The sequence below is a fragment of the Mus musculus genome, chromosome 4, assembly GCF_000001635.26.
Source record: "Mus musculus strain C57BL/6J chromosome 4, GRCm38.p6 C57BL/6J".
In the NCBI taxonomy this organism is placed as follows: domain Eukaryota; kingdom Metazoa; phylum Chordata; class Mammalia; order Rodentia; family Muridae; genus Mus; species Mus musculus.
This window is the reverse complement of record NC_000070.6, coordinates 150163909-150235226: the sequence shown is the minus strand read 5'-3', so window position 1 is coordinate 150235226 and position 71318 is coordinate 150163909. Positions and strand designations below refer to the sequence as shown.

General features: G+C 47.7%; 2 protein-coding genes across 7 annotated transcripts in view; one reads left to right on the top strand and one right to left on the bottom strand.

The window, feature by feature from the left end:
* The first annotated feature begins 34091 nt into the window (after nt 1-34091).
* On the top strand, nt 34092-48212 carry Car6 (carbonic anhydrase 6). Its single transcript, NM_009802.2, has 8 exons — nt 34092-34190; nt 36946-37128; nt 37761-37909; nt 39079-39171; nt 41450-41519; nt 42595-42752; nt 45983-46106; nt 47719-48212. Exons 1-8 carry the CDS (start codon nt 34118-34120, stop codon nt 47820-47822), a joined length of 954 nt encoding a protein of 317 aa, NP_033932.2. The 5' UTR covers nt 34092-34117; the 3' UTR covers nt 47823-48212.
* Nucleotides 48213-66184: 17972 nt separating this feature from the next.
* The window catches only part of Slc2a7 (solute carrier family 2 (facilitated glucose transporter), member 7), a 20209-nt gene continuing 15075 nt past the window's right edge, over nt 66185-71318 (bottom strand). For 2 of the 6 annotated variants that reach the window (NM_001085529.2, NM_001368869.1), the window contains exons 10-12: nt 70043-70118; nt 68745-68872; nt 66185-66963 (exon numbers count right to left, since the gene is read on the bottom strand). In NM_001085529.2, coding sequence (NP_001078998.1) covers nt 66745-66963; nt 68745-68872; nt 70043-70118 — 423 coding nt within the window. In that variant the 3' untranslated portion in view covers nt 66185-66744. The remainder of the gene's footprint in view (nt 66964-68744; nt 68873-70042; nt 70119-71318) is intronic. The other 4 variants (XM_017320304.1, XM_030253649.1, XM_030253648.1 and 1 more) reach the window with 4 other exon arrangements.

The following is a 71318-nucleotide window of genomic DNA, read 5'->3' as shown; positions in this document are numbered from 1 at the left end:
GAGATTGTAAAATGAGACTTCCCCAGCAATACACGAACCTGTGTTGGCTGCATAAACCAATTATCTCTAGTCCCATGACTCAGCAACTAAACCAAAAGCCCTCTCCCAAGTTTTATAAGAACCTCGAGAAATCATACACTCTGAACTCTTCTTTTCTGTGTGCATCTAAGACCGTGGCACTGAGAGGGCTCTGGACAACCTCCTCATTTTACACTAAAACAGCCGGGGAGATAAAGATAGAATTAAACAGCTGTCTGCTAGACCCAGTGAATCAGGCAAGAATCTACAGTGGAACATTCTCTCAGGCAGCTGCTGTTGCCAGCTTTCTGGAGGTATCCACACAGTGTCCCGAGCCAGCATTTCAACCTCAAACTGTGGCTCTAACAGGAATCTTTTTCCACAAGCCTTGCCCTGCCACACGCACTCTGTCTCCATGGTTCTGTTTCAGGCCCTGCTCACAGTCATCTGCAGTCAGCACAGGGCCATTTACCTCATTACAGGCATTCAGTTGTCATTTCTCACTGGCAGTAGCTAGTTGGGCAGTTGTATGGCAGTGGCAGATCAAAGGCACGGGGAGAGGAAATAAATTACCAAGACTATAGAATGTCAGACTTGAAAGCACTGCAGGGTGTCTGCAGCTGGACACTAGACTGAAAGACCAGTATAAGTCCTGTGACCCACCTGGCTGAAACCTCTAGTCAACTGAGAATGTGACATACCTCTTTGGGGAAGTGGACCTAGGGCTGGCCATGTAGCTTAGCTGGTAGAGTACCTCTGCAGCACACACAAAAGCCATGGAATAACTCGGGGATGGTGGCACAAACCTGTAATCACAGCAATTGGGAAGCAGAATTGGAAGGATCAGGAGTTCAAAGCCACCCTTGGCTATAGAGCAATTTGCTGGGCCCTGCAGAATACTCGTGTTCAAGTTTGTTCTGTGAAGCATCCTTAACTTTTTGTACACAACTGCCTTGGGCAAGATTCAAGTTCTGATTCAATTTGCAAAAATAAAATCGGGGCTTGGGGGGGGGGGGGCTGGAGAGATGTCTCAGTGGTTAAGAGCACTGACTGCTCTTCTGAAGGTCCTGAGTTCAAATCCTAGCAACCACATGGTGGCTCACAACCATTTGTAATGAGATCAGATGCCCTCTTCTAGTGTGTCTAAAAGCAGCTGCAGTATACTTACATAAAATAAATAAGTAAATTTTTAAAAATAAATAAATAAAAATAAAATAAAATCGGGCTGGTGAGACAGTCCAGTGGGTAAGGGTGCCTGCTTCAAAGTCTGACAACTAAGTTTGAGCCCCAAGTTTCATGTGGTGGAAAGAGAACTGATTTCCGTGTCAACATTGGGTTCCCACATGCATGTACCTGTGAGCATGTACCCACCCACACACATACACACAAATAAATGGTTAGACATGGAAAGATAAAATCCAGCTCTCCTTTTGCTAGAAATCAACCCCCCCCATTACTATCACCCCTCCAGAGTTTTCCATTAGGAAGAACACACACATTTTATCTCTGATTTGCAGTCAACATTCTGCCTCTAGGATAGTTTTGAGAGCAGCCATCAAGGCAACAGCGGCCCTGGTGTCTGTGTGTAGGGGTGGGGGTGGGAGGGTGGTAAATTCAAGGCTCTATGTAACCCAGGGTGGCCTGGAACTCACTCTGTAGACCAGGCTGGCCTCGAACTCAGAAATCCACCTGCGTCTGCCTCCCAAGTGCTGGGATTAAAGGAGTGCACCACCATTGCCCGGCTTCAGCTCTCTTGTCTTACCTTTCTGGGTTTGATTACAGGCAAAAGACAACATGTCTAGCTTCATGCGCTTCTTCAAAGCTGACTTAAGCTATAGGAAGAAGGGATGGGGCAAGAAATGCATTTGGGAAGAGAGACCTAAAAACACTGAATGCTGTTTAAAATGTCTAGTTAGGCATTCACCAGGGACCTTGAGTAAAAGGAACAGGAGAAGGGGTTAATGCTAGAAAGCCCGAGGATGAGAAACTGGGTTTCGGGAGCTGAGCATGAAGGTCCTTATGCCCATAGGTTTCCAGAGAAACCAAGAATGTCAATCAGAGGATTGTCTTTCCACTAGGAAAGATGAAAAACCCATTCTTCCATCTAGAAAGCTGAGGCTTGGAAGAGTGGGATCTGTACTGTCTGTCGGGCCGGGCCATATGGAGCTCCCACAACCAGGACCAGAGATGGCTAGTAATCTAAATGACCCTTATAGCCAGAGGCTTCCCCAAAATCACCCACCCAGGACCAGAGGTGGCTAATAGCACAAATGACCTCTATGCTACCTGTATGACCAAAGCCAGGACAGAACCTTAAGCCCTTAAGCTAGTACAGATAGCGTATCTCAAGAACCCATCTTCAGGGCTGTCGAGATGGCTCAGTGGTTAAGAGCGCCAACTGCTCTTCCGAAGGTCCCGAGTTCAAATCCCAGCAACCACACGGTGGCTCACGACCATCCGTAACGAAATCTGATGCCCTGTTCTGGAGTATCTGAGGATAGCTACAGTGTACTCACATATAATAAATAAATAAATCTTTGAAAAAAAAAAAAAAAGACAGTGGAAGAGCATTTGCCTAGCAAGTGCAAGGCCCTGGGTTCGGTCCTCAGCTCCGGGGGTGGGGGTGGAGGAAATGGCACATACCCTGGATAGACCCCTGGTTGAGTATCAATGTAATTATGCATAAGCACCTGAGATTGTATTACACCGGGCCCCCCCCCTTTTTTTTTTCAAATTGTACTGGGCTTAAATACATCGTTAGACTCCCGGAAGTCTGGTCCAAGTTGATGAAGTCAATCTGCACCTGGTTTCCATTCTTACAACTTCACGAGGTTCCCTTTCCTCTATGACACTTGCAGGGACACCCCCCACATGCCTCCAGCTAGGGAAGACAAACGGTGTCCCCTAGAATGCTGATCCCCTTCACAGGAGCGGGGGAGGTGGGAGGGGCAGCTGAAGAGGGGGTCTGTCTCAGCAGACTACAGAGGAAAGCAAGTCTATGGGGCGCTGGGAGAGCTCTGCCCCATGCTCCCAGGGCTTTGGCTTCACCGGATGCCTTTTCTTGGAAATGTGTGTGATACAGTGATACTCCCAAACCTGCAGACCAAGGCTTTAGTCATACCAGCTCCAGGTGGCTCCTCTCAGCAGGCTGGGACAACAGCCCAGAAGGTGCTGGCGCCTCACAACTACAGCAGCTCAGCAGATTAGCTTGACGGTTTTCTTCCCACCTTCGTCAGATCTCCCCTGATTTCTCAGCAACCTAAAGACGCCACTCATTGCTCTTCGAAATCCATTGAGGGGAGGGTTTCCACCAAGGGTTCAGGTGAACCCGAGAGAATGAGAAAAGTCTTCCTCTACCTGTCAGAGCCAGATAACGTTGCCCGAGGAAGTTGTATTACCCTAACCCTAACCTATCACCAAATCCAAGGCTGCCCCCACATCATCTCTAATTTCTGTTGGTGCTGGGGATTGAACCTAGCACCACAGAGCTACTCATGACTAACCAGTAGGTTGTAGATGCTTATACAAGTGGACATACTAGGAAGAGAAGGGGTCAGTTCAGGTAACCCGGCTCCCCATCCCACCCCTGACCTTTCAGCACGAACTCTCCCAGACAAAGCTGGTCTGCTCCCTGGATTTTGATGATATACTCAGCATGAAATTTAATTTGTATTCTTAGCTCAAGACTATAAGGGCCTAGAATTACAGCTGAGAGCTCAGGGTTTGTGGGGCCCACCTACTCCTGGGTTTTCTCTCCAGAACAAGTCTGTAGCTAAGAAGGAAAAAGCTTGGGAAGCAGAAAGCCCAGTTACACTGTAGTACAAACTGAGTTCCAGTTACCACATGTTCCCGACCCCCCACACTTTATCTGACACTTCTTAAGGAAGGGAGTAACAACTCCCAGGCTTTCTCACAAGCCCGGTTACAATCCCCTCTGGAGTGAGGGTCCCTGAGGAGTTCCGGTGTTTATTGTCTGTTTTGTTTGGCGATAAGCAAAGTGCAGAAGATTTCAATGCAGCCTTTGTCAGATGCTGGGGCGATCCTAGAGGCCGGACAGCTATGCAGAGTGAGCAGAAGAGCAGCCAGGGGGATTTATAACTGGCGGAATGGGGATCCTAAGAGCCTGATCTTAATCTCAAAGGTAGATAAAAATAGGACCGGCCAGCTTCGGAACTTTCACAGGTCATTTGAGCTCAGCGGGAAAGCGCGCCACCAGGGAATGGCTGACTCGGAATTTGCACTACACAGGTCAAACAAGGTGCCAGTGGATAAACTGCTTTCCTTTGAGAGCCTGCCAGTGCCTCCTGTGGAAGGATTTCTCAGGCTTAAGCTGACCTGAACACGGTTGGTTGGACTATGGGTCAGGACAGAGGGCGACCTATAAGAGGCTCTGGCCTGAGAGTCCTTTAACAGTCGTGAGGGACTGGCCTGTCCAGGGGTTTCTGCTCCTTTGGGAAATTTGAAATCCTTATATACCAAGGGGATGCTCTAATGGTAGGGAAAAAGTGGACACGAAAAGACACAGCAGCTTGTAAGCAGAAGCCACAGGACTGGAAAATCCCGAGGAAACAGATTCCTCAAGGCCGTGGGAGGAAGCCTAAGACAGCTGGTTGATCAATGTAGGAAGAAGAAGGTGGCAGTTTCTCTGAGCTGTGACACGTGCCCAGAGCTGTGGTGACATTTTAGTTCTCGGGAGGCATCAGTACCCACTGATTCAATTGCTTTCCCAGAGTCCCTCCAGGAAGGACTTAGCTCCTCTGTGCTCTGTTGGAACAAAGCCCCAGATTTGACTCAGTGAGGCCCTGAGAGAAGCACCAGGCCCTTCCTGGGAGAAAAGAGGGACTTAAAATATCATTGCAATCACTTTTTAAGACTGAGCATAGCACCTGTAATCCTAGCCCTGGGGACGGGACGGGGGGGGGGGGGGGGAGGGGCGGACGGGGGGGGAGGGGCGGACGGGGGGCGGGGGCGAGGCGACAGCTGAGGTCTAGGCAGATGGCTCAGCAGTCAAGAACACTTGTTGCTATTGCACAGAACCAGGGTTTGGTTCCCCACACCTCACATGGTGAGTCAGGACCGTTGTGAGGAGGCCACTGAGTTTTTACACGCGTGTTTGGGACCTGAGTGGAGTCCTCCTGAATCTTTCTCAGGATTGGCTTCTAAGCACAAAATCATAACCTGGGTTAACACACCTCACTTAGCCAGAATCAGAACTACAGACAGCAAGCAGCAAGGTTAGCCTGTCCAGGACTTTCCCTGACCTCCGCACTTTGATGGATTAGGTCTTTGTTCTGCAGCTGCCAGGTGTTGCTGCCTGTGTGCAGGGGAGGGTGGGGGTGGGGGTGGAAGTGTATGGGGGCGGGGGTTGCAAGGCCTGAATGTTACATCTATCATGGCGTCTGTTATGCTAAGGTCTGGCATCATTTTACAACCATCTATAACCCTAGTTTCAGGGTTCCCAACACCCACTTCTGACCTCTGTGGGCCCCAGGCATGCTTGTGGTGTACAGGCAGTCAAAACACTCATGTATGAGTTCACATTTTAAAAAAAAAAAAGGCTCAAGGTCTTTCTTGTCTGCATAGTAGCCTGGGTTACATGAGATCTGGCCTCCAAAACAAGGCAAGGCCAGGCCTGATTATGTGCAGTTTTAATCCCTCTATGCTACTTAGGAGGCAGAGGCAGGCAGGTGTCCCAGTTCCAAGCCAGCCAGGGGCTGCATAGCAAGATTCTGTCAAAAATAAATAAATAAATAAACAAACAAACAAACAAACAAACAAATATCAGGTCTAGAAAGAGGTGGAAGGAGGTGTGCCAGGTGTTGTGTTTTATAAAAAGAAAGAAAGATAGTCGGGCAGTGGTGAGTTCCAGGACAGTCAGGGCTACACAGAGAAACCCTGTCTCGAAAAAAATGAAAGGAAGAAAGAACCAGAATATGTTTAATAGAATGAGGTATGGTGAGGTGGAAGGGGTGCCTCTGCGGGCCCATGCTGAGGAATGCCATCCCCCTGAGGTACCAGCCACAGGACTGATATAGTATGGAGTACAGTTTATTTATGGCACAGGAGGGGAGTTAAGAGAGGAGAGAGGGAGGGGGAGGGGGAGGGGAGGGGGAGGGGGAGAGGGAGAGGGAGAGGGAGAGGCCAGCCAGGAACCCAAACACGTGGAGAGAGAGAGAGGGGGTGGGGAATAGGGAGAGAAGGGACAGAGAAGGGACTGAGAAGGAAGAGAGTTAAAGGATGAGGAGGATGCAAGCAGCCCTTTTTATACTGAGTCAGGCACACCTGGCTGTTGCCAGGTAACTGTGGGGCGGAGCCTAGAATGAATGCTAACACCAGACACAAAATAAAGCATTTGGCAGCTGGGTTGTATTAGGCTCAGAGGGCAACTATGTGGCAACCAGAGAAAGACATTTTGCTTCTCAGAAGTCTTGCTTCTGTTCAAACACAAAAAAATACAGGGTGCTGAGAGAGATCAGTCAACAAAGTGCTCGCTTGCCTTGCATGGTAGCACCTGTTTGATCTCCAGCTCCCACAGAAGTGCTATGGGAGCTGGGCAGGACGGCTCAGCGGGTAAATGCACTTGGTTGCCATGGCAAATAACCTGAATTCAATCCCTGTAGTAGAGGAGAGAACTAACTCCTGCCAGTTGTCCACATGATGGTGGACAGACAGACAGATAGATAGACAAACACATGCACACACACAAATGCAACTTTTTTTTTTTTTTAGCAGATTTAATTCTTTTATTTTTCTTGTACAAAACTCTTATGTGGTAGCCACAGCTGGAGCCTGGGTCCCCTGAACAGAGACTCTGGTGTGGGTTTTCACAAGATGATCAGTGAATTCCCGATAAGGAGACTTGGTGAAGACAGTCTCTTTCCAGAGGTCAGGGGTCAGGTAGCTGTAAGTCTTGGAGATGGCATCAAAGGTGGCCTTGGAAAAGTTGCCCAGGGTGGCAGTGCAGCCTCTGGCTGAAGTGTAGCAGTCATCTATACCGGCCATCATCAGGAGCTTCTTGGGCACAGGAGTAGAGACAATGCCAGTGCCTCTGTGGGCAGGGATGAGACACCAGCACAGAGCCACAGCGGCCTGTCACCTTGCATGGAACAGTGTGGGGCTTGCCAATCTTGTTCCCCCAGTAGCCTCTCCTCACAGAGACGATGGAAAGCTTGCCTGCATGTATATATGTGCATTGGCCAAGAATTGAACCTGGGCCTCCCGCACGGCAGGCACATGTGTGTATGTGTGCCACTTGCACACTAGCTGCCACTGAGTCCAGAAGACGACACTGATCTCCTCCTCTGGAACTGCCCAGTAAATACTGAAAACTGAGCCCTGGTCCTCTGGAAGAGCAGCTAATAACTACTCTTACAACTAAGCCATCTCTCCAGCTCCTACTTTTATTGTTTTAGACAGGACTTAATATGTAGCCTTCCTTGTCTGTCCTGGAACTCGCTTTGTAGACCAGGCTGACATCATACTCATAGAGACCCGCCTGCCTCTGCCTCCGGAGTGCTGGGATGGAAGGCGTGTGTCAGCACTGCCCAGATGAGATTTTTATAATTTTTTATAATCCCTTGTGTATTGGCTGGTACTGTGTGTCTGTCAACTTGATACACGCTAGAGTCATCAGAGAGCAAGAGTGAGCCTCCCTGGAAGTCATGCCTCCCTGAGATCCAGCTGTCGAGCATTTTCTCAATCAGTGATCAATATGGGAGAGCCCAGCCCTTTGTGGGTGGTGCCATCCCTGGACTGATAGTCCTTAGTTCTATTTAAAAAAAAAAAAAAAAAAAAAGCCGGCTGAACAAGCCATGGGGAAGTAAGCCAGTCAGCTGCAGCACCCTCCATGGCCTCTGCATCAGCTCTGCCTCCAGGTTCCTGCCCTGTTTGAGTTCCTGTCCTGACTTCCTTCAATAATGAATATGGAAGTGTAAGCCAAATAAACCCTTTTTTAGCCAACTCGCTTTTTGGTCCTATTGTTTGATTGCAGCAGTAGGAACCCTAAGTAAGACAACTCATAAACTCTCTGGGGGGAGGGGGCAGGCTGAGAATGTTAACATCCTAGGCTCCTGGCTCTTGGTCTCTTTAGTGCAGCCAAAATTTTGAACTCAGGAGTCCCACAGAGACAAAGATGCTTCTGTTTCCTTCCAATTCAAGGTCTGCCCTGTTTGGACTCTCTCCCAGGATTGGCTGCTTATTCATAGACTCCTGGCAGGAGGTGGTCACGCTGCCAGTGCCAAGGTTCTCCTAATGGGGCCTGGGTGCCAGGCAGAGGAAGCTCTTCCCGTGCTGTCCCAGAGAGGCCCACAGAGGCCACTCTCTAGGCAGCCTTTATAAATCACCTCAAGGCCTCTTTGTGCAGTGTGTGTAGCTAGGCTTCAGACCAGGACCTCGTGCATGCTAAGATGCATGTCTTGCGGAATGACACCCAAACTCTATCGAGCTCCTTGTACTGAGTTGAATTTATTTTCATTCATTGGTATACCGTGCCTAACTGTGGCAAAAGAAGTTTCTTAAAAAAAAAAAAGGTTTATTATTTATTTTATGTATGTGAGTACACTGTTGCTGTCTTCAGACACACCAGAAGATGGCATCAGATTCCTGTTAGATGGTTATGAGCCACCAGGTGGTTGCTGGGAATTGAACTCAGGACCTCTGGAAGAGGAGTCAGTGCTCTTAACCTCTGAGCCATCTCTCCAGCCCACTCCACCTTTTTATTTTTAAATTTAAATATTATTGGGCATGGTGGCACACACCTATATATAATACCAGCTGTTGGGAGTGGAGACAGAAGGATCAGGAGTTCAAGGCTAGCTTCAGTTACATAGCAATTTTGAGGCTACTCTGGATGGCCTCAAACTTGCTATTATACCTGGCTGGTCCTTAACTCATAGAGATCTGCCTGCCTCTGTCTTCTGAGTGCTGGGATTAAAGGTGTGTCCCACCACACCTAGCCCCAGGTGTTTTTGTTTGTTTGTTTTTGTTTTTGGGTTTTTTTTGTTTTTGTTTTTGTTTTTTTGCTTTTTGAGACAAAGTCTCACTATATAACCAAGACTGACCTAGAATTTGTGACAATCTTCCCATCTCAGTTTCTCAAGGGCTTGGATTACAACCATGTGTCACTATGACTGAGTTTTTGTGTTCATCTGCAGGGCTGAGCTCAGCATCATAGTCTGAACATTATACACAATTTCATTACTGTACAACTGATGGGCATTTAAGCTGCTCTCAAATTTTCCCACTGATATGCAGGGCTACAACAAAGACACTGAGTATGTGATGTTGCTATAGCACCGATCTCTGGAATCTGTGCCCAAAGCACAGTTTGCTAAGTTGGGCATGATGCCATAGTTAAAACTAATAGAAGTCAGGGAACCTCAGAAATGCACATCAGTGGGATGACAGCCTAGTTTCTTTTTTCTTTCTTTCTTTTTTTCCAAGATAGAGTTTCTCTGTGTAGCCCTATCTGTCCTGGAACTCACAGAGATACTCCTGGCTCTGCCTCCTAAGGAGATAGGATCAAAGGCATCACCCAGCCCAGTTTGCCCTGTATGGGTCAAAAGAATGGCTTTTTCTGCAGGTGCTATACGATGTCCTCTGTCTTCCTCCTCTTCCTCCTCCTCTTCCTCTCTTTCTTCTTCCCTTTTTTAAAAAAAAGATTTTATTTATTTTATATGACTACACTGTAGCTGTCTTCAGACACACCAGAAGAGGGCATCAGATCCCATTACAGATGGTTGTGGTTGCTGGAATTTGAACTCAGGACCTCTGGATACACTTGGATGTCCATATGCTGAAGAATGGAGTTAGTGTTGGATCTTCTTGCTGGGATAAGACACCATGGCCAAAAGCCAGCTAGGGAGGAGAGGGTTAAACTCAGCTTACAACTCTCAGGTCGCACTCCAGCACTGAGGGAAGTCAGGCCAGGAACCTGGAGGCTGAACTGATGCAGAAGCCTTCCTTGGGGAAACAGAAATCATTAGCTTCCTCCTTCTGGCTTGCTCAGTTTGCATTGTTTGTTATATACCCCAGGACCACCTGGCCAGGGACATACCAGCCACAGTAGGATGGGCCCCCACACATAAATTATCATTATAATGATATAATGATATAATGATGAAGAAAATGGAGGCCAGAGAGATGGTATAGCTCTTCCTGAGAACCCAGGGTTCATTCCCAGCAATCACATGGCAGGTTATAACTGTCTGTAATTTCATTCAGGTGTAGACTCCAGCACCCCTTTCTGGTTTCCATGAGAACAAGCACGCTTATATTACACAGACGTACATGCAGACAGGCAGGGGTCCCTTAGACTTCCACCGTCCACAGAGCGGGAGGTAAGGAGGCAGTTTGGTTCTGACCTTCAGGGGCACCTACACACAAGTGGTACCAACAAGCAGACATGCACAACCAATAACCATAAAAGCAAAAAGTTAAAAGAAGAGGCAAAAACTATATAAAGTACCATATGGACATAAATTTATGCACATATCTTTAATAAATTATGCACATATCTTTAATCCCAGTATTTAGGTGAACCACTTTGAGTTCAAGGCCATGTTGGTCTTTATAACAATATAATGAATCTAGACCAGCCAGAAGTATATAATGAGACTCTATTAAAAAACAAACAAACATTTTATTTTGTTTGTTTATAGTTTTTCACAGGGTTTCTCTGTGTAGTCCTGCCTGTCCTGGACTCCCTTTGTAGACCAGGCTGGCCTCAAAATCACAGAGATCCACCTGCCTCTGCCTTCCAAGCGCTGGGATTAAAGGTATGAGACATCACTGCCCAGCCTTTCTCAAAAAAAAAAAAATTAAAAATATATTTACATGTCTTCCTTGTGTGCATATGTGTACGTGCACAAGCATGTACCATGGTGTGCCTGTGGAGGTCAGGGGACAACTTTTGGGAAGCTGAAATCAGGTCATGAGGCCTGGAGGCTAGCACCTGCTGAACATTTCCCTGGCCTGGTTACAGAGCTTTTAATGGTGGGAGGTCTTCCGGTCACTGGAGGCATGATCTTGAAGGGCATGCTGGGATTCACCCCTCCTTTCCTCTTCTGTTTTATGTCTGACCCACAAGGTGCATGGCTGTCTTACCTCAGGCTCCAAACACCTGATTGGTTCTGAGAGCCAATAAAATTGTGGGTTGAAATCTCCAAAGTGCTGAGTCAGGAGGAAACCTTCTCTCTTTATAACTCAATCATCTCAGGCGTTTGTTATAGTAACAGAAGGCTTACTAATCAGAGTGGGTGAGAAAAAGTTCAGCATCACTAACATGGAAAGGGAAACACGAATAAAAAAACAAACTAATGACGTATTGCCCATATGCTAGCAAAGATTACTATTGTCAGAAAGGGTGAAGAGCAAGTGGTGGGGCTGGGGCTGCGTCTCAGTAGGCAGAGCGCTTGCCTGGTCTGTTTGAAGCACCAGTATTCCGTAAACCCGACATGGGAGGTTATGTCCTCCCCTCTGCAGGTGGAGGCAGGAGAATCAGTCCAATGGAGTTCTTGGCAGCATTGTGGGTTTGATGTCAACCTGGCATACATGAGACCCTGCTAAAGGAAAAAAGGGGGGGACATTGTGGTGTGTTCCTGTAACCCCTGCACCGGTGGCTTATGGGGCAGGTGATTCTGATCTCTTTGATGATCTGAGTTAGACTCCTGAAGCCCAAGTAAAGGTGGAAAAAGAAAACTGACTCCACAAACTTTTCCTCTGACCTGTACATGTGTATCATGTGTACACACTCACTCATGCACGCACACACGCGCGCACACACACACGAATAATAGTAACAAATTGAATAAAGCTTTTAAAAAGAAAACGGAGGCGGAGAACTGCAGAGAAAGTCGCCGGATTCAACGTCTGACCCCTGACCTCTGCGTGTGCACACATAGATGCCCCCCAGCCTCCTCGTGGTCACCTGGATCAAGGCTGAGAGTCTGTGAGTTACGAGATGTTACTTGCTCAAAATTGGAAGACACTTGTCTGCGTGAAAAGTTCACAGACCACAGGCAGAGCAGACAGGTCAGTCAAATTTATTTTTTATTCAAAGAAAATTGAGACAGTTCTAACCAGCTCCCCAAATCTCAATATAGTCTGTTCATGAGAGTGAGGCGAGCTTTAGTGGAAGAGCTTTTACCTACCATGGATTTGACTTCTGGAACTGAAAATAAATCTGTAGAAGTGTTTGATATGTAATAGTCCATTGCAATTGCATAGACCAACCAAATTAAAAAAAAAACAAAATAAAAAGTTTTCAGGGCTGGAGAAATGACTCAGTGGTTTATAGTGCACACTGGAGGATTGGAGAGATGGCTCAGAGGTTAAGAGCACTGGCTGCTCTTCCAGAGGTCCTGAGTTCAATTCCCAGCAACCACATGGTGGCTCACAGCCATCTGTAATGGGATCTGATGCCCTCTTCTGGTGTGTCTGAAGACAGCTGCAATGTACTCATAAATAAAATCAATAAATCTTTAAAAAAAATAGTGCACACTGGAGAAATGGCTCAGTGGTGTTCACTGATCTTACAGAGAATCCAAGTTTGGTTCTCAGCACCCACACTGGGCAGCTCACAACTGCTTGTAACTCCAGGTCCAGAGAGATTTTTATGGGCACCTGTCCACACACAGCACACACATCCCCACACACAGAGCACCCCCCCTCACACACACATATATATGTAACTAGAGCACACACACACATATATGTAACTAAAAGTAAAATAAATCCGGGCTGGAAAGATTTCCATGGTCACTCCTGTAGAGGACTAGGATCAGCACCCAGAACCCACAGGGTGTCTTACAAGCATCTGCATGGCCTTTGTGACTATTGACAGCAGGTAGCTACATACCAGCTCTGTACTATGTAATTTTTGACATCTACACAGTTTTGCCTGTGGCCAGAATCAGGGTCAGATATAATAAACTGGGAATAAGGCCTGGAGAGATAGCTATCTGGTACATGACAGCTCACAACTTTCGATAGCTCCATTGCCAGGGGTGGGGTCTGATGACGTCTTCTGGATTCTGCAGGCATTAGGCACCATCCATATAAGTAAAATGCATTTGGTGAATAAATCCTTTTATTAAAAATAAACGATGGTGCACTCCTTTAATCCTAGCACTCGGGAGACAGAGGCAGGTGGATCTTTGTGAGTTCAAGGCCAGCCTGGTCTACAAAGCGAGTCCAGCACAGCCAGGGCTATGTTACACAGAACATCCTGTCTCTAAAAGTCAAATAAATAAATAAATAAATAAATAAATAGTGTGTGGGAGACATGTGAGGGAAGATTTGCCTCCTGGGGCAGCTTTGAGCTGGGAACTTTGGGGAGAGAAAGATCAGAATGGCGCTTGGAGAAGCCAGTGGTGAGGTCCAACCAAGGTTTCCTCCTTGCTCCCTCTGATCCTCAGGATCCGGAGTTGCAAGCCAAGGGGAGTTGGGGAGGACCCTTGTTTATTGAAAATAATTTGTCACGAGGTAGGATTTGTTCCCTGGGTATGCAGAAAAGACCCTGACTCTGGAGATGCCCCAAATCCACTTTCCCTCCCCCCCGTGGGCCACCATCTTCAGCCTCTTTCTGTCTTGTCTCCCCAGGGATTGTTAAACACTAGCTAGGACATATTCCCCAAAGGTCCTTGACTAGGCAGAAAGGGCTGTGAGGTGTTTGCCCAGAAGGATCTGGGAGCCAGAGGTCAGGCGGCCACAGGCTGTGCAGGGTAAGGTTCAAGCTTAGTAAGTGAGTGTTCAGCTAATAACGCCTCAGGCTGCCAGGTAGGCAGCAATACACCCTGGGGTACCTCTGTAATCAGCCTCCACGGCAACTCAAGGCAAGCTCACGCTCTGGGTGGCTGACAGTGGCTGCACAGGGGACCCGAGTGGATCCGGGACAGCTAGGCACTGGGAGGGAGCCTGAGGAAGACTTGGTTCCCAGAAAGACTCAGTTGCTGAGGCTGGGCAGACTGAAAGTGTTCCAAAGTCCTTGTGTGATGAAATTTTCTGGAAGACCCTTGACCTTCTCAGAGGGCCTTGGTGTTGCAGACTTGTAACTCCAACAACAGTGAGGCAGGAGGATGGTGCTTTTGAGGCCGTTCTGAGATAAATAGGGAGACTCTGATGAAGGAAACAACCGAAAACTAACGATCTGTAACTTTGGAGCTCCTCAAATGTCATGGAGACGTTATTCTTACTGATTGCTCTGTGCGTGCGTGCGCGACTGTATGTATGTGTGCGCATGCAAGCGCGCGTTTTTATCAAAAGGTAGGCAGCTCACTCACCACTGCGCTTTCCCAGGTAGTGACGTCTGAGCTTCTAAAGGCTGTGTGGTCAGCAGGGCAGAGGTCACTCAGCATTTGGCAAACATGTGGTATGAGAGTGCTGTACACGCGGGAAGCGCCTGCCCAGGTCCCGCTGGAGAATGCTCCTCCCCCTGGAGCCACTCCCTGCTAGTGGAGGGAGGAGTTTATAGGCAAGCGAGTTGGCTGTCCTGGATCCTGTGAACAGACTGTCCCTTAGGAAAGACACTCAAGTCAGTGGTGAAGGCAAGGCTGGGCTGAAGGAGAAACTGAGGCAGGAGGCTGAATCTGCACATCCAGGCATCAGTAAGTATCAGTTAGGCAGCTTCCAGGGAGAGGACAGCTGTGAGCATTCAGGATATCGAGGAGGGGCATCTCCAAGCAGGAGAGCTTGGGGAGCCTGCTTTACCTGCCTGTAGCGTTGCTACTTCTGACTTGCTTGAGGAGGTCAATACCTCTGAGCCTCATTTTGTTCATCTGTAAGATGGGTCTGAAATACCTTTTCTTTTGGGGTGTCTCAGTGGTTGAGAACACTGGCAGATCATGACTGTAAATCTAAGTTCCAGGGAACGTGACACCCTCTTCTGGACTCTGTGGCTACTAAATTCAGGTGGGGCAAAGACATACGTGCAGGCAAAACACCCATAAACATAAAATAAATTAATATTTAAAAAATTGAAAGAGAAAGTGTCTTTAGAGGCTTAAGAGATGGCTCAGTGGTTAGGAGTACATGCTGCTCTTTCAGAAGACCCAAGTTCAGTTGCTAGGACTCATGCTTTGTGTCTCACAACCACCGGGACTCCAGCTCGTGGAGATCCAGTACCATCTACTGGGCCCTGAGGGCACCCGTACACCGGTGCATATGCCTACACAAGACCCATATACACACACATTGCTAAAAATAAAATAAATCTTGTTGGGTGTGGTCATTCAGGTCTTTAAATCCCAGCAGTTGGGGGGCAGGGAGGCAGAGGGAGGCAGGCGGGTCTCATAGTTGGAGGCCATACTCCAGATTTCACGTAGAAAGAGCCTGTTTCAAACAAAACAAAACAAACTTAAAATAATTTTTATTTTATTTTGCTTGGTGTGTATGGGTATTTATTTTATTTTGCTTGGTGTGTATGGGTATTTATTTTATTTTGCTTGGTGTGTGTATTTTTTGTTTGTTTGTATGCCTGGTGCCTGCAGTGGCCAGCAGAGGGCATCAGATCCCTTTAAAATGGGAGTTATAGACACTTGAGAGCCACCATATGACTGCTAAGAATTGAACTCTGATTTTCTGGAAGAATAGCAAGTGCTCTTAACGGCTAAGCCATCTCTCCAGCCCTCTCAAAATTAAAAGAGAAAAAAAATATTTTCATGCTCTACATGGAACCCAAGGCCTTCCCACACACGCTCAGCAAGTGCTCTGCTAATGAGCTACGTACCTCCCCAGGCCTTCTTGGGAACCTTTTAAATATCAATTAAATATATAAAGACAATGTTTAGCCAAGGATTGAATTCCTGATTCTCCTGCTTCAACCTCCAAAGTGCTGGAATTATAAGAATGTAGCACCCGGCTCGGCTTGCCCTTCCTTCCTTCCTTCCTTCCTTCCTTCTTCCTTCCTTCCTCTCTTTTCTTTCTTAAACAACAGTCTTGGGCTTGGGAGTGTAGCTCAGTTAGGAGAGTGCTTCACTGGCATGCAGGAAGCCTTGGGTTTGATCCCAGAACCACCTCCACCAGGCTTGGTATTGTAATCGATGTGAAGACGTTGAGGTGGGACGATGAGAAGTTCACACTCACCTTTGGCTACACAGGGAATCTGAGGCCAGCCCGAGGTACATGAGGCCCTGCCTCAGAAGGCAAAATCAGGTGACAGAGAAATGGCTCAGTGCTTGGGAGCAGGACCTGGGCTTGAGTACCAACGCCCACATGGAGGTTCACAACTGTCTGTAACTTTGGTTACATGGGGACCCATGGCACCCGGCATTCACATGGCATGGTGCACACACACACACACACACACACACACACATATGCATATTATATATATGCAGGCAAAATATCCATACTCATAAAACTAAAAGACAATCTTTTTTAAAAGACAAACTCAGTTAGGCAGTGGTGGCACACGCCTTTAATCCCAGCACTTGGGAGGCAGAGGCAGGCGAATTTCTGAGTTTGAGGCCATCCTGGTCTACAGAGTGAGTTCTAGGACAGCCAGGGCTACACAGAGAAACCCTGACTCGAAAAACAACAACAACAATAACAAAAAACAAACAAACAAAAAACCCCCCCAAAAACCCAAAAAGACAAAATCTCCAACCCCAAATGAAAACAAACCCAACCCAGAGCTCTGTTACGTAGACCAGGCTGGCCTTGAACTCAAAATCCTCTGATCCTCTGGCTCTGCCTCCAGTATGCACCACATCTGACTTGCTTTTTATTGAGAAGAGAATTTCCCTGGGTTACCCAGGTTGGGCTCGATCATACCTCCTGGGTCACTGGTACCATAGGTGTACGCCAACACGTGCCTACATTTCATTTCAAAAATGAAAGTTGTTGGCTGGGCTTAGTGGTCCAAGCCTTTAATCCTAGAACTGGGTAAACAGAGTCAGGTGCATCTCTGTGAGTTCAAGACCAGCCAGGGACACATGAAATCCTGTCTTAAAAAAAATAAAATAAAATTAGGGCTGTAGAGAGATTAAGAGGTTAAGAGCACTGAGTGATCTTCTAGAGGTCCTGAATTCAATTCCCAGCATCCACATGGTGGCTCACAAGCATCTGTAAGGAGATCTGGTGCCCTCTTCTGGTCTTCAGGCATACATGCAGAAGACTGCATTATACATAATAAATAAATAAGTCTTTAAGTAAGTAAGTAAAAGACAGATGTGGTGGTGCATGCCTTTTTTTTTTTTTTTTCTCCTGAGACAGGGTTTCTCTGTGTAGCCCTGGCTGTCCTGGAACTCACTCTGTAGACCAGGCTGGCCTCGAACTCAGAAATCCACCTGCCTCTGCCTCCCGAGTGCTGGGATTAAAGGCGTGTGCCACCCCCACCTGGCTGGCCCCTCAGTCTTGAACACTTCCCACTCCATCACTGGGAAACTATTCTCAGCCCTCCAGGTGATAATTAAAAAGCCACCTGCTTTTGGCATGAGGCTATCAGCAGCAGGTTTTCATCTAGTCTCGAATAGGGGCTGTAATCACCCCAGAGTGGTCCTGCATTCCTGATTTGGGGCAGCTGGCTGCTTCTGGGAAGTGGACTGACTCAATGGAAGTGACACTGGCAGTTTTGGGAGGCACTGCGGGGTGTGCCACCCTCTCCTCAAGCTCTCAGAACTGCAGTGGGGCTCATGTGGTGCACAGCAGATAGCCTTCCTTATTGTGTTTCTCTGTTTAGAAGGCTGGGGGACTGGGGATGGCCTGTTAGTAGACGGGAGCCTCAGCTCCGAGGTAAAAAACCTCAATGACTCTGTAACCCTAGGGCTGAGCGTGCAGAGATAAGAGGATGCCTGGGCCTTTCTGGCCAGCCAGACTAGGCTCGCCCTAGGTTCACTGAGAAATTGTCCAAAATCTAAGGAGGAGAGGAATTGAGGAAGACACCCAACATTGACCTCTGGCCTACAAATGTGGGTATGTGAGAGTATTCATGAACACACACACACACACACACACACACACACACACACACACACACAGGCACACAGAGGAGACAGGAAGGGCAGAGAACCACAACACGCTGTTTTAGGAAGCCTTTTTTTCTGAAACCAGGCATGGTGGTTTTAACACTCAGCACTCTGGAGTCAGAGGCAGGAGGATCACTATGAGTTCAAGGCCAGCCTAGTCTACAGAGTGAGTTCCAGGATAGTCAGGGCTCCATAATGAGACCCTGTCTTTCTCTCTCTCTCTCTCTCTCTCTCTCTCTCTCTCTCTCTCTCTCTCTGTGTGTGTGTGTGTGTGTGTGTGTGTGTGTGAGATGAGGAGCTTCGTCTGAAACTTTTAATGTATTTCTAATGGGAGCTTCCTGGGGTCAGTTCAAATTTTCTGGAATTTTCGTTTACTACAAGTGGCCCCCATTCTCTGTCAGATGCCAAATCGGGGATACTTTACTGTACACTGCTCCCAATATTTCCCCTCATTACATTTTCCTTTCAAAGAAAAGAAAACATGAACACTTAGTGACCTGGAAGGTCTGAACAGGCCTCATTTGGAGGGCCTCTTCAGCTTAATTAACTCACAATGGCCGTCCAGTTTCATTTTAGGCTAGAGGTGATTTTTTTCAAGCATAATGCTATGACAGAGGTCATTCCAAAGATTTGGGACAAGCCGCTCTGCTCGCCATGCTGCCGTTCAGGCTAAGCAAATGTCAACAGGAATCTTCAAGCAAATTAATTCCTCTGAATGGGCTCCTTCATCTCCCTCATCTCTGCATTCATTTCCACAAGCTGACCAGTCAGACGCACACGCATGAAAGGAACTGTTCAAATAAGAAAAACAGAGAGATTGAGGTCAGCCTGGGCTACGGAGTGAGACTCTCTATCACAAACCACAAAGAAAGCAAGAGTTGGGGTGTAATTGAGTTGGTGGACTGTTTGCTTACCATGCAGTGAGGCCTGGTGTTTGGTCCGCAGCGCCACAGAAGTCAGGTATAATTCTGGCACTCAGGAGATAGAAGCAGAAAAGTGGGGGTTCTAAAGGGATCCTGGCCATGTGCCAAGTGAGGGTCAAACAAATGTCCACTCCTCCCCCAGATAGGATATTGACAAACCAAAGAATTTCTCAGAAGTTCAACTTTGTGAACCAATGAGGCATTGGGCTGACTCACAGGGCGTGGGGGAGCGGTTGCTTGGAGGAGTGTGAATGACGTCTGAAACAGCCCCATCACTGGATGGTCTCACCCCAGCCTGGAGGAAAATGCTCCTGTAGCTGCAGAGATGGAGCCTCCCTTCAGTTCACCCTACATCAACTCCTGACATCACGTGGCCAGGTCAGGTAGACAGAGTTACACACAGCTGCATGAGGGCAGGGGATGTATAGAGGATAGAGTGGTTGGACTCTCAGATGGAGATCTAAGACCCCCACCTATTCTTCCATGAAGGAATGTTAACAGGATATATATATATATATATATATATATGATTTACTTATGTGTATGAGCATTTTGCCTGAATGTATATATTGGACTGTGTGTGTGTGTTTGTGTAATGCCTGTGGAGGCCAGAAGTGGGTGTTGGATCCCCAGGAAATGGGTGGAGATCCAGATGTTTGTGAGCTACCATATGGGTTCTGGGAACCAAACCTAGGTTCTCAGCAATAACAGCAGGTGCTGCTCTGAAGCACTGAGCCATCTCTCCAGTGCCCAGCAGGTCCAGTCTTGACTGTGTCACATTTTGTAGTCACAGAACATGGCAGTGTCTGTTATTTATGCTGGGACAGCATATTCTACAACAGTGAGTGTGAGGCCAGCTCAATACAATATATTGAATAAGATTGAATAAAGGGTAATATGAAATGCATACTTTTTTATTATATCCTGCCTTAAAAAAAAAAACCATAAAACAAGGGGCTGGAGAGATGTCTCAATGGTTAAGAGTACTGGCTGCTCTTCCAGAGGACCCAGGTTCAATTCCCAGCACCCACATGATAGCTCACAACTGTGTGTACCTCCAGTTCCAGGGGATTTGACACCCTCACCCAGACATACATGCAAGCAAAACACCAATGCACATAAAATAAAAATAAATAAGTGAAAGAAAGAGAGAAAGAAAGAAAGATAAGACAAGAGCTGGTAAGATGGCGAGGTGGTTAAAAGCATTTGCTCTTGCAGAAGACCCTTGCCAGCATCCATGTTGGGACACTCTGTGACAAGCTGTGACTCCAGCTCCGAGGAATCCAACACACTCTCCTGGCCTCCTTAGGCATCTGTACCCCGTAGCAGACATTCACACAGACATACAAATAAAATAATAATAAATAAATCCTAAAAACATAAAAGAAAGCTGGGCAGTAGTGGCTCACACCTTTAATCCCAGTGACAGGGAGGCAGAGGCAGGTGGACCTCTGTGAACTGGAGGCCAGACTGGTCTACAGAGTTCCAGGATATCCAGGGTTACACAGAGAAACCCTGTCTTGAGAAAAAAAAAAAATCCCGGGCAGTGGTGGCGCATGCCTTTAATCCCAGCACTTGGGAGGCAGAGGCAGGCAGACTTCTGAGTTTGAGGCCAGCCTGGTCTACAAAGTGAGTTCCAGGACAGCCAGTAAGGCTATACAGAGAAACCCTGTCTCGAAAAAACAAAACAAAACAAAACAAAAAAAAAAGCAAGCAAGCATGCAAGCAAACAAACAAACCAAAAAGAAAGAGGAAAAAATGAAAGAAAACAACAAAAAAAGTCTAAACAGAACAAAAGGCTAAATCATTTGGGAACAGAGTCTTGGTCTAAACAAAATATGTTTCCTGTCAACATTAAGGGCATCAATAGAAAGGCAGGAAAACGTCCAAAACGGGGGCAGAGAGGAGGAGGCTAACTTCAAGTCAAAAATCTATCAATGGGCCATCCATGGTGACCCCCGCCACTGATCCCTACAGAGGAGGCAGAGGAACATGTATGTATCTCTGTGAGTCTGAGACCGGCCTGATCTACATAGTGAGACCCCCTAAAAAAGGAAATCAACAGTTTGTGTGTGTGTGTGTGTGTGTTGGGGGGGAGTTAAACAGAGTTTTCATGGGATCCAGAGATTCAATTTGGGGACAAGTACCCCAAAGAAGAGAAAACGGACATCAAAACAGGGAGAGGCAGGCCTGTGAGCAACGCCACCTGCTGTCTATTCCCGGTACTCACAAAGTGGAAGGAGAAAAACGCTGTCTTCTGACCTCCATGTGTGCATACATATGACACACACACACAAATAAAATGTAACAAGAAAAAAAGTTACAAAGTTACAGAAGTTTTCATGTTCTTAGTTAAGAGCACTGGCTGCTTTTCCAGAGGATCCACTGCTGTTGTTTTTTAAAAAGTTATTTATTTATTTTATGTATGTGAGTACACTGTCGCTGTCTTCAGACACACCAGAAGACGGCATCAGATCCCATGACAGATGGTTGTGAGCCATCATGTGGTTGTTGGGGACTGAATTCAGGACCTCTGGAAGAGCAGCCAGTTCTCTTAACTGCTGAGCCATCTCTCCAGCTGCACTGTTTTGTTTGTTTGTTTGTTTTTGTTTTTAAACAAAAGCTCAATCTTTGGATGTTACCAGTGAAGACTCAGGAGCCAGATGTTAGTTTTGAGAGGCAGAGAAAGCACCCAGCTGACCTTTCTCCATGCCTGCCAGCTATTTTACATTGTTGCTGAAATATGCCTGCCAGTCACACGCACACACAAAAAAAATAACTTGACTCAGAGCAGGGTCGTGCTGGCCACATACCCTGTAACATATGTTATGAAGTTCGTCAATCTTAAGAAATTCCACCATTATAAGCTTCATGTACGACCCATCAAGTTAAACGTCAGTATGAACGGTTATGTCTAAAATGGCTTGAGTCAGGGCGGCTCATTGGGCAGTGACTGCGCATGAGCTCATTGTGGTTTCGGGTTTTTAGCCTTTATAAGCTGGCCCTGAGAAATGTCCAGCTTGGAGCTTTGAGCTGTTGGCCTGGTCAATCAGTCTTGAGCTATGCATTCAATAAACCACCCCTGCTTAACTGAGATCGGTGTTCAGGTGGTTTGAGGGGCAACTCCTGGACATTAACAATATGTATATATAATATACATCACAGCACATTACCCTGTCATCAAACAATGAAGTGTGGACACACGACAGAGTGCAGTTAGAAGCCAGGCATGAAGGCTGCTGATGTGTGATTCCATGCACATAAAACATGAAGGATCAGTAAACTGTGGGTATCAGGCTGTGCCCTGACCCAGATCACACTGCATACATAAAGGTGGTAGATCCCTCGTCGTCTTCCTCCTTCAATGAGACAGGGATTTATTAGGCAGCATTGGCTGGTCTGGAACTCGCAGAGGTCTGCCTGCCTCTTCTGAGTGTTGTGGATTGGTTCTAATGCTATTTGTGTTACTTTGGCTCGAAATCACACGGGAACTAGTACGTCTGAGCTGAGTGAGCGTCCCTGCCCACAGTTGGCTCTGATTGGGAAATAAATTTGCCAGCGGCCAATAGCTGGGCAGAGAGACAGAGGCGGGACTTTTAGGATTCTGGAGCAAGAAACGCGGGGGCGGGGGTGGGGGCGTGAGGCCGGGGAGGGGGGTGAGGGGTGAGGCAAGCCAAATCGCCTTGACCAGGAAGCAGAGAGATCACGCGTGAGGGAGCAAGAAGGAAAGCACCCAGCCATGTCAGAGTAGAGGCCCCATGGGCCACTTCCCCAATTGGGTCTGGGATAGCAGAGATGAAATATAGACTTTAGAAAGTATTAGCTCAGGAAAATCGGTGGGGAGAGTGCTAGCCTCGGGGAGGTTTGAAAGTGCCCAGCTATTGTGCTGCTTAAGGCATATTAAAGATGGGGCCGTGTGTGTGTGTGTGTGTGTGTGTGTGTGTGTGTGTGTGTGTGTATCTTTTGGGGGGGGGAACTCCAAAACATTTGGGCAGGTGTAGAGGAGGCGCATGCACCTACGGGGAAATATAGAGAGAATTAGCAATCTACTGCTACAAGCTGAGTTCTGGGATTAAAGGTTTACACCACCATACCCAACCAATGACATGTTCTAAAAAATATTTACCCAATTTTATTTGCTGTTTATGTGTGAATACCCACGTGTATTCGTGTGCACAGTATGTATTCAGTGCCCGGGGAGGTCAGAAGAGGGCGTCACTGGAGTTTCAGATGGTTGTGAGCTACCATGTGCTTGCTGGGAACAAAACCTGGGTCTCTCAGCAAGAGCAGTTGAGTGCTCTTAGCCTCTAAACCATCTCTCCGGCACTCAATGTTATTTTCTTTTTAAAGATTTATTTATTGATTATATGTAAGTACACTGTAGCTGTCTTCAGACACTCCAGAAGAGGGAGTCAGATCTCTTTATGGATGGTTGTGAGCCACCATGTGGTTGCTGGGATTTGAACTCCGGACCTTCGGAAGAGCAGAAGGGTGCTCTTACCCACTGCACCATCTCACCAGCCCCCAATGTTATTTTCTTAATTTGGGTTTCCAAAAGCAGAGTAGATGCCAAGTCCTGAGTTATTGCTAAAACAAGTGTCTGAATAGAGGGGAAGTCAGGAAGGAAGAGAAGCTGAGGTTAGCAGGAGGTCTGCTTTGTCTGCAGCATAGCGGGAGTGTGTGGTGCCACCCGCATTCCCCCTCTGAATTCTACTCTCTGTTTATTAGAGACCAGGCTGGCCCCAAACTTAACCATATTTCTGAGGATGCCTTTGAACTCCTGATCCTTTTACATCTGCCTCCCTCATGCTGAGGTTACAAGTGTGCACCACCACACAGAATTTACGAAGTGCCAGGGATCTGACCCAAGGTTCTTGTACGCCAGGCAAGAGCTCTACCAACTGAGCCTCACCCTCAGCCTCTGAGCTGTACTCTAAGAGGGTTTATGCCAGCCTAGTGTGGTACACGTGCCCTGATCCCTGTCCTCTGGAGCCTGAGGCAGGAGGATTATGAGTTTGGACCCAGTCTGTGATACATAGTGAGTTCAAAGCCAGTTTGAGTTACACTGAAAGATCCTGTTTCAAAAACAAGAGGAGGCCTCTTCAGGTAAAGGTACTTGTCACACAAGCCTGACAACCTGATTTCTTCCCTCCTGGAACCCACATAAAGGTGGAAAGTCCTGACGCCACAAAGTTGTCCTCTGACCTCCACACACACCACGGCAAGGGCAGACTCTCCACGCCAACTTCTGTCTCCAGTACCATCAAAAAAAGACAAACAGTCAAAATAAATAAATAAATAAATAAATAAATAAATAAATGTTAATGTTATATTACACAATGCAAATTTCACCTCAATATAACAAATTGGGGCAGGTACTAGATGAACAGAGCCCACAGCCACTGTTATGCTCAGCCCACTGAACCACTCCCCCAGCCCCAATCACACAATTTTTTAAAAATTGCTTTCTCTACCATATGGGTAACTAATTGGCTGGAATGCCAAGTTCTTACATTTCCAAACACCTTCTTCTAGACATCTGTGCACTCATGAGATAGCCAGCCCCCAAGGTCATCTGGGGGTTTATAAAGCCACTCTTAAAATAGGTGCACAGTAGGTTGGGTGCCCTTTCTCCTTGGGGCACCCTCAATCTGCCCGTCATCCTTCAGCCCTCTAGAGACCGGGTGTCTGTAGGCACACCCTGGGTCTTGCATGAAAATGAAAAAACGTGTGCAGAAATAGTTGTTTCTTTCTGCACATGTGCCCTCTGACCACTCACTGGATGTCATGGGTGTACAAACTACCCTTGGGACAGAGTCACTGCCTTAAGGGAGGAGGCTTCATGCCATCTGGCGGTGGCTCTTCTTGTCTCTGCAGAGGTCACTGAGGAGTGATGGGCCTGTCAGAAGCCGTTTTCTTTGGAAGCATGACATTGAGCGGTAGATCTCCTTATGTTCCCCCGGATAGCTCAGGAGAACGTTGCTAGGTGGGAAAACAAAAATCTAAGATAAAGTGGTTTTGACCATGAAAGGGGAAAGGCTAGCAGCTTTGGTCTCAGGCAGCTTCAGCCACCTTGAGAATTTTTTTATTTTTTATTTTTTATTTATTTATTTATTTATTTATTTATTTATTATTTTTTGGTTTTTTGAGACAGGGTTTCTCTGTATAGTCCTGACTGTCCTGGAACTCATTCTGTAGACCAGGCTGGCCTCGAACTCAGAAATCCGCCTGCCTCTGCCATCCAAGTGATGGGATTAAAGGCGTGCGCCACCACTGCCTGGAGAATTAAAATAGGTGCTCAGTAGGTTGCTTGCCCAGCATCAGTGAAGCCAGGAATTCACTCCAGCACTGCAAAATCCAGGCACAGTGAGCATGTCTGGAATCCCAGCACTTAGAACTGGAGGCCTGAGGGTCAGAAGTTCAAGGTCACGCTGGGCTATCTGTAACATTGTTGCTCAAAAATAACTAATTACTAGCCCATTATCATTATCTTATTTCCCATCTGGTCCTTAATTTGACAGGAGAATAATGACCTTGTTACCATCCTGAGACTAAGGTCCTTTTTACCTTTCTGTGATGATAGGACTCAGGGCCACAGCTGGATCTGGCACCCATAAAAGTACCCCTGGCTCCATCCTTGCTGAGGACGGTTCGGGGAGGGCTGAATGCAAGCTGGGACTTCTGTGACAATAACATCATTAGCCTTTATTGTAATTTTTACTTTATTTTGAGCTGGTGTTTTTCAGGCTGGTAGCAACCCCCTGGACTCAAGCCATCCTCTCTCCTCGGCTACCCAGTAGCTTAGAGGACAGTCTTGTGCCAACACAGCTATCTGGCCTCGCTAACTTTTTCTTAATTTGATTGGGCTAGAGAGATGGCTTAGTATTTAAAGGCTTAGCTTCTCTTGCTAAGGGCCTTAGTTTGATTCCTCCGGGACAGGCAGCTCACAGCTGCCCGGAACTCCAGCTTCTTCTGGGCTCCAAGACACACAGCACCCCCACCATGGCATATATTCACATAGAAACATACAACAATAAGTCTTTTTTTTCTTTTTTTTTAAAGATTTCATTTATTTATTTTATGGATGTGAATACATTGTTGCTGTCTTCAGACACACCAGAAGAGGACATCGGATCCCATTACAGATGGTTGTGAGCTACTATGTGGTTGGTGGGAATTGAACTCAAGACTTTGGGAAGAGCAGTTAGTGTTCTTAACCACTGGGCCATCTCTCTAGCTCCCAAGGCCTTTTAGAAAACATTTTTAGTTCAGTCTAGGGTGAAAAAGGCCAGTAATCCTAGCACTTGGGAGACTGAGACAGAAGGATCTCAAATTCAAAGCCAGTTTGGAAAGTGCTAGGAAGGTTGAACAATCACTCATCTGTCCGTCCATCCATCCACCCACCCACCCATCCTTTCATCCATTCGTTCATGGCTTGTTTTGAATTTTTAAATATCTAAGCTCACTTATAACTACTTGCTAACAGTTTTTGGTTTTTATCCTTGTTAGATTTGAACATCTAAGATGTGTTGGCTTCATAAAACAGGCTGGTTAGCTTCTCTAGACAAGGTCATGTTGGTAAACATGTGGGTTCTGAGGTGCTCTCTCCCTTGTGAATGCCTCAGGGAAGTTCTGCAGAGCAAGCCACAGACGATACGTAAAGAGCAGGCTGTCCAGTGTGGCCCTCATGCTGTGGTTTACCTAGCCCTGTCTAGCCGATGGTTTTATTTTGTTTGTTTGTTTGTTTTTTTCAGTCTTTGGAAATACTTGACACCAATACATCCTGGGTTTGGTTTTTTTTTACTCATGAGAATATATTTATATTTTTTTCCAATTCAATTTTTCTAATATTAAAAGTTCTAGTCTTGTGTGTGTGTGTGCAGTGTGATGTGGGTGAGCATGTGTCACCCAGCACGTGTAGATATCGGAGGACAACGTGTGAGAGTCTGTTCTTTTCCTCCTTCATGTGAGTTCTGGAGATTAAACTCAGGACAAGTGTCTTTACCCACAATCCATCTTGTCTAAAACAGCAAGCCAAAAAGCCAGCTGCCCAGTTCTTGCCTCCAGGTTTTTGCCCTGAGCTCCCGCCCTTCATGAAGAACTGGAACCTTTAAAGGCAGATTAACTCTTTTCTCTCCAAGTTGCTTTTGGTCATGGTGTTTATCACAGCAACAGAAAGCAGACTTGGTGCCTCGTGCATTTCTCAGGTTCCCAAGGCTGGCCTAGTCCAGTCAGCTGACTGTTATAGCACAGTGGCCATCGAGAGTTCAGGAAAGCCCCGGCAGTTGTGTTCTGGGGTTCACGTTGCTCCTCCACAGCCCCTCCATTCCCAGGAGCCTCAGGTCACTGCCAAGCTGTCATTTTGTCCTCTGGTTTAACATAACCTTTGTACGGGTGTAGGTGTGCATGTGTATCTGTGTATGTAGGATACATGTGCAGGTCAGAGGTCAACCTTGGCTGTCATTTCTCAGGAGCTGTGCATCTTGTTTTGAGACAAGGTCTCTTGGGGCATACCAAGGTCTCTTGGGGCTCAACAAGTGGACTAAGCTGGTCAGCCAGGGAGCCCCAGGATCTACCTCTCTCTGTGCTATGCTAAAATCACAGGCCCACAGCGCCAGTGCCCAGCTTTTTACACCGGTTCTGGGTTTTACGCTTGCACAGCAAACACTTCACCAAATGAGCTACCCCTCTCCCACACCCCATAATTTACTCTAATGGTGGTTCCTTCCCTCACTGTGGCAGGCTAAATACTTATCTGGGTCCCCTGGAAACCGTAGTTGGTTTCCACCGTTGTGATAACTTTTCCCAGGGAGCTTTGAATAAACAAACATCTTTTCACCCAGACGGGCATCCATGATGGACCAAAGTACGATTTCATCTTGAGTTCAGCTTGGTGAACTCAGTGAGTTTATTGTGTTTTCTTACAGGAGCGTAGGTGATTGCCCAGATCAGCTGTGTCATTGCAGAGCCCCACTCCATCGTGGGAGCTGCAACATGGAATCTTGATGTATTCCGTTAACTCCATTTTCTGTACAGCCTAGACTCTCCCCAAGATCGCTGTCCTTGAGGGAGAGGGCGGGGAGCTCACGGGTAGCCTGAGCCCAGGTTAGGGTCTCTTGAGTTCCCTTCCTCCATCTCTTAGTGAGTGTCAGGAATTCCATCACTGCAAACCTGGGAATCACTGTCTTTTTCTGTTCTAGCTGCCACGGCTACCAAGCAAAGGCATTTTCTGCTCCAACGTGGCATCAGGTTAAGCCCAGAAGGAAAAATACTACACTGATGTGTATGTGCTAAGGCAAGACACTTGGTAAGAGTGAGTTGGGATCTGGGGTGAGACTATTGGGGTTCTCAGGAGGGTCAGGATTGTAACCTCAAGGAGGGAATAGGAGTGGGGTGACAGAGGCCAGAGATCTGAGTGATTTGGGGGTGAGGGCACAGGCTGGATGCAGGTGGCCACCGGAGGCTAAAGAATGCATTGTTTACTTGAGTCCTGTAAGGCACTAGTCGAGCAAGCATTTAGACTTGACCTCCTGACCTATTAGACACGGAGTCTGTGTCCCTGTTTCTCACATGTGTCAGTACACACATGTGTGTGGATGCCCATGTCAGTGTGTGCATGTGTGTGTAGATCAGAGGACCACCTCTGGATATCATTCCCCAGGAGCCTTCCACCTTTGATTTGAGAGTCCTCTATTAGCCTAGAACATCACCAAACAAGCTGATAGCGTAAGCTTGCAGGGATCCACCTGTCCCTGCCTCCCATCCCACTGTTTCTGGAATTCTAAGTGCCCATCACCTGGGTCCTCAGGCCTTTGAGGCAAACACTTTCCAGACTGAGCCATCGCTCCAGTCAGAGTTTGCCTCCTTTTAAGCACTGAGTTTGTGGATATTTGTTTCAGTGGCACCAAGAAACCAACAGAAACTTCTTTCTTGCCAGGTTACATACACCACAGATTTACAATGGACTTGATCAGTCAAGGGTAAATTGATAGGGAGACACTGGGCAGATAGAGCAGGATCCAGGCTCCATCAATAAGCAGCTGGTCCAATTAGCAGGAGAGGCTAGGGAGCAGCTAGTCCTGGTGCCTGGAACTCTGCTGCGTTTGCAACAAGAAGGGTGTGAGTCAGGCAAAGCTACTCATAATTTTAGATATTTAGGTCCCGTGTTGCTTGTATCTGAATTAATAGTAAGGAAGACATTTCTAACCAGCTTTTGGGATGGGAGATTTTTTTTATGTGGGTTACTGATATCCACAAAGAAGAATCGTGGATGAATGGGTATATACGTGTGTGTGTGTGTGTGTGTGTGTGTGTAGTGCATGTGGATGTGTGTTTGTGGCATATTCTCATACACACATTTGGAAGCCAGAGGAGGATGTCTGGTGTCCTCAAGGGAATAAAGCAGCGAGTGACAGAGCAGACATAGGACACCCTCAGAAAGAAAGTCATTGCTGGGGCTGGGTATGTAGTTTAGCTGGCAGAGATCTGACCCAGCATGCATAAGATATTGGGTTCGGTCTCAGCACTGTATGAAATTGCATGGATACACACACATACTTAGTTAGAATCGGCACTTGGGAGTAGAGACAAGAAAATCAGATGTTCAAGGATATCCTTGGCCACACAGTGAGTTTGAGGCTAGCTTTGGGTACATGAGACCCTATCTTTAAAAAGAAGAAAGAAAATTGTTAATTTTTCTCTTGAGTGTTAGGTATTCAGCCTTGTACTCTAGGTAAATTCACTGTCACTGAGTTATACCTCTGGACCAGGAAAAGCTTAGACACATCCCTATTAATATGGTTAAGAAAGCAGGCTTTACCAGGTGTGATAGCCTACTTTAATCCCAGTACTCGGGAGGCAGAGGCCAGCAGATCTCTGAGTTGGAGGTCAGCTTGGTCTTCTACGGCAAATTCTAGGACATTTAAGGCTGTCCAGGTGTTCCAGGACAGCCAGACCAGGTAAGACCACACAACACAACAGCAAGAGGCAAGGAAGCAGATGGGCTTCGACTGTGATAGGTTGACGGTGGCTTAAATTGGACCAAATGATGCAGAGAGCCTATGCAGAATGGCTCAGCCTCCATGGTTCCTGGGAGCTCCCAGGGCTGTAGGGAATGGATAATGGCCTCTCTGTGTTGGGCACAGAATATTCTTGTGCAACCACAGTCACCCCTGTATGTCAGTCCTGTATGAACCTAAGTGTCTGCTCGTTGGGCTGCCTTCCAGCTCACCTGTGCTCACCTTCCTTGATCTTGTCTCTGTTCCCTGTGCAGACAGATGGTTCCTCCCTGCCTGTGTGGGCTGAGCACACCTGGGCAGGAGGTGCCTGCCTGTTTACTTGGGCTGCTGGTACTTCCTACTCACCCGGGATGGCCGTGCCTCCCTCTCTTCTTTTTCTTCACCTCTTTGGGCCTTTCCAACAAACCCAAGAAGCACAAAGACTCCTTTCTCATTCTTAACCTTCCGCTGTGTTGAAGTGGGTAAACTTGTCAGTTCATCTGACACAGTCAATAAAGTCATGAGTTGTGGGAAACAGGAGAGTAGAACCAAAACATGCTTCAGTGAGCTGGAGGTGTGGGCGGACAAAGACAGAAGGACTTCACACATCACACGCATACACAAACTCATGTGTGCTCGAGCACACACACACACCACACACACACACACACACACACACACTGGCGTGTGACCCACAAACACAAGAAGCAAGATATCTCCTCTTCAGAGTAGATAGATGGAAAATTTTAGGGTCAAAGAAGACGATGGGTCAGAAATTAGGCAACAAAATTGACACTGCTTTACTCTGTATGCGCCTACCATTGGAAGTATGCCACCCGAAGAGGGAGGGACCCGAATCTAGTAATGTGCCCTCATTAGCAGGTGGCTATTGGATCTCAGGAGCTGATCTGATCTACTTTCGTTATTAATTTAATTGCTGCCTTTAACACAGGTGACAAGCATTGCCAGCTGTGCGTGGGGTTGGGCAGCAGGACCTCTGCACGGTGGCAACAAGGCTTGAAGTTACAGACTCAGTCACTGTAGCCGTGTACAGCATGCAAGGAGACTCATGGGCCACATAAGCACAAGTGAACCCCAAAATGCTAACCTCAGGGTTGCAGAGCTCCATGGAAGATGGGCCTGGGCACTACTGAGAGTGGTGAACACAACCCAGGGTGCCACATCCTGGAGCCCCCCAGAGTGCCACGTTCTGGAGCTCCCTCCAGGGTGCCACTTCCTGGAGCCCCCCAGGGTGCCACGTCCTGGAGCCCCCCTGCCTCAGATAAGTTGTTCTCTCTCCTCTGCCTCCTTCCCTCCCTGTGGAACCTTGCCTCTCCAAGGCCCAGATGACTCTGTGTTTCTTCGGCTCCAGCCTCCTCCCCAGATCAACTGCCCCCTGACCCTCAGCTATACACTGTTTCCCACTGCAGAGTCCCAGAGAAAATCTGCATGCTTTAACCCCTAATGCTCTGGAGGCAGAGGAGAGCAGGTCTCTGAGTTCAGGGCCAGTCTGAGATCAACAGACAGACCCCCGTTCCGTTTTGCTCTTTTCACTCAGCTTGAACAAGATGCTGTCTTATCTAGCATTGGTGGGGTATTGTTTTCTTTTGTTTAGAGATGGTGAGTGTCTCCTGTCACCCAGGCGGATCTCAAACTCAACACGTAGCTAAGGATGGTTGTTAACTTCTGAGTGCTCGAGATACGGCCATCCTTCTTACCAAGTTTACGTGATGGTGGAGATTGAAGCTGGGCTTTTGTGCATGCTGGACCAGAACTCTACCAACTGAGCCACACCCCCGACTCTCACGATCATTTTTGTTTCTTTTAGTTTTATTATTTATGTGTGCATGCATGAGTGCCTTTGTGTATGTGCTTGTGTATTTATGTGTGTGAGTGTGTGTGTATGTGCATGTGAGTGAGTGTGTGTGTGTGTGCTCGCGCACACGCATGTGCACATGGATTCCAGTGCTGATGCCTACAGAGACTGCAAGAGTATGAGATCCCCAGGATCTGGACTTACAGGAGGTTGTGATCTGCCTGAGGTGGGTGCTGGGAACTGAACTCGGGCCCTCTGCAAGAGCAGCATTCCATATGAACTGCTGAACCATCTCTCTCTAGCCCCCTATCCCCGCCCCTTCCACTTTTTTGACAGGGCTTCATTCTGTAGTTTAGGCTAGCTTCAAACTCCTGGCAGTCATCTTGTCTTAAACTCATGATGCTCTCCCGGCCTCAGACTCCCAGTTATGAGGAGATCTATTAAACTCTTCAGCAGATATGGGGCTCATGGGGTCAGCAAGGTGGCCCTTACTGCAGGGCCAGCGGCTCAGCAGAGTGGGCAAGACGGACTTGGTGAGACAGTAGAGTGGGGTTTGAATTTGGAGAAGCTCTGAGAGCTGAAGAGGAAGTGCTTTGTGACCTCTGCTCCCTCAGACTGGGGCGATAGCGGTAAGTCACTCCCTTGTCATAAAATGAGAAGTTCAAAAATAATGCCAGCCACCATGCTTCAAGGCTGCTCTGAGGACATAAAGCTACTGCTGAATTCCTTGTGTGTGTGTGTGTGTGTGTGTGTGTGTGTGTGTGTGTGCTGTCTCAAACTCCTATTGGAAACTGAGGGGGAAACTGAGGCACAGAGTAGTTGGGTACCTGGTTCCTTTGCGAATCTTTGGGCTCTTGAGCTTCACGGGTTTAGGATTTCAGTGGGGTCTTCACAGTAATGGATGTTCCCTGATGAAATAAATGGCTGCAGGGAGCCCTCTGAAATATGAGCAATCCACCTCCTCACATACACTTGCTACAGCGACACGCTACCACTTTGCTATCCCAGAGAGCAGATCGATTCTCTGCCAGAGCAGATCAGTTCTTTGCATCTGGCCAGCTCCCTCCAGGAGCCCCACCTGCCTACACCTTTGCGTCTCTGAAGGACATGGGATACGCTGGCTAATCAGGCAGGCATAATACCAATTTCTCTTTCATTATCTACATAGATGCACAAGGATCAGGCAACTTTTGGACTCAGCCTTGGTGTTCCCAAGTGCACTGTAGCTGTCAGAACAAATCCCCAGGAACATAGGAGCACCCACACCTCCTCTACCTCAGTGTCTCCAAGGCATGTGTACAGATGTAGCTCAAAAGCCCAGCTCCATGTTGGCAAGATGGCTCAGCAGGCAAGAGCACTGACTGCTCTTCTGAAGGTCCTGAGTTCAAATCCCAGCAACCACATGGTGGCTCACTACCACCGATAATGAGATCTTACACTCTCTTCTGGTATGTCTGAAGTCAGCTATAGTGTACTTATTTATAATAATAAATAAATCTTTGGGCTGGATCGAGCAGAGACTAAGCAAGTGGGGCCGACCAGAGCTAGCAGAGGTCCTAAAATTCCCAACAACCACATGAAGGTTCACAACAGTCTGTGCAACTACAGTGTACTCACATACATAAAATAAATAAATTTTTGAAAGAAAGAAAGAAAGGAAGAAAGAAAGAAAGAAAGAAAGAAAGAAAGAAAGAAAGGAAGGAAGGAAGGAAGCAGGCTGAGGGCTGGAGAGATGGCTCAGAAGTTAAGAGCACTGGCTGCTCTTCAAAAAAAGAGAAAAGCCTGGCTCCAAGGTCAAGGGCTGGATAAACCTATCTCTGCCTCTAACTGGGCTCCTCCTGTTCTTGCCTAAAGCTAGGATATAAGACTATCTTCCCAGTTGCCTAGCTGGCCAGGGAATGGGGGTCAACCCTTGAGCCATCAGGGATGTTCTTATGTCCACTCTGGGACAGGCAGGAAATACCAACTGGAATCTGGCATGGTTTTCAGACCCTGGTGACTTCACTCAGCAGCCAGGAGAAAGGGCAGAGGACATAAGGCCACTGTCCTGGAAGCCCCTGCTTCCGGGTGCGCTGTGCCTCGGGCTCTTCTCAATCCCTCCAGCTCGCTCATCATCCAAGGTCCACAATGGCTGCACTGTGTGGCCACTGAACTGAGTTCCCAAAGATGTTGAACAACCAGACATGGGCTAATTGGCTATGGTAATGCCCTGGGAGGAGGTGAGGCACGTGCACAGGCACCAAGTCAGAAGGGCCATTGTGGGGAGGGTGTTATTGCTCAGTGGGCGCAGCAAGGGCGGATCAGCCAGCTGGACCTGGTAAATTGTTATTTACAGTTTCTGGGCATTTAAAAGAAGTGCAGCCCAGAACCTGTCCTGCATTCAGGGCTACAGCATCTGCCATGAGGGCCCTGGTGAGCGTGGTGTCCCTGTTCTTCCTGGGCATCCAGGCCCACAGTGATTGGAGCTATTCAGGTAAGCCAACACCTGGCACTTCAGGACAGAGTGACAAAGCAGCCCTCTGCACTGCATGTGGGTCCTCTGTCGGGGTCCACCTGCTCCTTGTGGGTTCACATGTGTTTTGCTATCTCTGAATGAACAACAAATAGACTTAAAACCCCAATGAGTGAGAAGAGGAGACAGGGTTTCCCTGCCTCTGCCTGGCTTTACTTGGCAGCTTTAAAATCTTTCCCCATCCAGGACTGGCTTCTTTGAGAACCCACTTCTCACTGTGAGGTTGTTATTGGTATCAGAATATGTGACAAAATGGCTTCTAGAAAGGACAACCAAGGCCTCATAGAGACTACTAAATCACAGACCGCTTCCTCCTCAGGAATGTGCCTGCTCACAACTCATCCAGGATACCTTGCCTCTGCCAGAGCTCACTGACCTGACCTTCAGATGCTCAGTCAGACTCCTCAAGGAGAATCTTCCCACTTGTAGCTTCCTAGAACTGGGTTGGGGGTCATAGTGCCTGGAGAGGCTGTAGGCTGCTGGATGGTGCAGGAGGCCAGAGGGACATAGGACCAACTCCCTCTCACACAGGACACACATCCAGAGCAGACTATAAGTCCTAGATGAAGGTGACAGTCAGGGACATTGTGGAGGCTCAGATAATCCCGTTCAGAGGGCAGTTCCGTACGTTACCTGTTGGGAGATGGAACGCACGCCTGCCTGGGAGCATGGTGGCTTTTCAGTGTCTTCAGACCGGCAGAGCTTCAGGGGTGACATGAGATGGAGGATTCGTATGGCAAATCCCCATCTTCCTTATGGTTTCGTAGATTCCCATACTGAAGGTCTCCCTCTCACGGCCCCCCAGTGGGCCTGGAGAACAGGGTAACTTTTGTGAATGCCTGAGGTTCTCTGTCTCTTTTCCCCTAGCACTAGGGTTGGAGACCGGCCTTGTATGTGCTACGGAAGCTCTACAGTTGAGCTATGCACCTGGCTCCTTCCCACTAGCCTTGAGACCCAGACCCAAAGCGCTGGATCAAGGGAGGGGCTGTGCTCGAAACTTGGTTTGAATTATTGAGCAGTGGGGAGAAAATAATTAACTTTTTTGTTGACTGCAAACCAAGAGGCCCCAACCCGAGCACCGTGACTAGAACAAGCTGTGTGCTCATTCAAAGCTACCCTGCAAGGATCCACAACTAAAAAGCGCTGAACGGAGCTGCGCATGGTGACTCTCTAATCCCATACTCAGGGAACAGGGGCAGCCAGACCTCTTGTGAGTTCAAGGCCAGCCTGCTTTACATATTGAGTTTAAGGACAGCCAGGGTTACACAGATAGACCGTGTCTCAAAAACCAAAAGTAAACCAAAACAAATAGCTCAACAAACCCCCTCATTGGTGAGGGTCTCTGTCATCTGCAGTGACTGGCCACCATTACCCTGGCTTTGGGATTATTAACTATCTCCTAGAAGATAAATTTGACACCCTTCCTTTCCTTCCTAACTCTCTCCCTCCATCTTTTCTTTCTTTTCTTCTTTTTTGTTTTTGGAGATACCATTTCTCTGTGTAGACCTGGCTGTCCTAGAACTCACTCTGTAGACCAGGCTGGCCTCAAACTCAGAGACCAGCCTGCCCCTGCTTCCTGAGTGTTGGGACTAAAGGCGTGCGCCACCACCTCCAGGTTGTTCTTTTTATTTTAAAACAGTATCTCACTATGTTGCCCAGGCTGGCCTTGAACCTCTGGCTCAGTTACACCTGTGCAACACCCAAAAGACAGGAGGATTGCCATAAGTTTAAGGCCAGTTAGGACTACATAGTAAGTGAGATGTCTCAAAAAATCAAAACAAGTTAACTCCTGGGTTCAAAAAGAACCTTCTCCTAAAAAGAAAGAAAGAGAGAGAGGGGGGAAGGAAGGAAAGAAGGAAGGAAGGGAGGGAGGAAGGAAGGAAGGAAGGAAGGAAGGAAGGAAGGAAGGAAGGGAGGGAGGGAGGAAGGAAGGGAAGGAGGGAGGAAGGAAGGAAGGAAGGAAGGAAGGAAGGAAGATCCTCTCACCTCCACCTCCTGAGAAGCTGGAACTACAGATACTCCAAGTTGTTGTTTGTTTGTTTGTTGTTTTTTAACTGTTTCTGTGTTACTTTTAAAATAGGCTCTAATGTAACTCATGATAGCTTTGAACTTGTTTTGTAGTAGAGGATGACCTTGTACTTGCAATCCTCCTGCCTCTACCTCACCAGTGCTGGGGCTCCAGGCCTGTGCCACTCTTTTAATAGGATGCGTCTTCAGATGCCCTGTATTCATGGGTTGTCATTTAGATGGTCTTTGCCTCCCGGTGAACCTAGAGAAGCAGCTAGAGCAAGAAGAAAGTCACTGCTTTTGGGGGCGGGGAGGGGGGCGCAGGGGAAGCTGGGGTGGGGGTGGGGCTCAAGTCCAGGGCTTGGAAACGAACACTACACTCTCTGAAAATAAGGTCCCAGGTTATCCGTAGGTCCAGGCTCCCTTCAGGAGCCTTCACCACGTGACTACTGCAAGGCGGAGGAGACCCTTGGCTGTGAATCACCAGCTCTTGGTTCTTACTGCCAGTTGCCTCAGAGGAAGAACACCATCGCCACACCCCAAGTGCTGGGCTTAGTTTAGAGCTTTCCCGGCCTGCCTTCTGGAAGCCCTGCTTCTATTTCCAGAAGGCTGCCCCATGGGTCTTCCACCTAGAAGCCCCTGCGTGAGAAGCCTCAGAGAAGGCTCAGCGGGGCAGCTCTGAGTTGGGCCCCACTCTTTCCTGTTGCAGGGGATGATGGCGTGGGAGAAAGTCAGTGGTCTGAGCAGTATCCTTCCTGCGGCGGGGAAAGGCAGTCGCCCATCGACGTGAAGACGGAGGAGGTGATGTTCAATCCCTCCTTGAAGCCCCTGAGCTTGGTGAACTATGAGAAGGAGAACCTGGAGTTCACTATGACTAACAACGGACACACAGGTAGGGGGTACCGGTGGGGCTGGCAGTCTGCATGAGAGACAGGGCATGCACATGCGCTCAGGAGCAGCATGCACAGAGACCCCATTTTCTAGGACCTATGCATACGCTAGGCAACCCCGGGGAGGGCTGGCTATACTTGTCGACGTTCCTCCTTTTAAAGAGCCTAGGCTGGCTTCAGTAAAGGGCGACCCTGAGCTCCTGACTTCCCCACTTAGGCTTACTGGGAGCTGGGATTACGGAGGTAACTACCACAGTTTACGCAGAGCTGAGGATCAAACCCAGGGCCCAGTGCTTGTTGGCCAAACACTCTACCTCAGCTCCATTGGTGGTCACCTAAGGGCAGCAAATATCTGGCGAGACACTGAACGTTCCCATTTTATAAGCCTAACAAGCTGGATCCGCCGCACTGTAGTCTTGCCCCTGACCGGTTGGTTCTGCATAGAGAGTTGTCCTGGCACCCATCTTGGCCCGCTCTGTGCACCACAGGTGCCCCAGTGTCACCTTCCCTCCGGGAACAGTGTTCTGATCCATCAGTAACACCTTGGGTTGCCACAGGTGAGGAGGGGTGGGGAGTGACCAGGGAGATACTTATGGGAAATCTGAGTCTCCCTGTGCTGTGTTCTCTCCTGCAGTATCGATCGATCTGCCGCCCTCCATGTACCTTGAAACCTCTGACGGCACTGAGTTCATCTCAAAGGCCTTTCACTTTCACTGGGGGGGTCGGGACTGGGAACTCAGCGGCTCTGAACACACCATTGATGGGATCAGGAGTATAATGGAGGTATGTGACAGCTCCCACAGGGTCTCCTTCCCTTCACGCTCCAGAGTCACTTTCTTTGTGTCAGTGTCTGCATGCTTGTTATACACATGTCATGTATGTGCGCATGCATGTGAATGTGCATGCACACATGTATGTGTACTCGTGGAGGCCAGAGATTGATGCTGTCTTCCTCTGTCACAATCTCTCTCACTGAGTCTGGATCTCATCAAGGAGCTGGCCATCGAGCCCCAGGGACCCTATTGCCTGCCATTGTCTCAGAGATTATAGATAAGCAATACTGTGCCCAGTTTTCCTTTGTGGGTGCAGGGAACTGAACTCAGTTTCTCATTCTCAATGACGAGTGCTTTACCAACTTAGCCATCTCTCCAGCTCTACCTTTCTTATTAAAATAGTCATTTTAATATTGGCTTATTCCCTTTTGGGGTGGTGGTGGTTTCGAGATATGGTTTCTCTGTATAGCCCTGGCTGTCCTGGAACTCACTCTGTAGACCAGGCTGGCCTCGAACTCAGAAATCGGCCTGCCTCTGTCTGCCTCCCGAGTGCTGGGATTAAAGGCGTGTGCCACCACTGCCCACCTTTGACTTATTCTTATTAAAGTAATCAATATGATTTTGTGCAGTGGTGATGGTTCAGTCACCCTTGTGTTTCCATCGGCAGTGAATCTGTGTCATTGCGTTGTGGGGGAATGTAAACAGGGTCTCTCTTCAGAGAACTCACAGCCTGGCAGGAGTCTCTCTTCTGCAGGAGGCAGGCCTTCCCGTTTCAGCTGAATTTATGTGTTAGCCTTAGAGGGCACCTCCTTGGCCTGCAGCGGTCCTCCGCTGATTTCCCGGCCTACTGTAGATTCCAGTGGCTTCCTGAGGGAGAGATCATTGCTTGCCCACTCCTTAAGCCTCCTAGTGGCCTGGGGAGGGCATGGAGGCCCCATAGAATCCAGCCTCTGGCTGAGAGAGTTTGGGTCAAGGCAAAACAGAGCCACAACCTCTTCTTATTCTCAGAAAAGTTTCTGGTCTTGGCAGTTGGGACTTGTAGCCTGCACGGAAGGAGAGAGGCCAGAGTTGTTTGTGTGGCTTAGAGTGAGGCGCCTCGCATTCTCTCCCCTCTCTATAGAATCTTTAAGTGTTTGAAGTCCAGATGAACTACCCTTGACCGCCTTTTCTCACTCACAGGCTCACTTTGTTCACTTCAATAAGGAATACGGGACCTATGAGAATGCCAAGGATCAAAAAAACGGCCTAGCTGTGTTAGCCGTCTTGTTTAAGGTAGGCTGGAACAATGCATGCGTGTCTGCACTTAAGACGATGGCTGGAACTACGCATGCGTGGCCATGGTCAGCCTCTAACTAGAACGACGCATGCGCGTCAGCCCTCAGGCTATGCCCTCAAGTCCAAATGAGGTGTGCGGTCTGAAAGACACGTCATCTTTCTTTTCTCTCTCCATCCCTTCCTAAGCTCAGCATTCCTGGGAAAGCTTCCTCGTGGAAGGCTGACCGTTTTTCCAGCCCTTGGCCACTCTTGTGTTATGAATCACGGGACCCTGGGTAATAAGATGACTTAAAAGACCTGGGATCCAGAAGGGTTGACTGGACACAGGCTGGTCTAATGGGCCAGGTGACACCAGCCAGCCAGATTCTCGAAAAGTCCACACGATGGACTTAGGCATAGGTCATTTGAAGTTGACAGGAATCCGGGCTGGCGAGATGCTCAGTGATTAAGAGTCCTGGCTGTTCTTCCCGAGGCCCCAGGTTCTAGGCTCAGCACTCCCATGGTAGTTCACCACCAGTTCCAGGAGACCCACTGGCCTCTGAGGGCACCAGGCTTGCACATGGTACACCGACATATGTGCAGATAAAAACACACATACATAGAAAATAGAAGCAAATAAGACTAAAAAACAAATTCAAAGTAGACAGGACTCTAATTCTCAAAAACTTTACGTAAAAGCTGGATAAAGTTATAAGCAAAATGAAATACCCAGTTGTTTTCATATAACATAAATAGATAAATAAGTAAAATTTAAAATCTAGAAGCATCAATCTTAGCAGCGACATTAACTGCTCTGTGCTGCCACGGAGGCACATTCTGCAGGTTAAACACGGGCGAACACCTAAACAAGCCCACAAATAGACACATCAGAAAACGCCACAGCATGGTTTTAGAAGATCAGAATCAGAACTGCTTGCACATACTGTCTGATATGTTCACGTTTCAACAAAAACGTTTCCCATGCTAAGAAGGAGAGAGATACGGGAACTGGGGGAGCTAGCTCAGTCAGAGTTTTCCGTGCAAACGTGAGGACCTCATGTGAAAAGCCAGGCATGTTTGTGTGCACACAAAAGAAATAGAAGGCAGAAATAAGAGCCACTGAGATCGCTTGGTGGGCAAAGTACATTGCCACGCAAGTATGGTGATCTAAGTTTATTCAATCCCTTGAATCTGCATAGAGAACCAATTCCACATAGATGTCCTCTGACCTTGACATGTGTGACCCTCATTCAAACACACACTAATATTAAAGTTAAAAGAAGAAATCAGGAGAGTAGTATGAATACTTCACATAATCCATATAAAGGAGAAAAAGCCCAACAGAACAGACTCCAGGAATCTATCATAGAGGTGCAAACCTGTAACCCCAGCACTTGGGAACAGTATCAGATTGCAGCAAATCCGAGGCCAGCATGACCCATGTAGGGAGTTCTAGACCAGCCCAAGCTACACAATAAGACCATGTCTTAAAAACACAAAACCAAGCCAGTCAGTGGTGGTGCACACTTTTAGTCCCAGCACTTAGGAGGCAAAGAAAGGCAGGTCTCTCATGTTTAAGGTCAGCCTGGTCTACATAGTGAGTTCCAGGACAGCAAGGACTATACATAGAGAAACCCTGTCTCAAAAAAACAAAACAAAAAAAAACCCCACCAAAACTGAACCAAAATAAACTCAAACCTAAACACGGGGGAAAACAACAACAAAATATACTTTTTACACCAGAAGCCACTTTCATTTTCTTCTTTAAAAAACAAAACAAAACAAAACAAACAAAGTAAAACAACAACAATAACAACAAAAAAACAAAACAAACAAAATCAGGGCTGGAGAGATGGCTCAGTAGTTAAGGGCCCTTGCTGATCTTACTGATCATAGCACCCATAGGATGGCTTCGCCTCTGTGACTCCAGTTCCAATGGGTTTGGTGCCCTCTTCTGGTTTCCCTGGGCACTGCATGCAGATGCTATGCACACAGACACACAGACAAACTCTGATACACATTAAAATAAGTCAATGAAATCAACACTCATACAAAAGAGTGTTGTAGCAATAGCTACAGGAGCAGCTTCCTGTGGGAGATCATGTCTCTCAGGAGCCCTGAGGAGAGAGATGAGGGCAGTGGGTAGCAGAGGACAATCAGCTTGTCTCCCACTAGGACAGCCGAGCCATGCTACCTCCATGTTTTTTGTTCAGCCTTCCAGCTGAGATATCAAATGGCTGGTGTGGGGTAGTGGGCCAAGTTCTCCCCTGGCTGAGTGCTCTGTGTTACTCCCCAGATTGACGAGTATGCCGAAAACACTTACTACAGCGACATCATTTCTGCCTTGAAGAACATCGAGAAGCCAGGTAAGGAAGGCCCACAGGCGGTGTGTGGCGTGCGTATGGAAGCTGCAGCCCTCCCGAGGGAAGCCAGGTCTCTTTGACTCTTTCTTCTACGGCTTAGGAGGGAAGCATACCTCTGAGAAACCATGCATAAGTTCTTGTGCACTGTCCTCTCTCCAGCTCCTAAGTATGGATTTTTAAGTCATTAAGGTGTATGGTGTTTGTCTTTATTTTTTTATTTTTTGAGACAGGGTTTCTCTGTGTAGCCCTGGCTGTTCTGGAACTCTCTCTGTAGACCAGGCTGGCCTTGAACTCAGAAATCCACCTGTCTCTGCCTCCCAAGTGCTGGGATTAAAGGCATGTGCCACCACTACTCAGGGTATTATATGCTCTTAACCACTGAGCCATCTCTCTAGGTTCTGGAAGTCACTTTATTTGTTTATTTTAAATATTTATTTATACAGATACATCTGCACACTGGAAGATAGCATCAGACAGTTATGAGCCACCATGTGGGTGCTGGGAATTGAACTCAGAATCTTTGGAAGAGCCGTGAGTGCTCTTAACCACTGAGCATCATCTGTCTAGCCCTAGAAGTCACTTTAAAGCCCATGCTGGCTTTGAACTCAAGGTCAGGTTTGCATCTCATTTCCCAAGCGCTAGGATTACAGTGTGCCCCACCGGGCCCATTTCTCTGCTGCCTACCCATCCACAGAGCAGTAAACCCGGGGACAGCTTCTCAGCCATCAGCCCCGTTGTTCTGCAGTTTAGGTTAGCTAGCTGACTTGAACATTCCTGAGGCAAAGCCAGAGCTGTCCCTGCTGGGGCCAGGTCGAGCAGAGCTCCTTTCTTTTTTCTTTTTTCTTCTTCTTCTTCTTTTTTTTTTTTTTTTTGTTTTTGTTTGTTTGTTTGTTTGTTTGTTTCGAGACAGGGTTTCTCTGTATCGCCCTGGCTGTCCTGGAACTCACTCTGTAGACCAGGCTGGCCTCAAACTCAGAAATCCGCCTGCCTCTGCCTCCCAAGTACTGGGATTAAAGGTGTGCGCCACCATGCCCGGCTCAGAGCTCCTTTCTCATCCATTCTCTGTCTTTTCTCTTAGGAGAAACTACAACTCTGAAAGACACGACCATTAGGAACTTGTTGCCTAAGGACGTCCACCACTATTACACCTACCCAGGCTCGCTCACCACACCCCCCTGCACAGAGAATGTCCAGTGGTTTGTGCTTAGAGACAAAGTCACTTTGTCCAAGGCCCAGGTAACTACAGCGCCACTCCTCAAAGCCTCTTCTTGACTGCCTGGGTAGCAAGGACACTCCCAGAAGCCCACATGACTCATTGATATAAGCCACACACAGGTTTTGATAATGCCGTAGTCAGGGTTTCCATGGCTGTGACAAAACACCATGACCAAAGAAATGGGCGAGGAAAGGGCTTATTTGGCTCATATTTCCATAGCACTGTTTGTCATCAAAGGATATCAGGACAGGGACTCACACAGGGCAGCATCCTGGAGGCAGGAGCCGATGCAGAGGCCATGGAGAGGTGCTGCTTACTGGCTTTCTCCTTGTTACTTCCCCAGCTTGCTTTTTCTTTTTTTCTTTTTTCTTTTAAGGTTTATTTACTATTATATGTATGTACACTGTAGCTATCTTCAGACACCCCAGAAGAGGGTGCCAGATCTCATTGCAGATGGTTGTGAGCCACCATGTGGTTGCTGGGATTTGAACTCAGGACCTTCAGAAGAGCAGTCAGCGCTCTTAACTGCTGAGCCATCTCTCTAGTCCCCCCAGGTTGCTTTCTTATAGCTCCCAGGACCACCAGCTCAGAGATGGGACCACCCACCATGGGCTGGGCCCCTCCCCCATCAATTACCAATTAAGAAAATGCTACAGAGCTGGATCTTACGGAGGCATTTTCTCAGCTGAGATTTCCTCATTTTAGATGACTCTAGCTTGTGGCAAGTCGATATAAAACTAGCCAAGACCAATATCAACCCCCATCCCCACAGAACTGTGGGTGACCTTTAGCCCCGAGGCAGGGATGGGTGTTAGAGGCACCAGCTGATCCAAGGAGCTTTGATTTGAGGTAGTGGGAACTCTGGAGTCAGAGCCTTGGGAAAAGGGAGGCACATGCTAAGGACAGATGCTCTCAAGCAGACCTGTCTAAGCCCAGTCCTAGGTCCTGTGTGGCTTACATTCTCGCAGCCTAGGCCAATGGCTGTTTCTGCTCTTTGTCATGTTAAACACAGCTTTATATTCAGTTAAAAAAAACGTAGTTAAAATTTTAGTTGTGTCTCTCTGTGTGTGTGTGCACCTGAGTGTATGTCTGTTGTACTGGAGTGTATATTTGTGCAACCTTGGGCGTGCAGGAGCCCATGCAGGTCAGAAGACACCATCAGACCTCTTAGAATTAGAGTTAGAGGTCTTTATAAACTGCTGTGGGAGGATGGGACCCAAAATTTAGGTCCTCTGCAAGAGCATCGAGTGTTCTTAACTCCCAAACCATCTCTCCTGCTCCATATCCAGGCTTTTGAGGAGAATTGTTCTATAGGTCCTCTTTTTGTCTTTCAGAATAATAAATAGTCCAGGCACATGAATCAATCAACCAACCTCCTTCCCTCCTTCCCCCTTCCTTCTCCTCCTCCCAGCCCCCCTCCCCCCACTGCCACCTTCTCTTCCTCCTTCTGAAGGATCTTACTCTGTAACCCAGATGGTCATAGCAATCCTCCTGCTTCAGCTTCCTGATTGTTAAGATTACAGGCAAGAGCCATGATGCCCAGCTCTGAATGTGTCTTGACTTTAGTGAATAGACCACACCATTCGTAATATACATTTATGGAATTGAATATCCCTCAAGCACTGCTGAAGCTGTAAGGCGAGTCTAATATTTCCTTAGAAACTATTTTTTTTCTCCTAAACTTCATTTCTCTTCTCCAAGAGAAGATGGAAATGGCTTCTATAAGGACCCTTCCACGCAAAAATGTTCCTCTGTAGGCTGGAAGTGCCCCCAGATAAGAGACGTAGCACTTGCCAGTTATCTCTGGAAGAACCCATTGAGTGGCGTTATTAGAAGGACGAAGCTCGGACCTGTCCCCCTGAAGCCTCAGTGGAGGCGAGGCAAGAGCTTGAGAGTTCTGGGCCAGCCTTGGACACACAAACAGGAAGTTCTGGGCTGGCCTGGGCTACAAAAGAAGAGAGTTGTTTAAACAAACAAACAAACAAACAAAACCAAGGCTCAGATTATAGCTTGGTTTAAAGAAAACTTGCCTAGCATAACAAGGCTTTAGATTCCTACCTCTGTGGGGGATAGTCCCAAAACACACAAGGAAAAAAGTAGTTTGAAAGAGGATTATCAGAGTCAGAGTTACAAAGACTTCAGACAGGGAAATCACCAGACAAAATGTAACAGTATACTAATATACACATGTACATATGTATATTTTTATACATTAATATATGTACACATATAGATGTATATATTTATATGTGTGTGTATATATACATACACATACATATATACATATACATACATACATGCATATATATATATATATATATATATATATATATATGAGTTTCTCTGTATATCCCTGGCTGTCCTGGAACTCACTTTGTTGACCAGGCTGGCCTCGAACTCACAGAGATCCTCTTGCCTCTGCCTCCTGAGTGCTGGAATTAAAAGCATTGCCCCAATCCCCACCCACTGGGATGAAACTGTGTCAAGGACAATTTGAATGGCTGGGTTTAACAGCACGTTGGATTTAATTCAAGAGGCAACTAGTGAATTGGAAGACAGAGGTGGGAAGAGTCTAACCAAGGCACAAAGACAAACATAGGTGGAAATGTGCAGCGTCTAAGAGAGAGGAAGGGTGGAGCAGAAGGATCTAGCAGATGCCTCACATAAGCCCCAGGAGAGGTTCAGCCAAGTGTGGGGTACATGGCTTTGGTTGTAGCTCCTAGGAAGCAGAGGCAGACAGAACTTGGGGAGTTCGAGGTTAGCCTAGTCTACATAGTGAGTTCTAGACTAGCCAAGGCTATGTAATGAGACACGGTCTAAAATATAATAATGTATTATTATTATTTATTATTATATCAAGAGTTAGCCACAGAGAGAGAGCAGAGGACTCAAAATCTTGGAGAGAAATGAATGGAGAAGCCAGATGTTCTCATGCAGCAAAAAACACTTCTCAAAGATGTAGACAGAATATACTTTAAAAAAACAAATACTGAGCTTAGCACAATATATTTCTGTTACTGATTGCTTTTGTTCTGTTAACCAAATACTAATATAAAAAGAGGAGGGGAGACTGTGTGGAGATGCCTGCTGGGAAGGTGGATGGATGGACCGATGGACGGTGAGGTAAAGCCTGGCAGATGGCTCAGAACCGATCGAATTGACTTTTTTTTTTTCTTACACAGTCACTAACTAAATGCTCTCACATTCTCCAGTGCTTTCTGCCTCGTAACTCACTTTATGTTGTCTGTAGGTGGTGACCATAGAAAACTCTGTTATGGATCACAACAACAACACCATTCAAAATGGTTACCGCAGCACACAGCCCAACAACCACAGGGTGGTGGAAGCCAATTTCCTGAACGTCCAGGATATGTGTGAGTGCATCAGCTCTTAGTTTCTTTGTGAGGTTGGTGGAGCTCGGTGCTCTTCCCTCTTCTGCCTGGTCCCTTATAGACTGAGAGGGAAGGATCACACGAGCCAACGTGGGCAGGGCAGGAGAGGGTGGGGACACCAGTTTCTCCCATCTCAGTGAGAGCGGCAGAGAAGACGCCTAGTCCCAGTATGCACATACACACACAAATACATATGTACATGTGTGTGTGCTTGAGCACACACACACACACACACACACACACACACACACACACACTACATACATGGGGAGGAACTATGACTTATATTCTGCATTCTCTGTTTCCTAAGGTACTTCTAAGTTTGATCTTTTAAAACTAATCTTTTCTTTAAAATGTGTGTATATAGTTTATGTGTACATGTGGTGTGGTTGTGGAGGCCCGAGATCAACACTGAATGTCTTCTTCACTTGCTCATCATATTCATTCATTCATTCATTCATTGAGATAGGATCTCACTATGTAGCTCTATCTGGACTAGAATTTGCTGTGTAGACCAGGCTGGCCTCAAACTCACAGAGATCCATATGCTTCTGCCTCCCGTGTGCCAGGACAAGGCATGTGCCACCATGTCTGATTATCCATGTGTTTGTTTGGTTTGGTTTGAGGCGTGGTTTCTCATGCACGGAAGCTGGACGTCACTGATTGGCTAGGCTGTCTGTCTCAGGTCCACTAGTACGGAAGCTGGGACTCACTGATTGGCTAGGCTGTCTGTCTCAGGTCCACTAGTGCCTAGGTAGCAGAGGCGTGCCACTGCGCCCAGTGTTTCTGTCGTTCCTGAGTCTCTGGTCTCTCAGACCTTCATGCTTGCACCGTAGGCACATCGTTTAGGATCGCTGAGGGATCCTGCGGTGTCTGGGTAAAGACCGAAGTCCCAAATGAATGTGTGTCATTTGACCTGGGCACCGTCATGTCAAAGACCCAAATGCCTCAGACCCAAGGCTGGAGGCAAAGCCTTCCCTGCTGAGGTCAGAGTCCCAACGCCTTCCCGGGGTCTGAGTGTGAATGTTAGCGCTGTGTGCAAGGATGTGAACAATTGTGTGTGCATTCTGGCTCTGCTCCCGGTGGAGACGTCCTCCTACAGGACTAGCTAGCTCCTCCTTCTATGCTGGACGTAAGAAAAACTTGGAGATTCTGGGCTGTGCATAGTTGGTGCACTCCATTAGTGAGTGGAACTTACCTGACCCCTGTCTTTCTGTACATGTGTCTGTCCTTCTTTTGTCCCCTTATTACCACAGTCAGGGTCCAGGATCAAGCAATGTAGGACATGGCAGTTTGTCAGCTCAGTCATCTTTGAGAATTTGTAATTACTTCCTCCCTCCCTCTGTCTCTCTTTGTTTCTCTGTCTCTATGTCTCTTTCTCTCTCTGTCTCTCTCTGTGTTTGTCTGTCTCTCTCTGTTTCGCTGTCTGTCTGTCTCTCTCTCATGACAGTGATTCTCTACATACCACTGGCTGTCCTAGAAGTCCTCTGTAGCTCAAGCTAGTCTTAAATTCGGAGCCCCGCCTATCTGATGGGATCGGAGTCACGTGGCTCTGTGTCCGTCTTAATTCTTCTTTTTCTTCAATGTTTTCTAGACTCTTCGTACCACCTTTACCTAAAAAACATGCAGAAGGAGATTCTACAACCTAAGAAACAGAAGAAAACAAAGAAGAACCGGCACTTTTGGAGCCGGAAATGACACACTGGCCCCAGGGCTCACCCTGCCCCTTGTCTAAGGAATCCTGGAATGTGGGTCTCCTTGCTGCCTTCAGCGAGTCTCTGATTAACCCAGAGGGAGTTCTCCTCCGAGAGAAGAAGTGGAGCTACGTTAGCCAGAAGAGAAAGGGATGTGGGTGAGAGGGAAAAGACTTCGACGGACGTGCAAAGAAATCAAGCCTTTCATAATTCCCTGTCAATCATTCACCTAAAGTTGGGGTCCACAGATGCAGCTCATGGTAGAGAGCTTGTCACAACCTTGGGTTTGACCCCCAGCGCCGAAAAAAGAAAACCATTCACCTTGATCTACGTTATAAATCAGCCTTTAGCATTTAGATGTAATAAAGTGATTTTGGAAATTTTCATTTTTAAATTTTGTGTTACTATTCTTTTGCACCACTTTATTTTTTTTAAAAAAAGATTTATTATTTTATTTATTTTATGTATATGAGTACACTGTCGCTGTTTTCAAACACACCAGGAGAGGGCATCGGATCCCCATTACAGATGGTGGTGAACCACCATGTGGTTGCTGGGACTTGAACTCAGGACTCGGGACTCCTGGAAGAGCAGCCAGTGATCTTTAAAAAAAAAGATTTATTTGTTTATTATATGTAAGTACACTGTAGCTGTCTTCAGACACCCCAGAACCCAAAAGAGGGCGCCAGATCTCATTACAGGTGGTTGTGAGCCACCACGTGGTTGCTGGAATTTGAAACTCAGGACCTTCAGAAGAACAGTCAGTGTTCTTAACTGCTGAGCCATCTCTTCAGCCCCAAGATTTATTTTTAATTTTGTGTATAAGAGTGTTTTGTTTATATGTGCCTGTGTATAATATGTGTGTAGTCCCCAAAAAGGCCAGAAGAGGGCAGTAAAGTCCCTGGGACTGGAGTCTTTGTGGGTGCTAGGAATTGAACTATGTCCTCTGCAAGATCAACACACGACCCTAACCATTGAGCCATCCCTCCAGCCTCTGTGACACTTGGAATAACCCTCTTTGCCCTATTCTGAGGGTCATAGATGAGGGAATGGAACTTGCAGAGGAAAGTGTTTTTCTTTCTTTTCTTCCTTCCTTCCTTTCTTTTAAGATTTATTTTTTTTTATGTACATTGGTTTTTGCCTCCATCTCTGTGAGGATGCCAGATCCCTCAGAACTGGAGTTACAGAAGGCTGTGAGCTGCCATGTGGTTGCTGGGAACTGAACCTGGGTCCTCTGGAAAAGTAGCCAGCCCTCTCCAGTCACAGACAGAAGTCAGAAGGCACCTTATGGGAGTCAGTTTTCTTTCTAACGCCAGTTCAAGGATCTAGCTCAGGCGTCAGCCTTGGTTACAAGCATCTTTACCTACAGAGCCATCTTATCTACACGCTTAAGCATGTTTCGAGCCCAGAGAATGACAAATGGAAAAAGAATATAACAGTCATGCCAAAAAGACACTGGGGGCTGAGTGTGATAGCGCACACCTTTAATCCCAGGACTCAGGAGGCAGAGGCAGGGGGATCTCTGTGAGTTTGAGACCAGCTTGGTCTTCCTAGTGAATTGCAAGATAACCAGAGATATACATACTGAGCCCCACCTCAAAATACATTCACACACACACACACACACACACACACACACACACACTCATGCAGACACACATACACACACATACATACATACAAACACGTACACATACACACGTACACAACTCAGTGGTATGCCTAGTACTATGGAGAAAACCCTGAACTCTGTGCATCCATAATGGTGTCAAAAATGCTAGTAAAGAGCTGGGCAGTGGTGGCGCACGCCTTTAATCCCAGCACTTGGGAAGCAGAGGCAGGCAGATTTCTGAGTTCTAGGCCAGCCTGGTCTACAGAGTGAGTTTGAGGACAGCCAGGGCTACACAGAGAAACCCTGTCTTGAAAAACAAAAACAAAAACAAACAAATAAACAAAAATGTTAGTAAGGGATCTGGTGGGAAGAAGGCGTTGTAACGTTAGATTTTCTTAACCCTAATTTTAATAGCGGTTCTTAAATGCTCTTCTAGCCCATTGCCCCCCCCAGCGCAGTGGGAAAGAAAGGTTATTAGGATATGGGGCGAGTGGACCTGTTTAGAAATGGTTCTTTGGAGCAAATGCCACCTCTGTTGTCCGGAAACCAGCAGTTCAGCTCACAGGTCAGCAGCGGCAGCTCCATCCACTGGCGGACGTTTCACAGATACAGCAGCACTCCAGTTCAGTAGTGTTGGGACAGCAGCAGCAGCCGCAGCACGACTTAGCAGAGACAAACCTGGCCTCAACGGCTTGCCTCGGGTGTGAAGGAGACTCCATAACCCATTTTTTTTAATCCTTGACTCTAAAGCCAGAACCACGTGGCCAAAACTGCCAAATTCTGCTGCTTGCTAGGGCTGGAACCTGGGCCCCTCATTCAAATACATTTTCACCAGCTTTCTGTTTTCAGTGGTTTCCTTCACAGCATAAGTTTGGCTGCCCTAGAACTCACTCTGTAGACCAGGTCGGGAACTTTCTAGTACCCACTTTGGGTGGCTAACAGTTCTCTGTAACTCCAGTTGCAGGAGACCTAGTGCCCTCTGTGGCCTCCAAAGGCACCTGTGTGCATGTGGAGAATACACACCCACTCAGGCATGAACATGTACTCAAAATAAAATAAAATAAAATAAAATAAATCAGAAAAAATTCCCCTTTCAAATAAGGTCATATTCACAGGTTCTGGGTGGACCTGGGTTTTGGTGTATGGTTGACAATCTGCAGTTGGCAAGGGCATTATTTTTTCTTGGAGCAATTCCAGCTAGTGAGTTCAAAAGGCATACTTTGAGAAGCTCTGTGAAATAATAGACTCAGGTTATGGTTGCCATTGGTGTTTAACACTAACAGGTGGAAGACCAATAAGATCATGATTCAATATATGACATGACAGGGTACGATATGATTGTTATATATAACTATGTAATGCACAGTTATTGATATTTATTATAAACAATTAGCAATTTTCTTAAACATTAAATTACATGATATAACATACTATATATCTTACCTTATGGTATATGGGATGATTCATGGTGACAACTTTTAGAATCACAGAGTACTGTTTATTGCACTTAACGAGAGACAAGTTGGTATTGATTTCCAGAAATACAGGTCATGAAAGAATATGTAATTAACCTCAAAGAAGGGTGCTCCAACAGATCAGGTGTGGTGGTGCACACCTGTGATCCCAGGTCAGCTGTGGTGGTGCACACCTGTGATCCACAGGTCAGCTGTGGTGGTGCACACCTGTGATCCACAGGTCAGCTGTGGTGGTGCACACCTGTGCTCCACAGGTCAGGTGTGGTGGTGCACACCTGTGCTCCACAGGTCAGCTGTGGTGGTGCACACCTGTGATCCCAGGTCAGCTGTGGTGGTGCACACCTGTGATCCCAGGTCAGCTGTGGTGGTGCACACCTGTGCTCCACAGGTCAGCTGTGGTGGTGCACACCTGCATCTCAGTGTTCAGAAGGCAGAAGCAGGGTAGGTCTTGAGTAAGAGAACATCCTGGGCTACACAGAGTCCTGTCTCAAAATAAGATGCCAATGGTTGGAACATAGCTCCATAGCAGAACACTTAACATGTTCATGGATCTGAGATCAATCCCCAGAACTGATAAGAATAAAAATCTTGGGTATTGCGTCCCACTCAACTGGCAAGAAAGACGCAACAAACCGGAATCTTCCGTGGCAAAAGCTTTATTGCTTACTTCTTCAGGAAGACCCTGAACCGGGAAAATGGCGCCGCTTTTATAGCCCTCAGCGTGACGTTTCAGCACCTGATATGGCGTGACAGCTCCTGATTCGTTGCTCGCCCATCACCCCACTATTACACCCTGATAATGGGAGTGACTAGGAGTGAGTTCACTCTCGCACCTGCGTACAAGGCTTGTTTACTAGTTAGGCACAGTGGAGGCCAGCGCCATCTTATAATGGCAATTGCTCGCGGCACGGCTCTCCACACTTGGGGGCTGGAGAGACAACTCAGCAGGTAAGAGCACTGACTGCTCTTCTAGAGGTCCTGAGTTCAAATCCCAGCAACCACATGGTGGCTCACAACCATCTGTAATGGGATCTGATCCTCTCTTCTGGTGTATCTGAAGTCAGATACAATGTGCTCATATACTTAATAAACAAACAAATAAATAAATAAATCTTTAAAAATTATAAAAATCGCCGGGCAGTGGTGGCACATGCCTTTAATCCCAGCACTTGGGAGGCAGAGGCAGGCAGATTTCTGAGTTCGAGACCAGCCTGGTCTACAAAGTGAGTTCCAGGACAGCCAGGGTTACACAGAGAAACCCTGTCTTGAAAAACCAAAAAAATATTAAAAAATTATAAAAATCTAGGCAATGCAGTGCATGACGATGCCTCCAGTGTTCACTGGTGCATACTGGTGATTGCCCAGAGAAGCAAGAGAACCAGATGTTCGAAGCCATCCTTGGCTATATACTGAGTTCCAAGCTAGTTTGAGCCTGCTAAACCTTGCTGTGCGTGCTTGCCAGTGTTAAGTTGAAGTCAACTTGACTCAAGCTTGAGTCATGGAGGAAGAGGAGGGAGCCTCGATTGAGAAAATGCTTCTGTAAGAGCAGCTATAGTCAAGCCTGTAGGACATTTTCTTAATTGGTGATTGGCAGAGGAGGGTCCAGTCCATTGTTGGGCGGGGCCACCCCTAGGCTGATAATCCTGGGTCTATAAGAAAGCAGGCTGAGCAAGCCCTGGGGAGCAAGCCAGTGAGCAGCAGCCCTCTGTGGCCTGGGCATGAGCTCCGGCCAGGCTGGAGTTCCTGCTCTCACCACTTATGACAACGAGCTGTTGTAAACAGAACTGTGAGTGAAACAAACCCTTCCCTCCCAATTTGCTGTTGGCCCTGGTGTTTCAGGTCACCTGTTTTAATAAGAGACCTGGGAAGATGGTCCGGTCAGGAAGGTGCTGGCCACACAGCGCAAGGGTCTTACACGCGTTCACGACCGGCCAGGAAAGACGCAGCAAACCAGAATCTTCTGCGGCAAAACTTTATTGCTTACATCTTCAGGAGCAAGAGTGCAAAACCCCCTTTGTTTACATCTTTAGGAGCCAGAGCGCCAGAGCGCCAGAGCGCCAGAGCGCCAGAGCTCTATTGTTTACATCTTTAGGAGCCAGAGAGCAAGCCCCAAGCCCAAAACGAAAGCGAAACCCCGTCCCTCTTAAGGAGAGTTATCCTTCGCCTAGGACGTATCACTCCCTGATTGGCTGCAGCCCATGGCCGAGTTGTAGTCACGGGGAAGGCAGAGCACATGGGGTGGAGAACTACCTTTGGCACATGCGCAGATTATTTGTTTACCACTTAGAACACAGCTGTCAGCGCCATCTTGTAACGGCGAATGTGGGGGCGGCTTCCCACACAAGGGGCTCTCCATCCCCAACACCCACATAAAAAGGAAAAGCCAGGCACAGAGGTACAGGGGAGCAGGGACAGGAGGCTCCATGGGACTCAGTGGCCAGCAGTCCAGTCTCAGAAAGTAAAGTGGAGAGTGCTTGAGGCAAGCGTCCAGCACAGACCTCTGACTCTACGTTCTTGTCCCTGTGGGCACACACAGGTACAAACATGTTAATCGGAGAAGTACGTTGTAAAATTAAGAATTTTACAATTTTAATTTTCCTAAAAATTAAGAAAGAAACCCCAGGAGGAAATCATGAAAAAGAACAAATTGACAGTTTACAGAAGTAGGGGTGATTAGCAGATCTGAGAAGGCTCTACCTTGAGGGTAGAGACATGGCTCAGCCGTTAGGGGCACTGGCCACTCTTCCAGAGGCTCAGTGTTCAGTTCCCAGCATCCACATGGCAGCTTACAGCATCTTGGCTTCACCTTCAGGGGACCTAGCTCCCTCTTCTGGCCGCTGTTGTCATTGCAAGCACACAGTGCACGTAAAGACACCTAAGCAAAAAGCCACTCATAAACAAACAAAAGGACTCCACCTCGCTCCTCCGTGGAATGGAATACAGGCATGGAAAAGTAAAGGAGAGCGCTTCTCACACTTCCGGACAGATCCAGGGAGGCCTGATGTTACCACAGTTTCTGAGACGGTGGAGCCAGCTCTGCCCAGTGCAGGTGGGGCTATGAACAGGCACAGCTGCTATGTGGAACGCCTTGGTGACCTACATGTTGTTAGACGCAGAAAGTATTCTACTCTTAAGTATTTTTTTTTTCAGAGAAATGTCCATGAATGGACAATGTTCATAGTAGTATTTCTGTGTGTGAGTGTGTATGTGTGTGCACACGCACGTGTGTGTGCATTTGCATCTGTTTATTGGAGAGTAGAGGTTGGCATTGGCACCTTGATGTGTCATTCTCTACCTTGTCTTTTGAGACCGTGTTTCTCATTGTACCTGGAGTTCTCATGGAACCAGTTGGCTGTACTGACTGGCCAATGAGTTCTCGGGATTCACCTGTCTCCTCTCCCTCCCTCCAGTGAAGAGATGTGCGCACAGATGTGCACACACACAGATGTGCAATGCACAGATGTGCACACACAGATATATGCACACAAATAGATGTGCACACACACAGATGTGCAATGCAAAGATGTGCACACACACAGAGATGTACACACGCACAGATGTGTGCACAGGTGTGCATTGCCTCTACACCCAGATTTTATGTGGGTGATGGAAATCCACACTACTGTGTAACACTCTAACAATCTCCCCAGCCCCACAATGCAGTCCTCTACCATGTGTGAGTGGGTGTGTATGTGTGTGTGTGTACATGAGGTGCATGTGTGTGTGCAGGATCATGTGTGTACACGTGCATGTGGAGACCAGCAGTTAACCTAGGTCCTAGGGCGTCCTTTCTTAGGAGCTGACCATATTTTATTTAATCTTTTGTGCATGTGTCTGTGTGTGCACTACATGGCAGTAGAAGCCTTTGTGATGGTTTGTATATGCTCTGCCCAGGGGTGGCACTATTAGAAGGTGTGGCCCTGTTGGAGTAGGTGTGTCACTATGGATGTGGGCTTTAAGACCCTCATCCTAGGTGCCTGGAAATCAGTATTCTGCTAGCGGCCTTCAGATGAAGATGTAGAACTCTCAGCTTCTCCTACACCATGCCTGCCTGGATGCTGCCATGTTCCCACCTTGATGATAATGAACTAAACCTCTGAACCTGTAAGCCAACCCCAATTAAACACTGTTTTTATAAGAAGAGTTCTTGGTCATGGTGTCTGTCCACAGCAATGAAAACCCTAACTAAGACGTTCTTGAAAGAGGGCATCAGGTCTGCAACTTGATAGCTCTTTGTGACCTGACACATTGGCGCTGGGAACCTCAAACCCCGGTCCCTCTGCAAGAGTGGTAAGTGAGCTTTACCACTGAGCCATCTCTCCAAGCTGTTTCCTTGTTTTGTTTTGTTTGTTTGTTTTGAGACAGGATTTCCCTGTGTAGCCCTGGCTGTCCTAGAACTCACTTTGTAGATCAGGCTGGCCTTGAACTCAGAGATCCACCTGCCTCTGCCTCCCAAGTACTGGGATTAAAGGTGTGTGCCACCATTGCCCAGCTGTTTCCTTGGTTTTTGACACAAGGTTTCTCACTGATCTGAGACTTGATGGTTAGGTCGTGCTGGCCAGCCAGAGAGTGCCAGGGACCCACCTATTCCTGCCTTTCCAGTACTGGGATTCCAATTATGCCCCCATACCTGGCTTTTTATGTGGGTGCTAGGGCTCGAAGTTAACTCTTCAAGCTTTTTACCAGCCGAGCCAGCTCTCCTGCCCTCATAATTCTTCTAATTGAATATTAGTGGGGAAAACTAATGCATGTCAAGAGATTGATATAAAATAATGATAGCTTACAGATAATCACAGCGAACGATGAGGGAATGGTACCAGACACATCAACAGGGTTAAAAACTCACAAACGACGTTGAACCACAAACATGGGCAGCAAGAAAAACAGCATAGTATTATTCCTAAAAATTCAACAATATGACAGGCCCTATACACAATTTTGAGGAGGCAAAATACATAACAAGATAATAAAGAAATACCCAAGGCAGAACAGTAGTTATGTCCATTAACAGGAGGGGCGGTCGGAGAAAATATCTCAGGATTCTGTGACTGTGATGACCTATTGCGGAGAACGGCTGAGGGCAGTGCCTTGGAGGGTATTCATTACTCTTTATTGCTATTTATTCCCTTGAAATACAAACTTAATCATGTCATTTTCTTACTGAAAGCCCTCCAGTGGTTTTCCATTACATGGAATTAATTCCAAAGCTTCAATGGCGGGCTATATCATTTGGCCTCTGGTTATTTTTAGACGTCAACCTTTACTGAGTCCGTTTTGCTTACTGAACTCTGGGCCATGGTGTTCCAATCTCCAGGCCTTGGAATATGTGTGAGTGTGTGTGTGAGTGTGTGAGAGTGTGTTAGTGTGTGAGTGTGACTGTATGAGAGTGTGTGAGTGTATGTGAGTGTGTTAGTGTGTGGAGTGTATATGAAAGCGTGTTAGTATGTGAGTGTATATGAGTGTGTGTATGAGAGTGTGTGAAAGTGTGTGAGTGTGGATGTGTGAGTGTGGATGTGTGAATGCACATGTGTGTTTATGTGAGAGCATATGAGGGCATGTACCATAGCACGTGCAGAGGTCAGAGAATCTCAGGTGTTGGCCTTTGTCCTCCACCTTGTTTGAGACAGGTTCTCTCTGTTTGTCATTTCTTGCTGGCCTGTGAGCTTCTGCACCTTTCTGCCTCCCACCTCACCAGCAGAGCTCTGAGCTTAGAGACACATCCACTGTGCCAGGCTTTATGTGGGGTCTGGAGGGCTGAACTCAGTCTGACCGCCTTGTATTCTTGTGTGGTACGTTTACCCACTGAGCCATTGCCCCAGCCTCAAGAATATTCTTTCCTACAGTGCTTTTCTAGCCACGGCAGAATAAAGACTATCAGGACATCTAACTTAACCCAGATGTGAGCATGGCCCACTCCAGCACCACTGTGGTGGACTTCAGAGGCAGAAGCAGGGAGAAGTAGGTAAGGAAGAATTTGAAGGGCCCAGACGACACTGCCCTGACCTGCCAACCAAAGTCTGGCTTCCATTAGCCTAGGACCTCCCCCACACAGGCTGCCAGAAGAGCTGAGTCTGGGCGGTTCCTGAAGCTATTGAGGTTCATTAGGACAGTGAAATAAACAGAATAGTTCCTGCCACCCACCCACTCCAGGAACAACATACTTGAGAGCAAAGAGTTCTACATTTAGGGGTTTTAAAAGCATTTTATTTTAAATCTTTATTACTTTTTAAAATTTGAAGACAGCGTCTCATAATATAACTCTAGTTGGCCTGGAATTCACTAAATACACCAGGCTGGCCCTGAACTCACAGAGATCTGCCTGCCTCAGTTTCTTGAGTGTTGGGATTTAGGTATATGCCACTCTGCCCACAAGGCATACATGCTGTGACACACATGTAGAGCTCAGTGGACAACCTCTGGAATCAGCTCAGGAGTAGAACTCAGGTACCACACTTGGTGGCAAGAGCGGATACGTGCTGAGCCATCTCTCCATCCTTAAGAATTTTTTTCAGTAAATTTCAGCCAATAAGGCTTGCTTGGGTTTGAAGTAGCCAAAAGTTAGACATGATCTGTTTTCTTTGGAAATGAGGACAGGCCTGAAATTGTGTGTGTGTGTGTGTGTGTGTGTGTGTGTGTGTGTGTGTGTGTGTATACATATAAAGAGATCTAGACTGCTCCACGCAAGACTTTAAATCACATAGCTTTCCTCGTGCTTGGGTTGGGTAATAACGTCCCCATACAAGTAGCACTGATTCTATAATAATAAGAAAGCAAGTAATAAATTCATATAAAAACAGCTAGAATTTTTCAATATTTAAAATTTCCAGGCTGGTGAGAAGGCTCCGTGGGGAGGGCACTTTTGGCTAAACTCGATCACCTAAATTCAGTCCCCAGGACCCACATGGTAGGAGGCAAGATCCTGACTCCTGACTCCATGAAAGTTGTCCTCTGACCTCCACACGTGTGTTCCGTGGTCTGAGACCCACGGCTGGGGAGATGACTCAGCAAAATCATCTATAACACTTTTGTTATTTCTAGGCAAACTGACTGTGGCTATAATTGTGTAGTTACGGTTAATTTCTGATTCCAGCTCTCTCTATTACAAACAGAGTAGAAATTGTTTCAAAACAACCCAAACACCAGCCTGGGGGTGGGGGCGTGGGGAGGAAATTTTCTGGTGATAATTTGAGGGTAACGCTCTTTAAGCCAAATTTCTGAGGTCAACCTTGTTTTCTGACAAGTGTTTTCGCCGGGTCACCTGGGAGTCATGTTCTTTAATGTCAGCAAACCAGTCTCAGTCAGAGGGAAGGAAGTCATCAGGTGGACTCCTCCAGGACGGAGCGGGGACAGGATCCAGGAGGCTCCAGGGCAAGCCCTGGGGTTTCAGTGTTCAGAGCTGGCTACAGGAAGCTCAAGATGGGCATTAGAACCCTTGAGAAACTGGCCGTCCTTCAGAAACAGCGAGGCCTCTTCCAGGGCACAGCCTGTGGGTGTTCGGTCACTAGTGCCAGAATGCTCTGAAAGACCATTTGGGAAAAACAAGAAACCAAGCGGCAAGGAAGGTGCTGCCTGGGGTTGGAGGCAAGGGGCAGCAGAGCCGGCGGCCTTTGCGGAGAAGGTGCTGCCCTCTAGTGGTCCCCATGAGGAGTGCCTGGTCTGTGCACACAGGACTTCTGAGACCCAGGTAGCCCCTTCTGCACTTTCATTAGGCTCCATGGAAGGGGGTGGGGGGGCATCCTACACAGATTTACTGGAGTTCCAGCTCAGCTGGAAGGAGGGGGTGGGTGGGTGAAGGTACACACCAAATGTTCTGGGGTGCAGACGTCGAGGTAAGTCAGTTAAAGTTAAAGTGTAAAGTTACCTTTCTTGTTCCAGGACAAAATACCTGACGAAACAACTTAAGGAAGGCAGGCTTGGCTTTGTTGACCCACTGTTTGAATGCCTCTGTCCATCGTGGCGGGGAGGCACGCAGCAGGACTGAGAGGTAGCTGTTCACATCGCAAAGGTTGTCAGGAGGGGGGAGGGAAGCACAGAGACACACAGAGAGACTGTGGGGATGATGACACACGTTGGTGCTCAGTCAGGGTTTTTATTTATTTCTTGTATGTATATGAGGACACTTTTGCTGTCTTCAGACACACCAGAAGAGGGCATCGGATTCCATTACAGATGGTTGTGAGCCACCATGTGGTTGCTGGGAATTGAACTCAGGACCTCTGGAAGATCAGTCGGTGCTCTTAACCGCTGAGCCATCTCTCCAGCCCTCAGCTCATGGAACAGTGTGACCCACATTCATGATGGGTCTTCCCTCATGTTTGTTTTTTTTTTCGAGACAGGGTTTCTCTGTGTAGCCCTGGCTGTCCTGGAACTCACTTTATAGACCAGGCTGGCCTCAAACTCAGAAATCCGCCTGCCTCTGCCTCCCAAGTGCTGGAATTAAAGGTGTGTGTCACCACCGCCCCGCTGAGTCTTCCCTCATGTGTTAAACCAATTTAGAATTTCTCCCAGGCATGCCCAGAGAAGTGTCTACAGGGTGATTCTAGCTCCTGATAAATTATCAGTCAGTATTAACTGAGGCAGGATAGATGGGAGAATTGTAATGATGTGGGAAGAAAAATCCCCTGAGCTGGGGTCTGGTTGAAGTCTCTTGCTAGTTGAGAAGCTGGGATTCCAGCACAGTCAACAATATTTTGCCTGCAGGATGGTATAATACATAAAGGTATTGCCAGCAAGCCCGGTTTGCCAGCAAGCCCGGTTTCCTCTGTTATACGCTGGGAAGAGAGAACTAGCTCCTATAACTTGCCCTCTGACTGTCACGCTTGAGCTGTGGTTCACTCACACTCAGAGTAAATAAACAAATTAAAAAACAACCCACTTAATATTCTTCTCGTATGTAGATATTTTATGTTAAAGTAACAATAACTGGGTTAAAGGTCCAACCCTCACATCTAAGCTTATATTAAAATGTCATAATTAAGACCAAAGGTCAGCCAGGTGGTGGTGACACACACCTTTAATCCCAACACTTGGGAGGCAGAGGCAGGCGAATTTCTGAGTTCAGGGCTAGCCTGGTCTACAAAGTGAGTTCCAGGACAGTCAGGGCCACACAGAGAAACCCTGTCTTGGAAAAAAAAAAAAGGCCGAGGTCCGTTAGACCTAAATTTCTTTTCTGTGTTGAATCCACGGATACCAGTTGGGCCGGAGTCATCTGAGCTGAGGTTGCAGAAAGCCCAGGGGAGCTCCTCGGGGTGCTGCGTGCTCCTCGGGGAGTTGTGCTTCTGCCTCTGCCCTTACAAACACTAACTGACCTTCTCAGCTTTCTGTTGCTGGGTTAACATTGGGACCAAAATGAGCTGCGGAAGGAAGACGCTTAGCAGTTACAATCCGGTGAGTGGACCCATGGTAGAAACCAAATCGGGAAGCATAAAGGAACACACTTTCTGGCTCGCTTTCTGCTCTTTATACAAGCCAGGGCCACCTGCCCAGGTGGCACTGTACAGGGTGACACCGCCCACGGTGGGCAAGACCCTCCTTCATCAGTTACCAGTCAAGAACAGGCCCCACAGATATCCCCATAGACGAGGGGACGGGGAGAGATTTCTTTTCTTTTCTTTTTTGTTTTTTTCGAGACAGGGTTTCTCTGTGTAGCCCTGGCTGTCCTGGAACTCACTCTGTAGACCAGGCTGGCCTCGAACTCAGAAATCCACCTGCCTCTGACTCCCCAGTGCTGGGATTAAAGGCGTGCGCCACCACTGCCTGGCTTGAGAGATTTCTTAAATGAAGTTCCCTCTTTGCAGGTGTGTTGACTTCCAAAAATAAGTGTGACTAACAACTACGGTGATATTAACCGTCACATTCAGTCGAAGAAACCACCAATTATTGTTGATGTTCTGGTACTGGGGCTGGAACCCAGAGCCTTAGCACGCTCATCGCATGGTCATTGCAGCTACTCCTCAGCCTTGATCGGGGGTTCTTTTTTTTTTCAACACATTATTTTTTTTCCTGAAGACTTATTTATTTTTAATTCATGTGTGTGGGTTTTTATGTTTGGGCACCACATGTGTGCAGTGCCCGCTGAGGCCAGAAGAGGGCGTGCTTCAACCTCCCGAGTGCCGGGACTAGGAAAAGACTCAGACAAAATATCGATACTGATAGAGGTGGAGCCCGGTACCTAGTGAGTCTCTAGTAAGACTCTACAATAAGCTGCCCTCAAGTACGGCGTCAGCACTACGGAGGGCCGCATTAGGACCCCCCCCCCCCATGATCAAATCAACCCAAACGAACCTCCCATATAGGACAGGGTGGCACATTAGAAGCCACTAACAGCTACAGCCGAAGGCCCCACAAGGCCTGGCCTCAGGATAGCTGATCTCAACACCCCAAACTGTCAGCAGAGCCCTCTTCCAGCACCCCCTCCTCTCTGCTGGAGGGCTCAGCTCAGAATGGAAAAGAGGATTGGTACAGAACCTTCTGCGTACTGGAGACCCCTAAACAGGGACTCATGGGGTGAGATGGCCCTGCCCCACAGCGCAGGCCTGGCCTTGCTAAAAGCTGCTGGACACGGTGTGTGTGTGTGTGTGTGTGTGTGCGCGCGCGCGCGCGCGCATTAGGTATAGACTCCCAAGCACGTCATGTTTGCTAAGCACATTTGATTGTGAGTTCCTTATACCCTCAGCCTCCATCAGGACCATCCATCTCTGTCACAGACTGAGGCAGGATTCAGACCCTGAGGAGGGACAAGGTGGCCCACAAGCATGCGTAAGTAACAACTGCCTCTCCTCTGGCTATGAGGTTCAAACTCATGTAGCAATCGTCCCTTTCCTTCTCCCAGGTAAAGAAAAGTTCAGCTCGATGGCACCTCCTGGTGTCTGACAGGAGCAATCACAACAGTATTTAGGGAGCCACTGTGGAGAGCCGAATACATAGATAAGGCAGATAATATTAGAAATAATGAAAATTTTTCCTTAAAGAGAACAGCATTTCACACACACGCACACACACACATGCGCACATGTGCACATGCACACACTCGCGCGCGCACACACACACACACACACACACACACACTTGTATGCACATGCAAACCTGTGCTGAGGTCTGACCAGTTAGGCTCAGCTTCCTGGCCAGTGAGTCCCAGGAATATTTCTTGTGTCTGCCTCCTCAGCCAATCACAGATGCCTTACCATTCCTGGCTTTTTTTTTTTTTAATATTTTTAAATTTAAAAACATTTTACTATGTTTCATTTAGTGTATGTATGTATGTATGTATGTATGCATGCATGCATGCATGTATGGGTGAGTGTGTACTATAGCATGATTGTGGAGGTCAAAGGTCAACTTTTGGGCATCAGTTCTTTTCTTTTACCATGGAGATGGGGAGATGGGGGTGCATGTGTGGGGAGTGAGGTGGCTTGAACTAAGGCTGCCGGGCTTGCTAGCAGGTGGCTTTACCCACTGAGCCATACTTCCAGCCTGTGCCTGGCTTTTTATATAGGCACTGGGGCTCGAACTCAGCTTCTCACGGCAAACACTTTATTGTCTGAGCGCTGTCCCCAGGCCCCTGGGCTTTTGTGAAGGGGAAGTTTGTGAGAAGGACCATATCCATCTTAAGGGAACAAGACAGGGGTCCAGGAATCCTGTCTGTGCCGTTGTTTCCACTGTGGCTGGTGGTGTGGAACATGACCCCTTTGAGACTGAAGGAAGGGCCAAGGCCTCTCTTAGGCAGAGTCACAAATCAGCCCACAGTCACCAGTACACAGGTGTAATGTCCACATTGCCCACGAGAAGGATTCTGGGTAAACATCAAAGAACGAGATTGACTGTGAAGACGCCATTGCTCAGCAGGTCCCTTTCTGCACCCAAAGCACAGTAGGACCCGGCCTGGGGACAGGTGATGTCATCACTAGGCAGCTGTGGGAGTATAATGACCCAGAGATTTCTAGGAAAGGGAAGGGAAGGGGAGGGGAGAGGAGGGAAGGGAAGGGAAGTGAAGGGAAGGGAACTAAGATAAGCTGTTTGGGTACCACCCCAAAGAGCATCTTATCAAATGGAACCTCTTGCAATGATCCTATCATGCCAGAACACACTGAAGACTCACTCGGCAGCACGCTGGCGTGCAGAGTAGCCCATCTCCAGCTCTGCAGTGAGAGCCGTCCTGGGTGCACTGCTCTCACAGTCCCGGGGGGTTATTATGCATCTTGAGCAGACGCAATTAGACCCCAGACCTTGCTAACAGTGCAGCCAGACAGCCTTGAAGCCCAGCCTCTCACCCTTCTTGACCCCAGAATATCTGCAGGCCTCAGGGAGGCCTGAGCATCGGTCCCCTGACCTGTCTCCTTACAGTCACACCTGGGCCTTGGTGGAAAGGCAGAGTCTGAGTCTCCTTCGCAGAGTGCAAAGACCTGGGCTTCACCTCCAAAGGAGGCTCAAGCGTCTCAAAGGTGACCCAGCATAGCCCCAACCTCAGGACAGCTTACTGCTGAGGTCACATGAGAGGATGCGGTTGTTAGAACATGGAACCCTCCCTGCCCCCACCCCTACCCTGGCCGGAGGAGACCCCTAGAGGGACACTCAGGGAACACCTGCTAGAAGTGCTCACAAGACATTGAGCTAAGTCCCATCAACACCTTGACCTCGGAGGTGGTGGGAGGGACAACTGTGGAGTTATTTATCTCCTCCCACCTTAATGTGGGCTTTGGGGACCAAACTCAGATTGTCAGGCTTGTGTGGCAAGTGCCATTAGCAACTGAGCTATCTTAGTGGCCTCAACAATGAGGGTTTCTGTCACCCACAAGGTCTCCTGGGAACTACAGACCCTTTTTTGTTGTTGTTGTTGTCAGCACAGATTATCTTACATGTTTTGGAACTTCATATAATTGAAATAATATTGTATGTATATTCATTTTAATTTTTTATTAATCATTTTATTCATCTACATTTCAAATGATATCCCCTTTCCCAGTTACCCCTCCACCAGCCCTCCAGCCCTCCCCTCCTAATTTTGTTTTGTTTTGAGATGGGGCTTCACTAAGTAGCCCCAAGTGCCCTGGATTTTACAGAGATTCTCCTGTCTTTGCCTCGAGAGTGCTGAGATTAAAGGTGTGTGCTACCATGCCCAACATGCATGTGTGTATGTATGTATGTGTATTTATATACACACATGTCATGTAATATATTATTAAATATTATATATTTAATATTAATGTAATAATATAGATTAGCATATCTTAAACAGGCTCTTTCTGTGTAGCTCTGGCTGGCCTGGAACACCTCTGAAGCCCAGGCTGCTCTGTCTCTAAACAGCAACAAAAAGTTTTAATTTATTCCTGTGATACAGCTTGAGTTGATATGACTATTAATACAGAGATTGATAAAAATGCTTTCATCTTCAGCCATGCACAGGGGCACACGCCTTTAATCCCAGCCCTCTGTGAGTTGGAGGCCAGCCTGGTCTACACAGTGAGTTCTAGGACAGCCAGGGATACATAGAGAGATCTTGTCTTCAAAAAAAAAAATCTTCTGGATCAGTGAAATGGCTCAGCAGAAAGAGGGGCTTGCTGTGAAAGCCAGAGAAAATGAGTTCAATTCCTAAAAGCTGCATGAAGATGGAGGGAGAGAACTGCCCCACAAAGTATTCTTTGACTTCAGCACACACTCCCACCCCACCAGTAATAAATCGAAACTTTTTTTTTTTTGAGACACGGTTTCTCTGTGTAGCCCTGGCTGTCCTGGAACTCACTCTGTAGACCAGGCTGGCCTCGAACTCAGAAATCTGCCTGCCTCTGCCTCCCGAGTGCTGGGATTAAAGGTGTGCGCCACCACGCCCGGCTCAACAAAACTTTTAAAGTTGTTTTTCTCTCTCTCTCTCCCTCCCTCTCTCTCTTTCTTTGTAGTTTGATATAAATGTCCCGGGACATTGTTGGAAAGTCTAGTCTTTTGTCATTTATAGTTCGAAAAATCCAATTGATTATGTATGTGTGGGCGTGCCTTGTTCTTAAGGGAGACATCAGCCCACTCACTAAGGGGAGTGTCTCCTCAGACTGATGGTTTTTATAAAATTGCCTTTGTGTGTGTGTGTGTATGTGTGTGTATATGTGTATGTGTGTGTATATGTGTGTGTGTGTGTGTGTGTATGTGTGTGTGTATTTGTATTTCTGTGTGTATTTCTGTGTGTGTTTATGTGTGTATATGTGTGTATATGTGTGTTAGTGTGTGTGTGTTTGTTGTTAACATTGAGGGAGGGATGCTGGAGAGACAGCTCAGTAGCAAAGAGCAGAAAATGGTGCTTGCTTCCAGCACTCATGTTGGGCAGTTGCCAGTCTACCATCACCTATAACTTCGCTTCCAGCGAGATCTGGTGCCATCCTCCTGCCTCTGCAGACCCAGGGCACTCCTGCAGCTGCACACACACACACACACACACGAATACACCCATTCACACACACACACACACACTAGCTATAGGTCTTGCTCCATTGTCAAGCTGCTACTGTGATCTATAGAACACAGTTGGAAACACTGGCTTGGATAGTCACATGATCGCCTGTCACAGACGGGAGAGAGGGACCCACCTCATACCGACAGTGGTGAATCTATAATCTTGACTTTAGATCCCTTCATTTGCTAACGGAAACACTGACTGGAATTCCGTTTTCCACATCAATTGTGCATTTTTTAAATGTGTGTGTGGTTCACGTGAGGGCAAGTGTGTGTGCATTTGTGTGTGCACACACGTGGAACCCAGAGATGACCTTAGTTAGATGTTGTTTTTCCTCAGACACCATCCACTGAGACCTTGGGCCCATCAATCAGGCGAGGTTGACTAGCCAGTGAGGTTCTGGAATCCTCCGGTCTCTGCTTCCTCTGTGCTGAGACTACAAGCATATGCCATACCTGGCCATTTCTGTAAGTGATCCGCATCAGGGCGGTTCCCTGGGCTCGAATGGCAGGCACTTAGCCGATTGAACCTCCCTCATCCCTTATAGCGACCACTGAATATTATGGCTTGGATCTGTGTCCCCAAAGTTTCATTTGTTGAAAGCTTGGTCCTCAACCTGTGCCTCTGACTGCTAGGAGGTGGCAGGCCCCTCCCCACAGGTGGGGTCTAGTAGGAGGTCTATAGATTATTTGTGGCATATTCTGAAAGAGGACTTTGTGTCTCGCCGCTTCTGGATCCTGATGTAAGAAGTCCACTCTGCCGCTCATTTCCACTGTCACGTGTCACAGTTGCCAAAGGCCTTAAGTCATGGGGCCCACCCAATCTTGGGCTGGAGCCGAGGAACCGGAGCCCAAATAATCTTTTATTTTTATGTTTGTTTGTTCGTTTGTTTGTTTTCGAGACAGAGTTTCTCTGTGTAGCCCTGGCTGTCCTGGAACTCACTCTGTAGAACAGGCTGGCTTCGAACTCAAGAGATCCACCTGCCTCTGCCTCTTGAGTGCTGGGATCAAAGGCGTGCGCCACTACTGCACAGCCTATCTTAAAAAAAATCAGTTAATTGCCCCAATTATTTTCTTATAGTAACATGAAGTGAATACCCTGAACTTATAAAGCTTTAGCTTAAAAAAATGCACCCATACCTCATGTAAGTTTTGGAATTAATATAGAATCAGAGAATCCGCTCCTATCAATCAGCACTCGTTTAAGCCCTCTTCCGCCTACGCCTTCCCTCTCATGTTTAGCCTTGAAGCCAACACCCTGCCAAGTAAACCGGGGGCTGTGTTTTCCAAAGTCTTCCGGTTGCTATGGGAGCACCAATGTCTCAGAGCTGTTACCCTCCCTGAAGGTCTGGCCCCCGAGATCCCTTCTCAGAGAAGGAACTATGTATGGGTCCTCGGAGCTGTCAAAAGGCTGTTTCCTTGGTAGGCAGAGACGGTGTGTGAGGCTTGGCCGTGGCTACTTCTTTCTCTTCTGGAAACTCCACTCCATTTCTCTTGGCAAAAGCACAGTTTATCTCTACAAATGTCCTGCCCTTGGTTTCAGGGATTACCACGTAGATATAAGCAGCAGTGAGGATACAGACGCCAGCGAAGACGAGAAAGCTGTAGGCTCCGATGGCCACCTAGGGAGGGGACAAGAGGAGGGTGACCCTTTCAGACAATACACTTGGTGCCTTTGTGAGTCACAGGGACTTTCTTCATGGCCAAAAGTATTCTAGCCCTAAAGGTAAAAAAAAAAAAAAAAAAAGTCGGGACAACTGGGCCCCTCCCTAACCTCCGAAGGAATCTTCAGTGTTTGGCTCACAGGTCCTTCCTGAACTGAAATCTGGAGTCTGGCAGGCTCAGGAGAGGGAGGCGTCAGGGTCTGCTCTTTTGTGCTGTCACTCAGATCTTCCCAGCCCTGAGCCCCTCTGCAACGAGCCATTTCCACCTCTAAGTGCAATCCCTGTATAAGTGGGACACGGCACACGCAAGGATTATCACTTGGGTTCCACGGCTCGTGCTTCTAACCCCAGCACTATGGGTGCTGAGGCAGGAGGATTCAGAGTTCCAGGCTGGGGTAGAGTATTGCCTGTTACGCATGTTAGGCTCTTGGTTCGATCCCAGGCACTGGGAAATCAGTGCATCAAGGAACCAGGCCAGAGTGAGTCAGTTTGGGCCCCTTTGAACTGGGAGATTTTGGGGGAGAGTGCTGTGTTTAGAGGCAAGTGTTCATGTAGCCCAGGTTGGCCACAAACTCTCTAAGCAGCTAAGGATGGCCCTGAACTTCTGATTTTTCTGTCTCCACCCTCTAAGCACTGGCTTTACAGACCTGTGCCACCATACGCAGTTTACGCTGAGCTGAGGATTGAACTCAAACCTTTGTGGGTGGTGGGCGAACACTCTTACCAACTGAACTCCATCCCTAGCCTCTGGGAGGTGCTCTTCATGAAGGAATAACTACTCCCTGCCTTGAGGTAAGGACAGGGACCACGAATGGGACATAAAACCATGCCAGGAAGTTTGGTAAGGCAGAGCAGGTCGAGACCTGGAGACTCGGTGGGCACACATCTGAGGCTTAAGTGACTCTCAGCTCCCTGCCAGACTCCTGACTTGGAACACGTGCCATGCTCCTCACATAAAACAAATTTATCTGGACACATAGACTCAAAACAGGGTTCTCCATGCTAACGAGGTACCTAGAGTCCTGGAGGGCTTAGCCAATATTCGCCTATTCCCAGACATTCCTCTCTGTACAAGCTATTTACTCTCAGGCCCACCCTGAGAAGTGGGGTATGGTTTTACGCATCCATTTTCCGCCATGACAGTAAACTGTTTAGAACCATGGACTGTCTCTTTTTATCAAGATCTGCTATGGGGAGCCATGAGGAAGGCCTTCACCTACAGATTGGCAGCCTAATCTCCCATAGAAGGCCTCTCTGTACTCCCGGCCACAACCACCACCAAGCCTGCTGCCAAGCTAAGGAGAATCATCCCAGCCAGGACAAGCCGGAACACCCCCCCCCCGCCCCCCCATTCCCCGTCCCCAACCTGCGCCATCCCCCCCACCCCCCAACCCACTTCATTCTCCCTTCATCTTTGACTCCTAGTGTTGCCTGGATGTCCAAGAGTCTGAGAACCCCATGGCCCCGGGCCTCCTCGTAGGCCCAGGGACCCTCTAGCCAGCTCTGGCTTTCTCACATCTTAGACTGCGCTTCTCCCACCCCCAGCCCCTGCCCACCCTAGTGGTACCTCAGTGCTACCCTACAACCAGGCACCTGCCCCTGGCCTCAGCATGGTATAAGCTCAGTCAAACTCCCTGCTTTCCACTTTCCCAAGCGGCCGTGAGCAGCCGTGAGCAGCCGTGCCCTGTGGCGGAGCGGACTCCCACAAACAGCCAAGGATGGCGTGAAGGGCCACTCACCTGGATGGATGGAAACGTCAACCCCACGATGAAGTTGGTGAGCCAGTGCACAGCCCCGTCCACAGTGAAGGCGGCTGTCCGAGAGGACTGCAGGACAATCTCTGTCCTCACCACCGAGGGGACAGGACCTGGGGGGAAGGAAGGCTCAGAGGGTCCTGAAGGCTACTAGGACCTGCCATGACCTCACTGCGAACCTCACACCCTTAGAGCACCTCACCTCTCTGTATGGGTCACCTCTGCTGGAATTGGGGACTAAAAAAAACCCCATCTTTACCCCCAAACTCTGGCAGAGGTTTGGAAAGCCAGGGGTGGCTGCCAGCACTGTTTCTCACAGCTGGATGCTATGGAAGGTTTGTAGAAACCCAGCAGGCGCTTCTTGGGATCCACACAGGGAAATCCTCTCTAGATCAGCCCAGTTTTGAAATTCTTGCTGTCTAGAGTCGCTGTGCCCTGCTCTGTGCCCTGGCTTGGACATTGCTGACCCCCCCCCCGCCCCCGCCAGTGTGCACAGGGATGGTAATGCCAGCTCTCCACCTCTTTCCCTATTCCAAATCTTTCTCTGCTGTCTCTTTGTTGCTTCCAGAGATGGTTTTGTCTCAAATGTCTATAACTATGTTTCTCCCTGACTGCTACCTCCATGAAAATGTTTTTGTTGTTGTTTTAGGGGTCAGTAAGATGGCTCAGTGGGTAAAGGTGTTTGCTGCCACGCCTGAGGACCTGAGTCGACCCACACAGTGGAAGAAGAGAATCATTTCCCACAAGTTGTCTCCAACTTCCACATATGCACCGTAGCATATGCAAGCAGACAGGCATATAAATAAATGAATAAAATGTAAAAAAAAAAAAAAAACAAAAACAAATTAATGTTTTAGATAAGCGCTTCTTTATCTCGGGCTGGTTTTCAATTCACCTAGTAGCCGAGGAGTGTGTAGCTCTAGCTAGCCTGGAACTCATTTTGTATGCATGAATAAAACTGATAATGCATTTTAAAAGATCCAGTGGGTCCAGAGCTGGGCCGGGTAACACACAATTACAATCCTAGCCCTTGGGGGCTGAGGCAGGAGGATTGTGAGCTTAAAGGCAGCCTAGTAAGGAAGATTTTATAAAGTAAGATTATGACTCTAATACCACAAACTGCACAAAGATTGTGGAGCCGTGCAGGTCTTAAGCCGAGCTGTTTGAGAGGTAGTGGTGGAGGAAAGACGAAGGGAAGCTCGGCACTCAAGTGTTTATTGAGCACCTTACGTGTGTCAGGCTTTAGAGACTGGTAGAAGCAGAGGAACCGAGCGAAAACTTACTGGGTCCTATGGAATGTCCCACGATGTAGGAGAACACACAGACGATACTAAGGTAAGACAGCTCAGGGGCCGTGCTCTGTGGGAGAAGCAGCCCTGTACGTCAGAGGGCGTGGCCTGGGACCTGGGGGTGGGGCTCAAGCTAAGAACCTAGGGAGCTGAGGCCACCTGTGGGTTCCGCCAGCCTGCTGCAAAAATTCTGAGTCCCACCAAGGCTACAAGGGCTCTAGGCAAGGGGAGGAGGCAGGTAGGGATAAGGATGGAGGCAGAGGCTCTTGTTCACCAAGGCTGCCGCAACCGCACCGTGGTGGAGTTGGACACAGGCCTGCTTATCACTCAGGTTTGGTTCAGGTTGCTTTGCATTCCCAGCTATGACTGTGTTTCATTTTCACGTCACCCTCGTTGAGTGTGGATAATATTGTTTTTATCCCACAAATGTGGATCAGAGCCCACAGATTCCTGAACACAGAGCAGGAGGTCCTCAGCCCCTCGGGGACAGAGAAACAATTTGTCACACGCTTGAGGTGACTTGATGAGGATTTCAACTTATTTGACAATTGTCGGCAGAGAGTCCTTCTAGGTGGGTGGTTTGAATATGCTTGACCCATGGGAAGTGGCATATTAAGAGCTATGATCTTGTTGGAGGAAGTATGTCACCATGTAGGCAGGCTTTAGGAACTCTTAGGCTCAAGCCCCACCCAGTGCAGAAAAGACCCTCCTCCTGGCTGCCTGCAGAAGACAGTCTCCTCCTGGCTGCCTTTGGATCAAGATGTAGAACTCTCAGCTCCTTCTCCAGCATCATGTCTATCTGCAGACTGCCATACTTCCTGCCATGATGAGAAAGGACTGGCCGGGCGTGGTGGCGCACGCCTTTAATCCCAGCACTCGGGAGGCAGAGGCAGGCGGATTTTTGAGTTCGAGGCCAGCCTGGTCTACAAAGTGAGCTCCAGGACAGCCAGAGCGATAAAGAGAAACCCTGTCTCGAAAAACAAAAAAACAAAAAACAAAAGAAAGGACTGAACCTTAGAAACTGTAAGCCAGCCCCAATTAAATGTTAGCCTTTAGAAGAGTTGTTTGGGTCATGGTGTCTCTTCACAGCAGTAAAACCCTAACTAAGACAGTGCCCTAGGAGTAAGGGAACCCCAAACTACCTCCTAACACTTGAAGTTCTGCTCCTAAAGGCCAACTGAATGGCAGATACAAAACCAGGCTAATAGAGTTAACCGAACTGAATGGCAGGGTCCAAGCTAAGTGGCCAGCTAGCTGATGATGATCAGGA

Coding starts and splice junctions, on each gene's coding strand:
- Car6 (NM_009802.2), top strand. CDS start 34,118: ATGAGGGCCCTGGTGAGCGTGGTGTCCCTGTTCTTCCTGGGCATCCAG. Junction 42,753..45,982: donor TCACTTTGTCCAAGGCCCAG/GTAACTACAGCG, acceptor TGTTGTCTGTAG/GTGGTGACCATAGAAAACTC. Junction 46,107..47,718: donor CCTGAACGTCCAGGATATGT/GTGAGTGCATCA, acceptor AATGTTTTCTAG/ACTCTTCGTACCACCTTTAC.